The 72,089-nt window shown below is 36.9% G+C and overlaps 4 protein-coding genes across 10 annotated transcripts in view; 2 read left to right on the top strand and 2 right to left on the bottom strand.

Moving 5' to 3' along the window:
- Positions 1-3,397, bottom strand: part of LOC104089388 (diacylglycerol kinase 5-like) — an 8,030-nt gene extending 4,633 nt beyond the window's left edge. For 2 of the 5 annotated variants that reach the window (XM_018768552.3, XM_070177248.1), the window contains exons 1-4: positions 2,977-3,392; positions 764-950; positions 509-640; positions 304-432 (exon numbers count right to left, since the gene is read on the bottom strand). In XM_018768552.3, the coding sequence (XP_018624068.1) occupies positions 304-432; positions 509-640; positions 764-950; positions 2,977-3,026 (498 nt within the window). In that variant the 5' untranslated portion in view covers positions 3,027-3,392. Of the gene's footprint in view, positions 1-303; positions 433-508; positions 641-763; positions 951-2,976 lie in introns of all 5 variants that reach the window. The other 3 variants (XM_009594262.4, XM_009594261.4, XM_009594264.4) reach the window with 3 other exon arrangements.
- Positions 3,398-13,942: 10,545 nt separating this feature from the next.
- On the bottom strand, positions 13,943-34,259 carry LOC104089387 (ubiquitin carboxyl-terminal hydrolase 14-like). 2 transcript variants are annotated; one of them, XM_009594259.4, is made up of 20 exons: positions 34,051-34,259; positions 32,891-33,062; positions 32,690-32,802; positions 32,246-32,582; positions 26,091-26,185; positions 24,764-24,897; positions 24,637-24,693; positions 24,426-24,503; positions 22,598-22,652; positions 22,493-22,525; positions 21,575-21,649; positions 20,979-21,177; positions 20,847-20,904; positions 20,654-20,776; positions 20,275-20,363; positions 20,082-20,171; positions 15,691-15,861; positions 15,491-15,609; positions 15,256-15,382; positions 13,943-14,372 (listed from the first exon to the last, which is right to left on the bottom strand). In XM_009594259.4, the coding sequence occupies exons 1-20, from the start codon at positions 34,144-34,146 to the stop codon at positions 14,194-14,196; spliced, it is 2,400 nt and encodes a 799-aa protein (XP_009592554.1). In that variant the 5' UTR covers positions 34,147-34,259; the 3' UTR covers positions 13,943-14,193. The 2 variants fall into 2 exon arrangements, with proteins under 2 accessions (XP_009592554.1, XP_009592553.1); XM_009594258.4 differs by having other exon boundaries at positions 21,575-21,655.
- A 3,274-nt stretch (positions 34,260-37,533) lies between these two features.
- On the top strand, positions 37,534-43,513 carry LOC104089386 (tRNA (guanine(37)-N1)-methyltransferase 1). 2 transcript variants are annotated; one of them, XM_009594255.4, is made up of 9 exons: positions 37,534-38,571; positions 39,419-39,517; positions 39,897-40,016; positions 40,134-40,300; positions 40,392-40,462; positions 41,052-41,194; positions 41,737-41,848; positions 43,019-43,131; positions 43,235-43,513. In XM_009594255.4, exons 1-9 carry the CDS (start codon positions 37,729-37,731, stop codon positions 43,361-43,363), a joined length of 1,797 nt encoding a protein of 598 aa, XP_009592550.1. In that variant the 5' UTR covers positions 37,534-37,728; the 3' UTR covers positions 43,364-43,513. The 2 variants fall into 2 exon arrangements, with proteins under 2 accessions (XP_009592550.1, XP_070033350.1); XM_070177249.1 differs by lacking the exon at positions 43,235-43,513 and having other exon boundaries at positions 42,243-43,043.
- An 18,923-nt stretch (positions 43,514-62,436) lies between these two features.
- LOC117274995 (uncharacterized) lies at positions 62,437-62,751 on the top strand. Its single transcript, XM_033654335.1, has one exon. The coding sequence runs from the start codon at positions 62,437-62,439 to the stop codon at positions 62,749-62,751; it is 315 nt and encodes a 104-aa protein (XP_033510226.1).
- Positions 62,752-72,089: the final 9,338 nt, after the last annotated feature.

Consider the following 72,089-nt stretch of genomic DNA (forward strand, 5'->3'; position numbering starts at 1 on the left):
TGACTAACATAAACATAAATAAATTAAGGATTTAAAGGCGGTATTGGAATTTTTATGCAAATATATATAGTTTGAGCCCTAACAATAGTGCAATTGCACCCACTGTTTACATGCTAGATCCGACTCTAAAGACAAAGGCCAATGTTCTGAAGTTAGACCAACACCTTTTTGATTTTATACTTGTAAAGAGTATTAGAATCACTGAAAATACAACAATTAAGTCAAGGGAGAACTATGGCAATGCTTATAGTATCATACATAGAATAAGTTGTTCCATCAGATAATGTGATCTGAGTATCTTACCCATCCAAATGCAAAAGGTAGATTGTTTCCAGTTCCTAATGGCACAGTTGCAATTGGAGGTGGATGAGCCAATTTAAGATCTGAAACAACACCAAGAATCCACCCTGCTGTTCCATCCCCACCTGCTACCTGTGTGAGTGTGACTAAATAAATATACTTCAAACAAATAAAAGACAAGTAATACATACACACTTCAATTATTTACCAAACTCACAATGACTCTTAATCTTCTTTCAATTTCATGTGACAAGTTATCTCCATTTTGCTTATGCTTTTCTAAATTGGAGTAAAATTGGTGTAGAACCTTGTCAGGTGCCTTTTCACCCAAATCAAACACCTGAAAACAGTCATTCCAACCTTTGCATTTATACAACTTTCACAATTTTCCAACAATATATACAAGTTGAGTAACCCCATGTTCAATTAAATACTACTGTAGTATCATATAACAGAGGTTTACCTGGTTTTTATTAAGAAGAGTACGGTATGTCAAAAGAAGTTGTCCTCCAAGTTGACCACCACTTTTCGAGTTGATGAATACAAGTACAGGACAAGAAGCTATGTCATAGTCATTCTGTATTTTTCTTTCTGGTATAAGTATGTAATCAGGAATGTAATAATCCTTCAAAAAGTCCTCAGCTTTATTACTGCAAAGAAGGGTCATATATGTGCTTTAAGAATTCAACTGTACGTAAATCGTCATAATGACTATGAAACAATAACAATTTCTACAAACTACATAAACGCCAACAAAGACAGTGCAGAATAGTGGAAATGGTTTCATTTCTATGGCCAATTTAAGTTTAAGGAGTTCATCCTTTATTCCTAACTTTTCTGCTTTTTAAAAAAAAAGTCTAATTTATTTAAATTCTAGGAAATTATATCTGCTTCTTGAGTTTTTTGCATAAACTTTCGTGTTAATTCAGCTAAGTACGGATTACTCTAGGAAAAAATTGTAGTACTAACATACTTGATCTTCCTATTTTGTTAGGAATTATATACGGGAGAAATTAAAAAATAGCCAAATTTACAAGTGGTAATTGAAAAAAAGCTACAGTTTCAAAAGTAATCAAAATTTAGCCACTTTTCATGTAAAGATAAATCTAAACAAAAACACTGTTCAAAATATGAAAAATATTCCAACATAATATACTGGAGTTCCAGTATAATATACCGGTCCAGCATAATATGCTGGAAGTTCATACACATGTGCTTCAATCTCCAGTATATTATGCTGGAACTTTCCGCGTGTTGAAGTTCCAGCATAATATGCTGAAAGTTCATACACATGTGCACTAATCTCCAGTATATTATGCTGGACCGGTCCGTATTGCAGCAAAACAGTGGTTATTTTTCAATGATTTTGCAAACGCTGGCTATTTTTGAATTACCAGTCCGAAAACTGGCTAGCCCGTGATATTTTTACTTTATATACTGTCTTAGAAGTCCAGTTCTTGAGCTAAAGTCATACTCAACCAATCCTAAATTATATGATAAATCTTTTCATATGGAATATCATGATTTACACAAATAGCCACTTTTCGGGCCTTTTAATTAGAAATTGATCACTTTTAGGAATTAGAGCAATTGTCTGAAGTTCAACTGTGATCACCAGGTCTAAAGTTTAAAATTCAAAACTGTTAAGTAAGGTACAACTTACAAGTTTAAATTTGAAAAGGTGGTCAACTTCTAAATACAAGGTTGGCCACAAAAGTGGTCATCTGGTGTAAACAACACAAAAATGTCTCATGCACAGGTACTAATAATAAGATTTACTAATTTAAATACAAGTCAATTAACATCTTAAACTTCATCTAATTAAATTGTGTCTGGAAAAAGGATGGAGTATGTATCTATGGTTATTTTTCAAAAGTCATTGGTCCATATAGACTTATCACTCATGTATTATATTGGAGTTAGTTACTTTTGTAAGCATCTGCAAGCCAACCTTTTTCTAAATAAACATGAATGTTTTGTTCTTGTGTCAAACCTTTCATTTTCTTTTTATGATTTCCTTTAGTCCATTTGAAATCCTAACTAATTTAACGCCGCTTGCTTAATATTATTTAGATATAATGTCTTCATTCCTATATAGGTAATATATGGCACATGCATGGATCGTTTCGTTGCTACATAAAAGAACAAAAAGGGGTTCAATCACGAATAAACCAACAATATAGTTATTACATAAAGCTTTTTTTTATTAGTTTTATGTGGAAAAAGGAATTGTGTATATGTATGATTATGATCAAAATTAAAATTGATGCTGATCAAAAACAGCCAATGTCAATTACATCCCCTCCTCACCTCACTATCTTCCACAAATTGATGAAGTGGAAAGCAAAATATACTAGCAAATTAAAGGCAAAATTGTACTTCCTCCTCCCAAATGCTTTTTGTTCTCAGAGTTAATTTACTTTGACTAATAATACTTTGAAGTATTTTTGATTTACTATTTTAATATGAAAAAGTTTAAACTTCTAGATTTGATTCTGAATATTTGACTAATAAAAAAAAATATTCTATTATTTCTCTTAACTCTGAAGATTGGTCAAACTAATTAAAACCCAATAACCAAAAATTGACAAGATGGAGACAGATCATACAAAATGTACACATGCAATGGTAGTTCAGAAAATTAATTAATTAATTAGAGAGCATATATATATGCACCTTTTCTGGAAGAAATTGTGAAGTGATAACTTTGCAATATTCTTGACCATAGTTACGATCCTGTGGAGTACCTGCTAATTTAGCAATATAAAATTATATATGTTTCAGAAACTCCACAAGAAGTTCTCAGATAGTGTGTAGAAGAAGCAACAAAGGAAGACGTAGAATCAGAGATAGAAGAAGATGCTTTACTTGGCCAGAAAAACAAATATGTTAATTACACGCAAAATTTGAAAAGAGAAAAGCAAAGTTACTGAAAAACTTGCAAAGCTCATACAGTAAAGAATGAAGAAGTAATCTCCTAATTAAGGAAGACTTGAATGATCGTAATTCGTGTGATGATAAAAATATATATAAAGATAGGTAAAAGGAGAAGAAGGTTGAAAAATATATAAAGTGGATTATTAGCTGAAGGGAGTGATAAGCACATGCTGCACTTCTATAGGCCGTGGTAAAGCTTAAATAGAGAGGGACGGAAGTGAAAAGATGCATCCTATTTACGTCAATTAAACCTGTTAAAAACATTTACTATTTAAAACATAAGTGGATATTTCTTGTAACCCCTTAAAACTTTTGGATGAAATAAGATATACTATTAATTTAACATCATATTAGAACAACCAGAACTTTTAAATCCAAATCTTATAGTAAGTTATAATCAGTAATTATTAAAATGTATTTTGACATGTTTGGTCGGAAAAAAATACTAAGCAGTAAGCACCTTGTGAAGAGATGTGTTAAGACATAAGTAATTAAATAAATGAATGATGTATATATCCTTTAGCATAGTTGTTATATATGTTCACCACAGTGAGAATTTCAATGCCCTAAGTTGGTTAAAGAAGTGATCGCTCTTGTGAAGTTGCTACCTTTCTTAATTAACTACGTACTAAGTGGAGTTTTTGAATATTAATAACAATTTAATTAGTGATGATCCAAAAAGAAATTTCTAATGATAGCCTGGTTGACCAAGATTCTCCAAGGCCAAAAGATTTTTTTTTTTGTGTGTTTTCTTTTAAAAGTTGAAGTGTTTGGCCAATTTTTTAGAAAAGGTATTTTTGAGTAGAAACAGAAACAGTTTTGGAGAAGTAGAAAAAAATAGCTTCAACTCAAAAATACTTTTTTGAAAAGCACTCTTGAGTAAAATATATGTAAAAACACTTTCTAAAAGCTTGGTAAAAAATTAATTATTGTTCAAGAGTGCTTTGCCAATTAATTAGCCAAACATATATTATTTTTCACCAAAAATACTTTTGAAAAAAAATATTTTTAAGAAATTTCTTTTTAAAAAATAAGTTAATTTTAGAAGCGTGACTAAAGTAAACTCAATGAAAGTTATTACCAGGGGCGGTCTGATGGTAAGGCAACTCAAGCAACTGCTTGAGGCCCCATATCTATAGGGGCCCCAAAATTTTCTAATATTAAATAGGTGCATGTGATAATTTTTTTAGAAAAATATCTAGTATATCAAAGAAAAAGCACATTTTTCATGAAAAAGAAAATAAGAGATAATTTGGTAATAGAAATAGTTACTTTTGGGATTCAGCCCTAAACTTTAGGTGTGAATATGTTTCTTGCCTCCTTTATACACTATCATCATTATTATGAGGCCCATATTACTTTGATTACTTTATCTTTCTTTACAAGTCCACTATCTCATAAAACATTCCGTCAAGTAAGATAGCAAAAGGCAATTGTAACCCTTTTTTGTTAAGCTATTGCACCAAAAATATTGAAGCAGCAAAAGTAATATCAAGTTATCTATGACTGTTTGTTAAACCAGATTCAATTGTTCCGTACTTTTCTTATTACTTTGCATCTATAATTTGTTATTTTTTGATATCTTTTGTTTGTAAGTATATGTATCATCTTTTTATTTATTTATTATGAATTGTAATATGTCAACAAGAAAATATGAAACTGCGTATTAAAAATGCCAAAAAATAGAAGAATTGGAACTGTAATACAATCCCAAAAAAGAGCGCTTGATAAATTTTTAGTGAACAATAAAAAATTTAAATAAAAAAAAGGAAAAATATTGTGGTAGATGAACAAATCACTAATATAGTTGATCTAGACGACAATGGAATCCAAGAAGAAGAAGAAATTGGTGAGTCACAGATTTTTTAGAAAATCAGGAAATCCTAAAAGAATTGAATAATAATTTCCTAAAAGAATTGAATAATAATCCTAGAAAGTGGAAACATATATAATCCTAGTCAAGAAATCGATTATAAATAAATTATTAATAATTTTACATCTCAAAAAATTAGAAAAATAAACTTTAAATAAAATCTTAATTTTTTAATACCGAAAAACTTAGAATCCCTCGTTAAAGTTTGGCTTTAGCCCCAAACACAATTGGGCCGCCGGGTGATTACACAATTCAAAGAAACTAGTACACGAGTTGTGTTTCCTTTTTCCTTTGGTAGGACTTTCGGTTTTGATTTTGATGTGTCTGCCGAATTGAGGCAAAACTTCTTTAACGGACAACGGCGTGAAATTGCGTGGAAAGTATCCTCTAAAGATCCAATGAGGATTGACAATTGACGTCAATTGACAAAAGATAGAAGATTCCTGTACGCGGTATAGTTCCCTTCTTTTTCGGAAACTACGCTTATGTCCATTTATAAAATATTACTAATATTAATTAAATATTATTAATATTAGTCAATTAGTTATTTGTAGTAAAAAAATATTAAATTTTTGCTTTCTTTTGAGTGAGTGTTATTAGAATAGATTGGGTACATCTTAAGGAGCTTGAATCTCAGTTTTGGGATGATTTAGTGAAGTTTTGAGGTGGTTTGAATTGAAAATTCGAAGTAAAAATTGAACATGAAAAAAATGATATGTGTATCACACTGTGTATCACATATGTATCATATTTGTATTAATTGTGTATGACATGTATACTTGTGTGTGAGATACATGCGTGATACATGTGTCGCAGAAGCATTTTTTGAACTCGGTTTAATTACGAATTTTGATACAAAACCAGTCCAAATCACCTCCAATCTTCCTCAAATTTTGTATATTAACTTATCTATATGTTTTCAATGAATTTCAACTATATCCATTGAAAAAGTTCCTTTTTTGCTTAGATTTTTAGAATCCACTGAGTTTGCTGCTGTTGTTGTTGCTACCCGAGCTTATCTTATCTTGCAAGATCATTAGGACTGATGAGGCCAGATGAAGATCTCGGCCGGTGATTGCAGTAATGGCATTGCAACTATCATATTAATCATCGCACCAGAAGTATCAGAAGGACCCTCGTTGTTGGAGTACGGAAGGTGGGGGAAGAAGCTGTGATGGTAAAAGGGTTGGTTCGCATCGTATGGAACTCCACAAGGATAGCGGAAACATGGGGAATTGGCCCGAAATTGATACAGAAATGGCTAGTTTTAGTAAGTATATGACTAATGGCGAGAGGTTGGTAAGTTGAGATTTATTTGGGACATTTTTGTAAGTTTCCCTTCTTTTTTCTTTTTCTCCGAGGTTAAGTTTATCCAAAGATGGGATAATATTTTTTTCGCCAAACATCACTTTTACTTCTCATAATTACAAAAATGTATAAAATTTGTATATAACAGATATGTATATAACAGATATATAAATACATACAAAATATTACACCAAAATTCAATTATATGGTTGCTTTCCAAACATGCCCCTAGTGCTATAGGTTGGCAGTAATCTATTTGCACATAATTTTAACAAGTCTTTCCTCTAGTCAGAAATATCTTCGTATTTTATTAATTAGAATCATTGAATTTTTTCCTTTTGTTTAGGGGAGGGAGGAGGGAGGTGGTCACTAATTTGTACGAGTATAATATTAACTACATGTTGCACCAGCCCCCTCCCGCATTCGGATTATAGTGGGTATTGCCTATACAAATCCTTCCATTTTCTTAAAATGTATTTCCACCAATTTCAATTCTCCACTGGATAGAGGGTTGAAATTCTGTGAATAAAGCATAATAGACTTTTGTTGAAGTATCATGGTTTACAAGTATGGGCCCCTAAGCTAGTACTCTTCAATTTGAATCCGTCAAACTAGTGAAATTTCTTTGACAACTTTATTAGTTCAAAGATCAAAACCCCAACAAAGAAAAAACTAAATTGAAATACCGAAAAACAAAGAAAAGTTATATAATTTTTGCGACTTGCGAGGCTCATGAATTTTCAACAATCTCTTGGATCTATTTCCTTTCTGCAATCCAGAGCATGCTCCTTTCTAATTTACCTAGTGCATTCAGTTACATAGTAAGGTGCCAGTAACTCAATATTGGGGCATGTGGACAACATGAACTGATTAGTGCGTTTGGTTGTTTTCAGTTAAATATGTTAGGGATAAGTTATGTGCTTTTATATTTTGATGATTTAACAAACTTCAAATGAGAGCTTGATACAAAGCCTCAAAGTGCTCAGTATAACAAGTCACAGGTCTGGCACAGATTCCAATGACATCAGTCAAATGAACATCAGAGGGAACAAATGATTATAAGTTACTCCGGTCATAGTACAAGTCAATTCTTTACAGCTGTTAAAGCTGCCGCACTATTACACTGCAAATGCAACAGTGCAACAATCACTTTTTGAAGCATGTTGTATATGGGATACTTGTTTATATCATCCCAATGACCTCACTTATATATTACCAACATGAGGCAAGGGATCACACACACTTGCAAACCCTAAAACATTAACTCTCTCTCAAGTATGCAGTCGCCTTCATTTCACTCCAAGGCTTGAAGAACAAAGTAGCAACAGAACAAAGGACCAGATCCTAACACTGAGTTCATCGTGTGTCCTTAGTATTGTTGTATCTTTGTTAATGTTATTTACTTTTAATTCCTACTCAGCTTAGTTATAAGCATCTCGTAGGATATCTTTGTAAACCATAAATCTTGTGTTTGTGTTTGACTAGAGTTAGTCAAAGTGATGAGCTTTGTAATAGAGTTATTACAAAGAGGCTTGCAATAGAGTTATTACAAGTAGGTAAGAGATTAAGAGCTTAATTCCTAGATTACAATAAGTTGTAATCTAAAGTTGCTCGGTTAGTGAAGTTGAAATCTTACGAGTGTAGGTCGTGGTTTTTAATCCCGTGAGCTGAGAGTTTTTCACGTAAAATACTGTTGTATTATTTACTTACTGTTGTGTGTGTGTGTGTTCTGTGGGAACTGATAGAGAACCCGGTTCTCTATACAGTTTGGCGGACTCATATTTTACACCAATTGGTATCAGAGCATGTTCTTTCTATAGGGCTAACACCTAGAAAGGATCCACATGGCTGCTCCACCAAATTTTGAAGAAGGTCAATCAACCTATAGACCACCAAGATTCAATGGACAATACTATAGCTGATGAAAGACAAGAATGCATGGTTTTATCATGACTGAAGATTCAGAGCTTTGTGATGTCTTTTGTGATGGACCCTTCGTCCCTATGAAGACTATTGGCGGGACAGTAGTGACAGTCCCAAAGACAAGGAAGGAGTATAATGATACCGATCGCAAAGTAATGGTAGGCTAGAATCACGTATTTTAGTCATAATTTTCACTCTAATTACTGTATTTTACTTGTATTTGAGCTTAAATGATAGTGAATTGTACTTATTTTGTGTTTTATACCTTGCAGGAAATGATTCCAAGCTATTAAGATAATTTGGAGCTAATTTGAACAAGTTGGAACTTTGACGTCTGAGTAAAAATCCAAGAAATTAAGTCGAGATCACGTTTGGGGATCGAGGACCAAGTCTGAATATCAAAAAGTGAGAAAATAAAATTACTCTAAGAAAATTGCACTACCGCCCCACGCCATGCGTAACGGGGCGCACGGTGCTAGTGCAAAATTCCTGCAGAGTGAAAAATAATAAAGCAAAAGCAAATCAATTACATTAAACAAACGCTTAAGGAAACAATTCCAAATAATAAAGGTCGAATTTATAATTACACCCCCGAAGTCAACCAAAAGTCAACATAGGGCACACGTCTCGGAATCCGATAAAAATTATAAAATTCGAATACCCATTCAACCACGAGTCCAACCATACCAAAATTAGTCGAATCTTATCACATCGGCCTTCAAATTCTCAAATTAAAGACTATGAAGTTTCTACAATTTTTTCCAAATTTTCATCTCAAAACACTAATTAAATGATGAAAATAATGGTATATTCATGTATATTAACCAGATCTGAGTTAGAATTACTTACCCCGATGAATTTCTTCAAAACCTCGCCATAAACCGAGCTCTCTAAGTCCAAAAAAAAAAATGAGATAAAACCCTCATTTATTTGGTACCACATATGATCTCCCAAAGTGTTGATCGCACATTTTTTTGTGGTCCGCACTTCCAAGCTCCGCGGCTGTGATCCACATTGTGCGGCCGCACTTCAGCACCATATACACTACCAGGATTTAATAAATTGACCATAACTTTCTGTACAAATATCCAAATGATAAATGATTTAATTTTGTGGAAACTATACTCAAAGGGCTACAACGTTCATTTTTAGGTAATCTCCAAATTCCTTATATATTAAAAGATATAAGCTTCCGAAGCTAGACCATCAAACCTGCGGATTTCCCCTGCTGTGGTCCTCACTTTTCCTCTGTAGTCCGCACATGAGGCTTTGCCTCAGCACTCCAAAATGTGCCCCGCACTTCAACCGCTCCAGAACCTCATCAAAGTGCCGAAATGCCCAAACTTGTTCAAAACTCACCCGAAACACACCCGAACCACTCGGGACCCCGTCCGAATATACCAACAAGTCCCGTAATATAACAAGGACCTACTAGAAGTCTCAAATCACACCTAACAACATCAAAATCAGGAATCGCTCCCCAAATCGAACTTAATAAACTTTTGAACTTCCAACTTCTAAAACTCGTGTCGAACCATATCAAATCAACCCGAAATGAACTCAAATTTTGCATGCAAGTCCCAAATGATATAAAGAAGCTATTCAAATTTCCGGAACCATAATTCGAATCCGATATCATCAAAGTCAACGCTCGGTCAAACTTATGAACTTTCCAAACCTTCAAATTTCCAACTTTCGCCAATTAGTGCCGAAACCTTCTAGAAATGCCCAAATGCAAATCCGAGCATATGCCCAAGTACAAAATCACCATCCGGACATAACAGGACCATCAAAACTCTGATTTGAGGTCGAATACTAAAAATTCAAACTTTGTCAATTCTTCCAACTTAAAGTTTCAACTATGAAATTCATTCTTCCAACTAATTTCGAACCACCTGAAAATCACAACCGACACACACATCATAATAAATCATATGAAGTTACTCGAGACTTCAAATATCCGAATGAAATGCAAATACTCAAAACGATCGGTTGAGTCGTTACAAAGAAAAAGGGAATGGGGATGGAAGTGGGGAATTACTACCTCAAAGTTAATTGGTACCAGCTAGTACTACAGGGGAGCCAACAGAGGGACCTTCTCCCTCTGCCCTAGGAGGAGAACTCTGCTCCTACTTGGGATGAAACTCCATGCTCCACTAAAAGGCCCCTGGATAGTACTGACCCTCTCATTTCTCCTCATCTAGATGCAGTTATGTTAGATTTTGTGATTCCTGAGATGAAGCCTTTGTTTGAAGAAGAGAATGATGAAAGTGAGTAGGATTATGATGATATTCCTATAGCACAGTTTATAGCTGCTAAAAGTGGTAGGGCAATCTCCAAAGAGCCCGTTCTTAGAAGACCCACTACTAGGCAGCAAAAGAAAGAAGCACTTGAAAATGCTTTGAAAAAGAATAAGGAGAAAAAGAAAAGAAGAAGATTGGTGAAAGGCGGAAAATTGGTGAATGGGGAGGATCTGCTTCTGGCCAATATTGTGAATATTGAGGACGGAGAGGTGAATGAGGAACATGCTTCCCTTATTCGTAAATCCTCTAAGAAGTTTGTGATTGCGAAGTCCAAGAAAGGGTCGTCTGTGAAAAGTGTTGAGAAGAAGAAATCTCAGAAGAGAAAGGCAAGTGAGTGTGAGGAACCTGGTTCCTCCAAGAAAGCTAGGGTGGACGAAGTGTCTGAAGTTGACAGAAGAGAAAAGCTAAAGAAACAAAAAGTGATGTGGGGCAAAGTGTTTGATGCTAACATTCTTGACATGTCACGCATGAGACAGCTGGTTAAAATTTGCGAGTTTCAGAAGTGGAGTCATCGATTTACCGTTCAGAGTCCCAAAGTCTATGAAGAGGAAGTTCAGAGTTTCTACGCGGATCTATTCACTGTGGAAGACGAAAATATCTGCCTGAAGGTCAATGGAGTGGATTTTGTGATGGATGAAGCTGTATTGGGGAGTATCTTGGGTGTGCCCACTGAGGGGCTCTCGTCTATTGAAGGGATCTGTTCCTCTAACTTTAGGAAGGTCATTCTAAAGCATCGGGTTGTTCAGAGAGGGGAACGGGTGCACAAGAAGGTCTGCTTCCAGTATATCGGCTAATGTTTGAGATGGTGAACAAGGTCCTGCTCCCTTGCGCGGAAAGGCATTCCATACTTCAATAGCGGATCGGTTCGTCCTGGAAGCATTGGATGGATACACTATTATCAACTTGCCTGGAATCATGATTGAACATATGAAAAAAGGTGGCAGACTTCAAGGATGGGAACCATGGTTTGCCTTATGGGCTCCTGCTCACTAGAGTGTTTGAATAATTCAAACTTTCCTTGGTAAGAGCAGTTGTGCGAACTCGAAAGCAAACGTTCTCAATGACTACCTTGGAAGAGTGCGAGTGTATCAACAAGAAGGGGGGAGTTGGCAGCAGTTCTACGATTTCTCAGCTGATTGATACTCAGACTGTAGCTAACGAGGAAATACAGAGGTTGAAGGATAGGAATGCCATTCTTGAGGACAGCTTAGTCATGCCAAAGAAGAACCTGGTTCTAGCAGTGCACATGGTGCAAAGGTTGCTCGCTTGACAACTGAAAATGCAGACCTGGGGAAAAAGATTGAGAACCTGAAAGAGCAGCGGTCTGCAAATGCTCGAGTGTGCGGTATGCAAATGCTCGAGTGTGCATCCCAATGACCTCACTTATATATTATCAACATGAAGCAAGCGATCACACGCACTTGCAAACCCTAAAATATAAACTCTCTCTCAAGTGTGCAGCCGCCTTCATTTCACTCCAAGGCTTGAAGAATAAAGTAGCAACGGAACAAATGACCAGATCCTAGCACTGAGTTCATCATGTGTCCTTAGTATTGTTGTATCTTTGTTAATGTTATTTACTTGTAATTCCTACTCATATTAGTTAGAAGCATCTCGTAGAAAATCTTTGTAAACCATAAACCTTGTGTTTGTGTTTGACTAGAGTTAGTCAAAGTGGTGAGCTTTGTAATAGAGTTATTACAAAGAGGCTTGCAATAAGTAGGTGAGGGATTAAGAGTTTAATTCCTATATTACAATAGGTTGTAATCTAAAGTTGCTCGGTTAGTGAAGTTGAAATCCTACGAGTGTAGGTCGTGGTTTTTAATTTCGTGAGCTGGGAATTCTCCACGTAAAATACTATTGTATTATTTACTTACTGTTGTGTGTGTTTATTATGTGGGAATTGATTCTCTATACAATTTGGTAGACTCTTAGTTTACATCAGTCAACAACCAATTTTTCTCTTTAATTAATCTGGAGCATATGAAGAATTCGTTAGTCTACCAATTTGTCTAAATTTTACCATCTTAGTTGCTTGCAGTCAAATTGTTCCTCTTTTGTTGACCCATCTATCAACATATTCTTTCATGTGCAGCCCTATTTTTATTAAGTTAGATAATTCATTCTTTAACGGAATAGTGCAATAACTAAGCATAATTTATATTGTAATATCAGGAGTTTAAATTCTGGTTATTTCTCAAACTTTGCCAAATTGGAGAAATAAAAGATTAATAACAGGAAATGAAGAACTATAGCCCCTATATATAATATATCACCCAGTCATCTTCCTTGAGGAGTGGGGGTGGGTGGGTGGGAGGGTGGTATAACAGAAGACGGCATGGCTTATGAGATATTTCCTTATTGGAGGAAATATATAAAAAAGTGCATTATTCCCTCGATACAATAACTTGGAGTTGATTTACGCCTAATATTCGGCCTTGACAAATTGCCTGTTATTTTTTTATTTTTATTTTCAAATTCTTGGACAAAGATCACTTTTAGTTCTCGGCTAAAATTATTTATATCAGATAACAGTAGAAGTGTATAAAATTTATATATATTTTATGTATAAGAAATATATATACTTATATTTCTTATACTTAATTAAAATATATAAAAAAAATATATTTTTCAGTTATTAATTTACGAGCGACTATACAATATTATTTTTCCAATCTCTTTCCACTTTACCCTTGTGCTTCATTTCTTATGTTGCGAGAAGTACGATTCAATTTGGCCACTCTCCAATTGAAGGATTATTTGCACATAAATATCAAACTGTAATGACAAAATTGCTAGAAACTAGAGAATATGAAGTTGTAACTGAAATGGTCAAATAAATTAACGACGACCATCTCATCAGATCAATCTATTGCTTGAACATTCTTGATATATTCACGTTTCCTATTCGAATCATAAGCTAGAGAATTTGTCGTGCATAACATGCATCTTCTTTAACTTGCTCGGCCATTTGACCCATACTTTTCTTTTCAATTAACAGATTGTTTCACAAGATTGCCTCCAAAATAATTCAGATTAAGACCTTCTCGACGCTTATTGTTGTCTTTTCCTTTTTAAAAAAAATAAGAAAGTGACCAGATAGACACCTATAGTCGGGAAAAAAAAATGTAACTCGTGAATGCCTGATGCTGACATGACAAAGGAACTTCTCCACAAGTTAATTTCTAATGACCAACTAATTATCAATTAGAGACTCGGTAAAATCTACCTAAAAAATGACAATTAATTCTTCATTCTCCTGGAAAAATCAAGCCTCAGATCAAGGGAGAGGAAAAGATAAAGTAAAAAGGCATAGAACAGAATTAAATAAACCAGAAGAAGATCAAAATTCAAAATTTTCCACAAATATGGATGGATAATACTTCAAAATCCAGCGAATGATCAAAGTTCAGCTAATGAAATGATGCATGATCGGCATATCTGCACTAATTGTCGTATGTATTCAATCTGCTGGCAACAATTCCATCAATTTACCTGGTCCTCCGCCCTGTATCTCAACATTCATCTAACCTGCCCTGATCTCCATCTTTAACTCTCCAGTCTTTCAAAGAAGTACAAGTATCCCATGTCGAGAGGCGGATTTTTTGAAATCCCAACCTTTTCATCATTAAAAATCACCCATCTACCATCCTTGAGAATATGAGCTACATAATGGCCACAATGGGTAGAGGTGCCTATGTGGCTCACCAATCCAAGGAGCCTGTATCCTGTTTATTCAAAGCAAACTTTGTCAAATAACCAAGTAGCAAGAAATTACCTGAGATAGAAGCAAATATTTCACCAGTATGGATGAGTGATATGCATCATTTGGACCAAGAATATGATTAGCATTTCCCAGTATTCAATTTTCTAACAACCGAAATCTAGTTGTGAAACTCGGTAGATAATTGCCATGCCCCTCTACCCTTCTCCACTTAAATACCAGACTTGGTTCCTAGCAAGATTCGAGTGTGACGTGCGTCTACCACACATCTATTGTCATACTACATTTAGTATTGAACCAAAGCCCTGGGGGATCCCAGTATTACGTATTATCCAACACTCAAACAGCTTATGCAAGCAGAACTAGGTGTTTTGCCTCAAATCTACAGCCTTAAGCCCTTAACTTGCTAAAGTCTTCTTGGACCATGCTCAGGAACATTCTCTGGTATTTGCAATTGGTCCAAACAAAAAGTCATGGGATCAAAGAAAGAGGACAGTCTCGATTGATCGCTCAGTCGAAAAGATTCCCATAAATGTGAACTCTTCTAATCCAATACTGAAAAGTTGTATCATGAAAAGCCAAGCACCTCCCCTCCAAAAGACTAGAAACAGCAAAATTTGTACACAAAGGGCAACCACATGTGAGTTGAGTTTAGATGCAAAGGAAAATTTCACAGTAGAAAAAACAATCTGTATACGTAATCCAAGACCAGGTGATTGACTATTATTACCAAATAAGTTCCTAGGCTCCTCAGTTAAACTACGAAAACATAAATAGGAATAGAAAACAAAAGGGCGCTCCTAGGCTCACTTGTGTATTTTGTGCAAACATGTTAGATCTAAGTAAAATTATACGGCAACTAATAGAAGCAGGGATGGGGAACTAACTTCCTCCTCCATCAGGCAGCAAGGTATCGACCGCAGCTCCACCACTAGTTGTAACATCCATATCTGATGCAGCAGAAGCACTAGGATTACTAAATATCCATTCAGCTGCTTGCTCAACATTACCACCCTGGAAACACAAACAATAACAGGGAAAAAAGATGAGACATAGTAATTGCAACACTTAATAAAAGAGCCTAGCATATAGCTTCTGAAAATCTTTGGAATTGAGACTTACTGATGCCTTCAGCGCCCTACAAGCAAGTTCCTCTTCAAAACCAAAGGAAACCAATGTATCAATTTTTGATCGATCAATATGTGGAGTTTGTACATCTTGGGATATTGGAGAATCAATATCTGGAAAGAACATAAAAAGCAATATTCTCATCATCTAGAAACTTCAAAAGCTTGAGCAACTAAAATAGACTCTAACAGCACCTGGATCATTCATGTGAGCAAGCAACCAGTTCATTGCTTCCTCAACTCCACAGTTGGAAGTATTGATTGCAGCCTTCTGACAATGCAGATAATTAAATCCCATTGAAACAAGTTGTGCAACAATAACCTCATCAGCCAAAAGCTTCGGAGATTCCTCACCATCTCCAGCAGCTGTCCACATGGATCACGAATGAGGTTTATTGAATACCCAGAAATTTTTAACACAAGAGTCGGAACATTCAGAACATATATAGACTTGGCATACAAGTAGGGAAATACATTCAGCGTGATGTACAATTGTCATTCACAAAAACAGAAACGCTAACAAGCTGATGACAAAATGTCTTACTAGAACGGGTATAAATATGTCTTGGGGCATGAGAATCAAAAATTATAAAAGCTTCAGAAAAGTTACCAATTATCAGGGAATTGATTAAATGGTGATCAGAATGTTTCAATTTCAAATGGCAAATCATTGAGGTATTTAGAATCTGTTTCTATCCCTATGTATATGCAATGATATTTTATCACAACTCCCAACAATGAAACAACAAGAACACATAGGATATTGATGTTCGGCTAAAAAATGCATATATTTAACCATTGTTGCCTCACATTCTAATATAATACTTTTAATCGTCTTTTGAGTATTAATTACATTACTTTGTGCTTAATATTATATTTTAACTGTGCAGGAATAAAGCGATGTGAAGATGAAGAGATTTGGAGCAAAGTTGAATAAAACGCGGAAGAAAAAAAAAAGAAAATTAAAAGAATAAAAAAAAGGAGGGACACCCTTTAGGTTGTCCCCCCAAATGGAAGAAGAGTAAGCTATGGAATGCAAAGCAAAACGCAGCAAAGAAGGATTGCAAAACGTTATTGGTTTCTGCGTCAGGGCCAGCGCTAGGCGCTGGTATGGATGTTGGAGGCGGGATTTTTCCTATTTCGCACGGGACAAGGTTATTTCGGTCCTATACGGCCCCAACTTGTATAAAGGGGGTTCTAAACCTATTTTGGAGGGGAGAACGTTTTTGAAAGGAACTTTTGACGAAGGGAAAGCACAAAGCTGCTGTGGAGGCTGGGTTTCATCTTTTCTTCCACCAAAACTTAGTAATTTTTATGTTTCTTTATATGATTTGTCGTTTGGCTATCATGTCTATGTAGAGCTAAACTTCACATTCTAGGGTTGTGGTTCTGTCATGATCTCTGTTTTAAAAGGCGTTTCTGGGGTGAGCCCCCGGGCGAGGCGTACCAAAAACGCCCCGGGGCGATAGTGTGGGGCGAAAGTCTCAAAAGGCGTACGCCTCGCAATTCGGGGCGTTCGAGGCGCGTTTTTTTAGTAAGGAGTAAGCCCCAGAGACTTTTTTAAATTAAAACAAAATTTGTTGAATTAGTCCTTCATATAATATCCAAATTCTCAAAAGTCAGTTTGTTAATTACTCAAAAGGTTTAAAAAGGAACTCAAAAGTATTAAATTTAAAAGTAAAGACCTTTTTATTGATTTAAGCCCTAATTCATGATTTTCCCAATTTTTTATCTTGTCCGCTAGTCTGCTAATATCTCCCAAAAGCAACGAATATTTAATTTTTTTTACAAATATAAAGAGAACTTCATTCTTCTTCATAGCAGCAAATTCAAAGTTCAAATTGCAGGTTAATCATCCTTTTTGTTCCTCCATATAGAAAATTTTATTCTTTTAGACTCAAATTACTTATGCTTGTAAGTAACGTATAATAGATTATTTTGATTAGTTTTTTGTGGGGATGGAGCACACATATATATAGTTTTCTTCAATTTTTATGCAATTTTACATGTTTATAAATATTTACTGTCATTATATTATTTTATAAAATATTAAAAATTAAATACCTATGGGGCTTACGCTTCGCTCCTCGGGGCTTACGCCCCGCTGAGGCATATGTAAAAAGCCTCGCCTTACGCCCACGCCTTTTAAAACACTGGTCATGACTATTGTTATTCGGATATTGATTTTGATTTCTTATTTATCATATTGGTTTATTTATTCAATCTTGCGCTTAATGATTTGATTGCTTGATCTTCAATTAAGTACTATCTACGAATCTAGAGTTGAACTCGAAAGTGAGAATTCTAGGTTGCATATAGGATTGAGTAGAGCAAGTTCTTGAACCCAGGCATCGGAGAACGGATTCGCGGATAGGATAGACATATACCTAATTGTCTTGCTTGGTTGATGTACAGGAATTATAAATGTGTTCTTGCTAGTTCTAACTTCATAGACATATAGGCGTTAGTTAGCTTGAATAGGCGAGTAAGAACTCGACAAATTCTTATGAGCAATATTAACCCTGTCAACCAATAAGCTAGATGAATTAGTTAGTCAATTCAATTGAAGAATACAATAGGAATATTAGATAGCCCATAACTCGGGATCGTTTTCATTACATTGATAACATAAAAATTTGTTCTTCCTTTGTTCAGAGTTCATTATTTATTTTCTTTTTAGTTTAATTACTTTAGCATCACTACTTTTGGGTTCAATTCTTGTTTAGCTAATTGGAATAGCTTAATTTAGTTGATAGTTGATAACAAGTTCTCGTGGGTTCGACACTCTATCTTATCACTTTATTACTTGACGACCGCGTATACTTGCGTGTGCGTTTGGCCGCAACAAGTTTTTGGCACCGTTGTCGGGGACTTAGTTATTGATTGTTTATCTAAGTTAAGTGTGATGTACAATTGTCATTCACAAAAACAGAAACACTAACAAGCTGATGACAAAATGTCTTACTAGAACGGGTATAAATATGTCTTGGGGCATGAGAATCAAAAATTATAAAAGCTTCAGAAAAGTTACCAATTATCAGGGAATTGATTAAATGGTGATCAGAATGTTTCAATTTCAAATGGCAAATCATTGAGGTATTTAGAGTCTGTTTCTATCCCTATGTATATGCAATAATATTTTATCACAACTCCCAACAATGAAACAACAAGAACACATAGGATATGACTTTCAAACCAACTATAAAATATTTGAACTAGAATTAACTGACTGGCAAAACAATTCAGTGTAAAAATAACAAATCCAGAGATAACCACAGTAGAATATGCCTTTCAAAATAAAGGACATGAAATTTTGTTTTTCTTGTTAGAACTTTTAGACAACAACCAAAAAAAAAAAAAAAAAAAAACAGTAGTTTCCCACAAGTGGGTCTTGTTAGAACTTTTAGAGTTATAAAATATATTTTTTTGAATTTTCCAACTTTTTTCGAGTTACTGAAATACTTGAATTTAGTATTTACACTGGGTATCTATACTTTGGGTCAAGAACTCACAAGGTGAAATCTACTATTAATTTACTCAACAGACATGTTGATTTAGAGAACAATCCACCAACTTGGTTAAGAGCAACCACACTGCAATGCTAATAAAAGCAAAAAATAGTCTAATGTTTTTCTACAAGGTGTGAAGGGAGAACTTATTTGTACTTTTTAAATTTATTTGTACATTTTATTTTAATTTGTACTTCATATTTTTATTTGTAATTTATATTTTTATTGTTATCGTTATTGTACGTATTGTTTTTATTTTTAGTTTGTATAATGTTGGCCTGGGATGAATTTAAATGGAGAAACATGGTCAGCGAGGATTAATACAGTTGAGCACAACTCATTTAGAACTGAGGCATAGTTGTTTGTTGTTGGTTTGCAAAGGGAGAAGAACTTAGTAATGAGAGATTGAAACAATCGCGCTTAACTGCAGTCTAAGAACAGGAATACAAACTTTGAACACTAATGAATCAATAAAACATGTGGGCGAGGAAGTCTTCCACTTGGTAACCTATCAGCCAGGGTACTTGCAAGGGGACCAATGTTTTTTTACCAGAAAGAACTCATCCAATCACTTTCCTTCAAGTTGATTCAATCAGAAGCCAGTATAACCACTTTAACACACTTCTTCTCGCTCACAAGAGGCAATGACCTCAACATCGAAATAGAGGCATGACAGAAAAGATGTAAAGCAAAGCAAGGCTCCTAACAAAACTCAAAAAGTCAAAGCAATCTGCTCAGCAGAGCAGTAGACCAATCGCTCCCGTAGAATGGATAAATGAAACTATGAGTAAATTCTTTTGATATCATCACAAACCTAGCTATTTCACCTACAGTTCTGATCTATGACTTTCCATCTTCTTCTGTCACATGCAATATTTTCTGAAGGGACCTGGGGTTTTGAAGGAGTATGAATATAAATTCTTGCAAAGCATGACTGGCATAAAAAGGTAGGCAAGACAAGGTATATGGTCAAACTCACATTAGCCAAGCACACATTTATACATAGTCACATGACATTATTTGACATATATGAAGTAGAAAATTATCAAAATTATATCAGTGACAAGGTAATCATACCAGTCTCAGGTAATAGCTCTTCCCTGGGTTGAAGACCATTACTGCGCATATTACTTATGTCAATGATGTCAGGGACATCTACATAGACATCTGCATACCAACCACCCCAAAAAATAAGAGTAACAATTAACAGGAGAATTTAAAGCAATAGACTCCATCAGAAATATACAAAGCTATAGAAAAAGCAACATACCGAGTTTCTTTGGCACCCAGGCTTCCTCCATGACGAATTTTCGCATGTGCAAGACCAGATAATCAGGAAAGGAAGTCAAACCTGCAGTTCTATTAGGAAAGAAAATAGGAGATGTCAGGTAGAAGGATGAGCAAATAGAGAAAGGTGCTTATTACAGGACATCATGTTCTTGCTAGGCATCGATCATTTCCTCACTAATTGTAACCAATTATTCAAGTTGTGAGAAACTGAAGAAGACAACATACTAGGCAATAGCAATAATATTTTTATAGCCTACTGCAAACAAAAAAGTAATTGCGAGGCGAAATAAATAGTAACAGCCTGCAAGCGAAGTAGACAAAATAGAATAAAGGACTTTAAGGGACGTCAGAAAACTTACTTGATTGCAGTTGTCCTAGCCTTTAAAGCCGTGCTGTAAAAATCATGCACCTCCTCAGGAGCTGAAAAACAATCCAGGCAATCCTTTAATGGAACCCTTGGGCGGACAATTTCATCTGTAGACCTACAAAAGCTATACATTTACCAAGAAAGTAGAAGAAATGGAAGTGTGTAGCAGACCAGCCGAAACTCACACGTCCTTTCCTTTTGCATCTCTCTCAGCCTTTAACTTTTGAAAGTCTGCTAGCTCTCCTAGAATACCATACCAAATGAATTATAAGATAGAAGCGCAGGCAGGGGAAATATAAAGTACGACAAAAACTCACTTTTGTTTACCGCCTTTTCTAAAGGAATATTAAGAGAAAGAATATAATCTTTCCTCCCGTTGTAGGCCACTTTTCCTGAGGGACATTGGAGGCGTTCTTCAATTCCAAACTTGAAGCTCCTTGAAGGATCAAAATTAGGGTTCCCGATGTTCATCCGATCAACTTGATCAATGAAATGTAGGAAAAACTCTAATGCATCCTAGACATAAGCTAACATCAATAAATGTACTGATGACAATAGCCATGATAATGACAACAAACCAGAACGAACATAGATGAAAAAGTACAGAAAGACAAAAACTAGTGAGCTTCAAGGGAAATGAAAAAAAAACACGACGTGTGAGCATGAAATCAGTTATAAAACATCAGTGGGAGGTGAAACAGTTATGGAATAAAACAAAGTTGTTATAAGAACCAGCCCAGATACACACTTCATTACCTCAACAGGAAAGAGCTATATTGGATGTTTCGTGGCTTGAGATGTAAAAAAAATAAAACATAATAGATTTCAGGATTTTATTAGTAGCGAACAGCATTATCATGTTTTAGGTTATCTCAAATGGAAACATCTAATGCTTGAATTAGATTCCAGATACCTGTTGTCTCATAGTAGAAAATTCAGGGTGGCTAGCAGCAATAACTGACTTGAACATGCGGGGATGGATTCCCTCCTGTTTCTGAAAGTTAAGAAAAACAAAGGATTTATAAAAAGTTGGGAGAGAAAGAGGGGTAAAAAATACAATGTCAAGCACACAACCTGATTTAATAGGTAAATCATTCGGCCCAAAGTAAGGCTAGAAATGCCTCACACCATGAGAGGAATGTAAAAGCCCTCTATCTAAAGCTTTAGAAGATCATTGTGAAAGCTAGATTAAAAGCATCTAAAGTTTCAACTTTTAAAGCTCACATATATTATATAACAAATCGCAGTTACTCATGTTATAGAAAGAGCACTCCCCCAACCCCAAATTATAAGCATTCGCAATACCCATTCGACAAGAGTGGGTTGCTCTAGTGGTGAGCACCCTCCACTTCCAACCAAGAAGTTGTGAGTTCGAGTCACCCCAAGAGCAAGGTGGGGAGTTCTCTTGGAGGGAGGGAGCCAAGGGTCAATTGGAAATAACCTTTTTCCTCCAGGGTAGGGGTAAGGTCTGCGTACACACTACACACTACCCTCCCCAGACCCCACTAGTGGGATTATATTGGGTTGTTATTGTTGTTGTTGTTGTTGCAATACATGCCCGATAAAGAATTAGAAACTTAGAAAACAATTTTGGCTAACACCAGGGAAAGCTTTCCATGAACCAGATGCAACCATTTTTTACCACAATCCTATTTTATTTACGAGCTTCGTCATCATGTTAACTTCAGAGCAGCATAAATCCTACCACATGCCAGTAAATTTCCATCAAAATATTTGATTAGCCTAATAAAAGCTATGGAGTGAGCTAAGATTATGTATATTACATGCAAACCAAAAGAAAACATGAACTTCTTCATATATGAAAGTTTACCAGTGAACTTGGAGCATTTGACTTGTCATCATCCTGAATCACAAAAAATAATTGTTATCCACCAAGAAGGCAATGCACAAAGAAATAATTTTTCCAGACACATACCTCCAGAATAGGAACAGAATATTTTCCAGAAAGCAAGCCATGAGCTAACTTTGTTCTGCCAAAATCAGTGTAATGTGTCAACAAGTTAAGGGCACACACAAAGAAATCATAAAAAGCAAAGCAATATTCATCATATCTGCAAATTGGAGAATGAAAAGCGCTCCGCTACAGGCGCTCAGTATTTATTATCGTAGAAAATTCAGAAAATTAAAAAATTCTAACACAACAGAAGTAATTGTCCTGGTAGAGCATAGATTGGACTCACAGGATACAAACTCAGGATATTCCCCGAATTCCCCCCTGCCCACAAAAGAAAGGTAAATATAACAAAAAAGAATAACTAAGAACGAACCATCTATCAAGTAAGAAATAAACCTTGTATCAAGCAAAAGCATCTAGCAATGGTAATGCAAGTCAGGCTATAACAACTTTTTATAAATGTGGTATTTCGGTCAGCTTGCATGCACCTCCACTAATTCTATGGGGTACTTGCTACCTCCCACCAAGCACAGGTACCAAGTAGCCCTGTCTACCAAGTCTTGAACAGATAGGAAAAAATCACCGAGTGTTTTTGCCTCGGCTGGAATTTGAACCTGAGACCTCATGGTTCTCAACTCACTTCATTGACCATTATGCCACACCCTTGGGTGCAAATTCTTTTAAAATATTTACTTTCTTATAGAAAGTACAAATTATATGATATAATTGACATTTTTCCATTCCACATTTTATTGGTTTTACCTCTTCCATCAAGCTTTACTTATTAAAAAAAATGGACATTATTTCATTCCACTGATGGTTATACACGATTAATAAATGTGTTGCTTCATATGACTTTGCCTCCACTAAGTTAGGTTTCTAAATTCTCCGTAGTTGATATGTACATTTGTCTTTGATAGGTAACACATATGTTAACATTATCTACATTGTTAAAGGTTTCCTAACCTAAACATTCGAGGACGAGCTTTAGAACTATTCATGTCATACCTTATTCTCCATGCCTGTGTTGCTAAACCTTAGCATGTTTTGAGGTTCCTTTTTTTTTTATGATCGTAATATTCGGGTCAGCTCGCGCGCACCTCGACTAATTCCATGGAATACCTGCCACCTCTCACCAGCAGCAGGTACCAGGTAACTTTATCCACCAAGGCCTGGACAAATAGGAAGAAATCACTAGTGATTTTGCCTCCGTTGGGATTTGAACCCGAGAGCTCATGGTTCTCACTCACTTCATTAACCACTAGGTCGTAAGAGTGAGGAATAAAATCAGTAAATTGAGGCTAAAGGAGTTCAACCTTGGAAACTCTAGCTAAAAATGTATAATTGGCAAGGACAAGATTGAAGAAGCTCCATTTAGAACCTAATATTTTGGTAACCCTAATAAGAATTACGGCTCACTACAAAATGAGCACGAAAAGAAGCTTCGTGTATATTACAAAGATCAGTCAGAAATTCATTTCACAAATTTACATCTTGTTCATTCACTTGCCCATAACAAGGTGGGTGGTTATTATTTTTTGATGAAAACAAGGTGGGTGGTTATCATTCATTTAAAGGAAGATTCTTGCCTGAGAATAAGAATGTTCTCCACAGGTTTCCTAGATTGTTAACTACATGAGTCTGAGAAAGGACATGATTCAGTTTGAACATATACAGTCTACATAGTGGTTACTGGTTAGCTTCCAAACATAATACGAAATATAAGCATAACTTAGTAAAAGCGTAACGAAGATGATGTCATTTGTTAAGCAGTGCAGACCACCTAAGAAATCTCGTTGGTTGAGAACTAATGGTGAACCAGAAAAATGAACAAATGCAAGTTACTCACAGCTGCATGTTAAGGTCTACAGTAGGATCAGCAGGAGCCACACTGAAAGCTGCTTTGAGACTTTGCTCCACATAGTACCTGTGGGGTATTGCACATCAGATGATAAGACCCAAATAAGAAGGGAAATGCTAAAACTACAAAGTAGAATTACGTGGAAACGAACTTCAATGCCATTTAACATCGAAGACATTTATCACAATAATAATCTCACCGTGAACAGAAGGGACGCATTGAGAACACAACCTGCATTGTCGCGGCCAAGTAGCAACTGAAAAAGAATAAAATGAGACAAGACTTCTGAAAATAAACATAAACAACGGCTACTTTGGCCAACTCACCTATTACCCAAATTGACTAGTCCAGTATAACCAGGTCCAAAAAGTGGTTCAACATCTTGACCAGTTTCTTGAATACGATTCCAGTCATAATTAATATTTTGGTCAAGTTCTCTTTCAGCAGTAGTCATTTCCGTCTGAAAATATTATTAATCAAAAGAACAATGTTAAACCACACTATCAATAAGAAGAAGAATTGGAGCAATCGTAGCTTTGCATCAGTAACAGCAGTGTTTTAAAAGGCGTGGGCGTAAGGCGAGGCGTTTTACATATGCCTCAGCGAGGCGTAATCCCTATAGGTATTTAATTTTTAATATTTTATAAAATAGGATAATTATAGTAAATACTTATAAACGTGTAAAATTGCATAAAAATTGAAAAAAACTATAAATATGTGAAAGCTCTATCCCCATAAAAAACTAGTTAAAATAATATATATTATACGCTACTTACAAGCACAAGTAACTTGAGTCGAAAAGAATAAGGTTTTCTACATGTACGAACAAAAAGGATGACTACCTGCAACTTGAACTTTGAACTTGTTGCTATGATGGAGAATGGAGTTCTCTTTGTATTTGTAAAAAATAAATTGAATATTCGTTACTTTTGGGAGATATTAGCAAACTAGCGGACAAGATAAAGAATTGGGAAAGACCATAAATTAGGGCTTCAATCAATAAAAAAGATCTTGACTTTTAAATTTAATACATTTCAGTTTCTTTTTAAAACTTTTGAGTAATTACAAGCTGATTTTTGAGAATTTCGGTATTATATGACAGACTTATTCAACAAATTTTGTTTTAATTTGAAAAAGTTTTTGGGGCTTACGCCTCACTACAAAAAAGCGCCTCAAACGTTCGGGAGTACGCCCCGAATTGCTGGGCGTACGTCTCCTGAGACTTTCGCCCCACAACATCGCCTCGGCATTTTTGGTGCGCCTCGCCCCGAAAACGCCTTTTAAAACACTGAGTAACAGCACAATATGCTAGTGCCGGAAACCTTTATGCATACAACGACTATAGCTCCAGAGGAGAATTCTAAGTAAACTTGAAACGACAAAGAGAACAAACTTTGTTACAGGGGAAAAGAATCAAAGAAATTTACGGACAGGAAAAATAATCATTAGTAAGCAAAAGATTATCATTGTCTTAGTTGGCAACTTGGTAGATTAGGTATGCATATGAGTTAAGCCACCTCAGACACTACTGGAGTTGAGTTTAGTCGAAGGCCCAATTAAGATGGCTATTCCACACGGAAGCTTGATACGTAGCGAAACTAATTAATACGCGTTATACACACTTTTATAAGAGTGAATACAGCAGCTGCTAACCTTTTGCAACGATGAGAAGTCGATACCAAAATGTGCCAGATGCTGTCCTAAAAGTGGGTCAAGAACACTTTCATCCTCTGGGTAGGAGAAAACATCTGAGCTGCCAAACTTTGCAACTGGTTAGTATTAACTCAAGCCAAATGACATTTAAGCATGGTAAAATGAGGGGACATCATTGATGTAGTAAAGAATCCAGCATAGTTGAGTAGCATAGTTGAGTTACAGGGCCATATTCACAACCATGATATTTATCATACTAATGAAGGACATGTCCATCCAAAGCGTATATATGGCAATTTAATAATTGTTCTAAGGTTGAGAACTTGAGGTCTCAGGTTCAAATCCCAACAGAGACAAAAACACTAGGTGTTTTCTTTCCATCTGTCCAGTCTTCATAGATAGAGTTATCTGGTACATGTTGCTGGTTAGAGGTAACAAGTATCCCGTGGAATTAGTCGAGATGCGCACAAGCTGGCCAGGACATCACGGTTATAAAAAAAATACTCTAAGGTAAACAAGCAAGAAATCTACTTGATTCTAGAGTGGAGAAACCGAAGAACTTGTAAAGATATAGAACCACAACACAATCGTGTCATTCTAACATTAATGTGTTTCTATTTCCATAAATAGCCTCTCTATCTTCTCAAAGCGGGAGTAAGGTCTGCGTACACACTACTCTCCTCATACCCCACTTGTGGGATTACACTATGTGAGAAGGCACAGGAGAAAATATGTTATTGATATTGGATAATAAATACAATACAAGAGGTCCTTATTTATAGTTATACACTACAAGGAGATATTACTTCTCTTCCAATGTGGGACAAAACTACACTATACATATTTGTAAACTAACACTCTCCCTCAAGCCGGTGCATACACATCATATGTACCGAGCTTGTTACACATGTAACTAATACGAGAGCCAGTAAGAGACTTAGTGAAAATATCTGCTAGTTGATCATTCGACTTTACAAACTTTGTAACAATATCTCCTGAAAGTATTTTTTCTCTGACAAAGTGACAGTCGATCTCAATGTGTTTAAGTCCTCTCATGGAACACCGGATTTGACGCAATATGAAGAGCAGCTTGGTTATCACACACTAGTTCCATCTTGCTGATTTCTCTGAACTTTAACTCCTTGAGCAACTGCTTGACCCAAACTAAGTCACACGTCGCCATAGCCATGGCCCGATATTCGGCTTCGACGCTAGATCGAGCAACTACATTCTGTTTCTTGCTCTTCCACGAGACCAAATTACCTCCTACTAGAACACAATATCCAGACGTAAAACGTCTACCAAAAGGTGATCCTACCCAATCAGCATCTGTGTACCCAACAATCTGCTTGTGGCCTCGATCCTCGAATAGTAATCATTTGCCTGGAGCTGACTTTATATACCGAAGAATGCGAACAACTGCATCCCAGTGACTATCACAGGGAGAATCCATAGACTGACTTACAACACTCACCGGAAAAGAAATGTCAAGTCTAGTCACTGTGAGGTAATTCAATTTGCCAACCAACCTCCTATATCTCGTAGGGTCTCTAAGAAGCTTAGCATTCGGATCCATAAGAGAGTCAATAGGTCTGCAACCCATCATTCCAGTCTCCTCAAGAATGTCTAAGGCATACTTCCGCTGTGAAATAACAATACCTGAGCTAGACTGAGCGATCTCAATACCTAGAAAATACTTCAATCTGCCCAGATCCTTAGTCTTGAAGTGCTGAAAGAGATGTTGCTTCAGATTAGTAATATCATCCTGATCATTACCAGTAATAACAATATCATCAACATAAACCACTAGATAAATACACATATTAAGAGCAGAATGTCGATAAAACACAGAGTGATCCTCACTACGAGTCATGCAGAACTCCTGAATAATTGTATTGAACTTACCAAACCAAGCTTGAGGGGACTGTTTCAAACCATATAGCGACCTGCGCAATCTGCACACACAACCATTAAACTCCCCATGAGCAACAAAACCAGGTGGTTGCTCCATATAAACTTCTTCCTCAAGATCACCGTGGAGAAAAACATTCTTAATGTCTAACTGATAAAGAGGCCAATGATGTACAACAGCCATGGACAAAAAAAGACGAACAGATGCTACTTTAGCCACGGGAGAGAAAGTATCACTATAATCAAGCCCAAAAATCTGAGTATATCCTTTTGCAACAAGACAAGCCTTAAGCAGATCAACCTGGTCATCCGGGCCAACTTTGACTGCATAAACCCAATGACAACCAACAATAGACTTACCTGCAGGAAGAGGGACAAGCTCCCAAGTGCCACTCGCATGTAAAGCAGACATCTCGCCAATCATAGCATGTCGCCATCCTGGATGAGATAGTGCCTCACCTGTAGACTTAGGGATAGAAACAGTGGACAAAGAAGATATAAAGGCATAATGAGGTGACGACACACGATGATAACTTAAACCGACATAGTGGGGATTAGGATTAAGTGTGGATCGTACACCTTTGCGGAGTGCAATTGGTTGACTAAGAGAAGACAAGTCCGCAGTAGGTGCAGAATCTGATGCGGGGCGTGAATCACCTGGGCCTGATGCTGGATGTGGACGACGATGATAAGTCAAGAGTGGTGGAGCTGCAGAAGGTTGAACTGGATTATGTGGAGGAACTGGAGCTATAGGCGGTGGAGCTATAATCAGAGTTGTAGGTGGTATAACCGGAGCTATAGGTGGTGGAGCTATAACTGGAGCTATAAGTGGTGGAGCTGGAGTGACTGAATCTCCAAAAGATGAAACTGGTAGTACCTCAGAAATATCTAAGTGATGACCTGAACCTATGAAGTATGATTGGGTTTCAAAGAAGGTAACATCAGCGGACATAAGGTACCGCTGGAGGTCAGGAGCGTAGCATCGACACCCCTTTTGTGTTCTCGAGAAACCCAGAAATATGCACTTAAGAGCACGAGGAGCTAACTTATTTGCTCCTGGAGTAAGGTTATGGACAAAACAAATGCTTCCAAAGATACGAGGTGGAAGAGAGAACAAAGGTAAGTGGAGAAACATGACAGAGAATGGAACTTGGTTCTGGATAGCTGAAGATGGCATATGATTAATAAGATAGCAAGATATAAGAACTGCATCTTCCCAAAAACGCAACGGAGCATGAGATTGTATAAGTAGGGTACGAGCAGTTTCAATAAGATGTCTATTCTTTCTTTCAGCTACCCTATTTTGTTGAGATGTGTACGGACAAGATGTTTGATGAATAATCCCATGAGATTTCATAAACTGCTGAAATGGGGAAGACAAATACTCTCGGGCATTATCACTACGAAATGTGCGAATAGAAACCCCAAATTGATTTTGAATTTCAGCATGGAAGGTCTGGAAAATAGAAAACAACTCAGATCGAATTTTTATTAAAAATATCCAAGTGCACCTGGAATAGTCATCAATAAAACTGACAAAGTAGCGGAATCCCAAGGTGGAACTGACCCGACTAGGACCCCAAACATCTGAATGGACTAAAGTAAAAGGTGACTCTACTCGATTCTCAAGACGCCGAGGGAAATGGGAGCGGGTATGCTTACCGAGCTGACATGACTCACACTCTAGAGCTGATAAGTGAGATAAACCAGGTACCATTTTCTGAAGTTTTGATGTCCCAACTGTTTATGTAATAAATCTGGTGAATCAGTAACAGGACAAGTTGTAGAAGGAAGACAAGATGTGAGTCCATGTGATTTAGCAAGGATAAGGTAATAAAGTCCGTTTGATTCACGCCCGGTACCAATGATCCGCCCCGTACTGCGTTCCTGTATAAAAACATGGTCATCAAGAAATAAAACAACGCATTTAAGTGATTTGGCTAAGCGACTAACAGCTATGAGATTAAAAGGACTATTGGGAACATAAAGGACTGAATCTAAAGGTAAGGAAGGAAGTGGGCTTGCTTGACCTATTGCAGTTGCCATGGTTTGAGACCCATTGGCCATTGTGACTTTTGGAAGAGATTGAGAATACGAAATAGTAGTGAAAAGAGATTTGTTACCAGAAATATGATCTGATGCACCTGAATCAATGACCCAAGACTCAGAGGATGAAGATTGGGAAAAACAAGTCACGTTATTACCTATTTGAACAACAGAAGCTATCTCAGAAGATGTCTGCTTACATGCTTTATACTGAAGGAACTCAATATACTCTGCTAAAGAAACCATCCGACTATTCAAAGCATCCGTTCCCATGTCGCTACAATTTGTAGTAGTAGGGTTAACTTTAAATGATGGAAATAAGTAACTCCTGTGAGAAAACTGAAGAAACAGCTTGAAAAACATTATTTACAGCAGGAAAACAGAACATTGTTCTGTGCCGGAAACACTCTAGCTCGCCGGAAAATTCCAAAGTTGTCGGAATTTGTCGTAACCAGGATGGATAGACTCGGAATTCCTTTGCGAGCAAGCAGTCCTGAAGAAATGTTTTCAAAATATGGCCGGAAGGTCACTGTTCACGCCGGAAAAATATAAAAGTGGTCGGAATTTGATTTGAATTAGATGGGTAGACTCGGAATTTTGAGGAGAGCACACTGTCCTGAAGAAGCTTCGCAAAACAATGGCCGGAAAGTGGCCGGAACCCCGACGCGTGGAGGAGCGTGGCGGCTTTTCTACCAGATAAAATTTCAGGGATTGGTCGTCGGAGGGTGATCTACCTCGTGGTGGTGTTGGTTTTAGCACAACACTGACAGAAAGTGACTTTCACTTAGACAAGCCTTAGGTCACCGGAAAAATTGCACGATGACTAAGTTCTTTCTTCCCGGTTAACGCTGGAATGACGCACATCGATCTTTTCTCACTAATGCTCCGATACCATGTGAGAAGGCACGGGAGAAAATATGTTATTGATATTGGATGATAAATACAATACAAGAGGTCCCTATTTATAGCTATACACTACAAGGAGATAAGACACTAGATTTGTTGTTGTTGTTGTATTCCCACAAACCATGGCATATTGAAAGATACAGGAATTAGCCACTCTACATGAACTTTGTGCCCACTCTATTTTTGGTTCAACAAGATATAGGACGATATTCTGATACTCTTCAATTCTACTTCTCTGAATTGACATTGCTCATTGTAAAGGTAGGCATGGCCAAGAAAATGATCAAAACAAAGAAAAGACAACTTTTTGATAAGGAACAAGAAAGAGAATTTCAGACTACAAAACCACTGGACCCCACTTCCAATATCTAGGGAACTCAAATGACTACCATGCCACTGAGTCAATTCTTTAAAATCCAGAGCCTGTTAGTTTTTGGTTACTAAGTGAACGAATTTTAGAAGCCTCTCACGAAATCAAACTGAAATTTCGTAAAACTTAAATCAAAATCAAAAAATGACCAAAATCAAACAGTTCAGGTAGCCTTTCCTTACTATCCAAAACGATTGACATATTTGAAGAGTAAGTTACATCTCCCTCATCCTGAACTAAGACTTGAAAGATACAAAGCTTAAGTTGACTGAACACAAAGAAAATAGTAGTTCGGTAATCCATAAGGCAGAATGGCAGATCTGCATTACAAATGATTGCTGTGCTTAGAAATAAACCAGTAATACTCGACTATGAAAAAATCAAGACTTGATCTACACAAGAAAATTCAAAACGGAAAGGAGCTGAGCCGCAAGTTCTGATAACCAACTTCTGATCATTTATATATAAGATGGCATTACTTGTTTCTCCATTACAGAGTTACCAGTACTCTGTGGCAGTATGAAAGGACTCAGAGGGACAATGCCTAGGAAAACTGCTGAGTTGTTACTTGTTAGCACGTTGGAATGATCCAGGTAACATTGAGAGACATAAGAGATGATGGAGAATTATCCCTTCATGTATCTGGTGGACAATATGGAGGGAGAGAAATTCAAGGTGTTTTGAAGATGTAGCTAACTCTGAACAGAAGATCAAGATGAACTTTCGTGTAAAGAGGCCCTAGTAGAAGATGTATAATCAGTAGTTGACATCATTGGGTCCTTGTAACTATTGCAGGACTAGGTTTTTGCTTTTGGGGGGCTCCTATAACTATGTTTCTCTCACAATCTTTGTGCTAAGGGCTACTCTTTTGATTATTTATATAAAATCTGCTACCTTCTTCAAAACAAAAAGATGGCATTACCTGCCCCCTCCAAATCAGCAGTTATGGTCCCTAGCTTTACGGCAAGGGGGTAACCAGCTTCTTTGTAATGGTCAATGGCATGGTCATTACCACCAGTTCCATCCCAATTTCTCCTACCACAAAGGATAGATCCATCGGTTAGATTCAGCCAGAGATTTTCGGTCTTGTCACACTTGGCACATTTCCAACCCCTTGGAGAAACAACAACACCATTGTCGAGCTGCTGCAGATCCATGGCATATTTACTGACAAGCTTCTTGTCAGCAGTCCATGAAGCAACTTGCTCTTTCCTTTCAGCAGCTTCAGCCATTAAAGTAGCATCAACAGCCAACCTCACCTGCAAGTTGGAATGATATGGAAGTAAAAATGTTAAAACCATATTTAGTGTATAGCATACTCTATAAAAATGGATCGCTTCAGAAAGAATTTAATTGCAAAAGGTACCTTCTCAGGTAACTCCACAGAAGGGAAAGGAAGGTTTACGTAATCCGGCAATATAACAATTTCATAGCTTTCTTCATACTGGGGATCACTATTATCAAACCCTCCATCAATACCTGGAAACGGAAAGACATAACCAAATTATACATCAGAGTTTGTGTGGTAAGGTGCATTCAACTCATATGACTTATAAATTTTTATTGCCTATAGCCAAAAGCGTGGGTCTTTTTGATGGTCTATCTTCAGCAATTGTCTTCTTTGTTTGCTTTATGTGCAAATAAACTGGGTTCCCAGTCTTCTCGTAGTTCCAACCTACATAATCCCTTCCAAACGCAAGAAAGGTGTTCATATCAACAAACAGCCCGCCCTCGGATTTCTGACAAATGTTGCATCAGAAAAATCACAATCGTAACAAAATCAATACTAATAGCTTAACAAAGTTTCAATAGCGGATTATATATTTTCCAACTGAAAACGGTAACGAATTCAAACATTAAAGATCAACAACAACAACTACTACTACAGTGTAATCCCACAAGTGTGTCTAAGGAGGGTAGTATGTATGTTGACCTTACACCCACCTTGGGAAGGTAGAGAGGCTGTTTTCGAGAGGCCCTCGACTCATAAAAAGCATAGTCACAATATAATTGAAAAGAAATATTAAAGACCAAAGCAAAGAATCCAATGTTGGCATTATACCTATTTAACTGCCCTAGTAGCTTAGCCAAGCAAAGTATTTTAACAGTACTCCCTCTGTCCAAAATGTTTGGCATTTTAGCTTCTCGATATCAAATCAAGTGAATTTTGACCAAAATGTTAAAGAGTATAATTTCTATGCAAAAGGTGTAAAATATCCTTACACAATCATGTCATTTATTAGGTAATTAGACGTAAATCTCTTGATAAGCATTAATTGATAATCTGTTAAAAATGGTAACTAGTTTGCTATCACAAGTTAAAATTCACTGGTAGTGTAAAAGAACTACCGTATCAGCGTATATAACTTAAATCCTATTTGAGATATATCTTTTACCATTTTCGATATGAAGAGAACGGCAACTTATAGTACATTTCCTACAGTTTCAGAATAACTGGAGTTCAATTTTTTAACGCAAAAATGAATTAATATAGTCCAGTTAAACTCCAAAGATTAGTCATAAACCCTAGCAGACAAATGATAAACCCTACAAGGTTAAACAATCAAATAGCAGAAGCCAGTAACAATCATCAAAATTTAGGCAGACGATTCAAACTAAACTCTAAAAGCAAAAGAAACAATCTCCAGCAAAGAAACAAATGAAATGAAGTAGAATCAGAGAGAGAGAAATGCTCGAAGAGTAAAAACAAGTAGTTAGAAAGATTACGGGAGTATCAAAAGAAATGCAGCATTCGTGCTTGTAGATACGAGTTGTTGGTTCAGGAATTCGAACACGAGCGAGGTTCGATCGAAGGAGCTCCATTTGACTTCGATAAAAGATTTAGCGACAGAGTGTAGTTATGTAGCACGCTTTCTATGCTTCTGCAAGACCCCAAGTCTTCTCACTTTCATCACTTCTTATAATCAGTCAGATGGAGGTTCTTATATACGATGGTTTGGTTGCATAGGGAAAAAATCCATATCAAATTACACATAACTAATACTCATGTAACAGGACATTTTCGCGTTTGGTACGAATTAAAATATTTTTCAAAAAATATTTTTCTATTTTTTCATATTTAGTTGGCTTAAATATTTTGAAAAATATTTTACTCATGAACTCATTTCATTTTAAAAAATTCTTTTTCAACCTTCTCTGCCATATTCCCCTTCCGCACCAACTCCCCCAATCCCTCCCCCCACTTACCCACTCCCAACCCACCCCAACCCCGTCATTCTACCCCACCTACACCAAATATTATTAATATTAATTTCTTTTCATGTCATAGATAGAGTATTTTTTTTATTACAACAAATAAGTATTTTTCTTTCGCTCACCAACCAAACAATGGAAAATAAATCATAAACTCACTCATTTCCATGAAAATATTTTTTAGGAAAACATTTTTCATGGAAAATATTTTCCTTCATACCAAACAAACCCTTAAACTGATTGAGAATAAAGATTTATTTTCCATAGAAAATATTTTCCTATAAATTGTTTTCATGGAAAATGGGTGTTTTATCACTTATTTTCCCTTGTTTGGTGGGTGAATGAAAACTTTTTCAGGAAAAATATTTTCTAGTATTTGGTTAGAGAGTAAATTTTTTTTATGCTACTCTCTTCACCCCCTTTCCCCAAGTCCCTAATTTTCTTACCCCCTCCCCTCCCCCCCAAATAACCAACGTTTTCATAACTCTATTTTGTTCAAAAATTTAATTATTCTTCTAAAAATTCACACTAACCCAAATAAACTAGTGTGTTGCTTTACTTTTTTAGGCAAAAATAACATTAAAATTTGTGTTCCATAACTAAAAAGAAAATAGTTCTTTTTGGTTGAAAAATAAAGTACTCTTTCTACAATATGAAAATAAAGTATTCGTTTTATTGAAATAAAAGAAAATACTTTTTCTACATCATGAAAAAAAATATATACTCATTTTATTGAAATAAAAAAAATATATATTTATATCATAAAAAAAAATACTCATTGGTTGAAATAAAAAAATAAATCTATCAATAACATTAAAAGAAAGTACTATTAATAATAATTTTATTTAGTATGGGGCCTGTAATAATTCTGTAATAACAATAGGGGTATTAGTAAAAACTGGGATTGGGGGTGGAGGTGGGAGCAGATTGGTGGGATGAGAAATAAGGTGTGGATGGTTGAGAAGTAGTTTTGGAAAATATTTTTTCTTCTTTGATATAGAAAAATTGGAGGAAAATGAGTTAATGAGAACAATATTTTCCCAAACATTTAAGCCAACCAAACGTGAGAAAATAGGGTGGGGATGGTTAAGAAGGAGTTTTGGAAAATATTTTCCCTTTTTTGATAGAGAAAAATTGTTGGAAAATGAGATCATGAGAAAAATATTTTCCCAAACATTTAAGCTAACCAAACATGAGAAAAATGGAAACACACCCTAAAAGTAAAACTTTTCAAACTTATAGTTTAAAATAAGTTTAACCTTAAATTATTTCTATAAAGAAATCATAATTATTTTTTGGAATAGACTAATGAATGCGGGGGTAGATGTAGCGCATTATTTATAGGTTCAATTGAACTCATAACTTTTGACGCGGAGTAAAAAAATTATATCTAGAAATTCATTAAAATCACAAAAATAATAGATAAAAACTCATAACTTTAAAAATATAATGGGGTTAATGCTAAAAATTTTAAAAATTGAACCCATAAGATTTAAATCCTAGATCTGTCTTCATTATGAACTTATGACACATAAATTGAGACAGAAAATAATATTTTTGGTTTTTGGTGCAAATATTTAAACCTTAACTATTAATATCCATATGCAAATTTTATATATTAGTATATTCTTTTCATCAACATTACTACATGTATTATAAATTGTGAATAATATTATGTATATCAATGATTATCTAAAGAGGCAATTAACAACAACAATAACAAACCAGGTATCTAAAGAGGCAAACACTATATATAATCCTTATATTTTTACTCGCATAATAATTCGTATACTATTATTCATGGTATTACAATTACAATTTCTATATTAATTTTTATTGCATGATAATATATCCTTGATATAAATGAACAAATCAGAGGAACATATCAAAATTGTTTTTAAAGTGCTTACCTTTATTAAAATGGTCCGCAATGTTCTAATAATCCTCCAAGATTTCAAAATTATGTATACTTAATCCAGTATAACAAAATATATCTATATTTAGTAGAATAAACATACCATTTGGCTGTTATAAAATATGGCATATTAAATTTCAACTTCAGACTTGAAATACATAGTTTGAAATTTAAAACACATATTTTGGGACCGTAAGTTTCAAATATGTAATTATCATCGTCATCATATCATCATGCACAAGGTGTAACTTCTTGCAATATTATACTTTTAAAAGTGTATTTTTGGTTCGCTGATGACTAATTTATAGAATTTATATTTTGCTTTAGTTTTCTTGCTTCCGAGATAATAACATAATCTTATAACCAACTTTTCCTCTCAACTACACTCGTAAAAGATCAACTAAGACGATCATTATAAGGAACAGAGAATAATAAATGAATACACAATAATGAAAAAACCAACTAAAACAATGTAATTGAATATACACATTGTATATGAGGAAATGTTAGGTAGTTGCGACCAAATGACATATTTTTACCTCATAAACTAAAATAATGTACAACAACAACCACCCAGTATAAAGACCTTACCCTAAGGTAGAGAGCCTTTTTCCAAATGACCCTCAGCAAATAACCCGGTTGGAAGTGGATGGTGCTTACCATCAGAGCAACCTACCTTGTCAATAATAAACTAAAATAATGTGATTATAAATAATAAACTAAGTTAATGTAATGGTTCATCTTTTCGGATAGAGAATGTTATTCAATTATTTTGAATTTGAGATATGGTCACTTAAATATCATATATTCTCACTCAAATGAGCTATAACTTTTAATATGTATGATTTCTAATAGTATATCAACAATATTGTTTGAGCAATATGTATGTAATTTAAATTTATTATATTTTATCTAACTTTTATAAAAATAACTTGGAATACGGGTGCGTTTCAGAAACTAGTTTCTCGGAAAACAAAATGAACTAAATTGCCTTGTGACAAAACAAATATAGTACTGTCTTTTGATTTTATTATTCCGTTATGTAATTATTAACTTAAGTACTTTCTACAGTGATCAGAAACCAGTTTGTGAAATTTTTGGAAGATTAGAAAATATGTTTGAAAATATTTTTGGAAATAATAATTCACATTTGTTATGCAAAAGCTCTTTGCTCTCAAGAAAAGCTCTCGTACTCTTCATTTCCGGCGACCAAACTGTATCTTTCTCCATTATCACAACTCTTAAAAGATACACAGCCCTTTCCCACACCACACTGTATGTATGTGTTACCACGGCAAATTCAATTGATGGCTCTCTACCCATTGCCATCCGCCATTATACTCAACAAACTCATTATTTCCTCAACTTCTTCTCTCCACTTCACTTGCCGCTTTTCCCCCAAACCGCTCATTCCTTCTCTCTTCTCCACCACCACCGCCGCTTCCACAACGTCGTCGTCAACACTATTTCAACACCATTCTTATGGCCCTTCACTCTACAAAGGCCACAAAAAACACCAAAACACTGATAACTTCGACGAAGAGAATTTCACTCGAGTCTTCGATATAACCGCTTTACGTGTCCCTTCAGAACACTGCTTCTCCCTTGAAAGCAAATTACGAGGCCACCTCTTAAATTGGCCGCGCATTCGTAACATTGCTAGGGTTCCCGGTGACGATATTGATGACGAATTAAAGGAATTTATCGGAAACAATAATGATGCTGAAACCCTAACCGCATTGGAGCGAAGAATTTATGGAAAAGCTGAAGGAGATGGAGAGAAAATGTGTTCGGTGTTGTACAGAGATAAACTTGCCAGAACTTTCAATTCGACAGGATATGTGAAGTTTCAGAATTTGGCTAAGTTATCTAGGCCGAAGAAGAGTAAGAAGAAGAGAGAGGAAGAGGAGGGAAGTGGAAGACAGCGGAAAGGGTTAGGGAGAAATGAGATGGCATTGGTGGAGGTGGTTGAAGAGGAGGGGAGTGGAGATGAGGATTTGAGTGGGTTATTGGGAGATGATTTTATTAGAAGAAGAAAATGGAGTGGATCGACGAGGTTATTGCTATTGGATGAGAGGTACGCAAACAAGGGGATAGAGGAATTGCCTGAGGCCATTAAGGTTTCCGTTTTTTGTTTAGCACTATGGTATTTTATGAGATGCATATGTTTTGAGTTTCATGAGTGATGTCTTCTTGGTACTTGGAATTGAAACATGGAGTGTTTTTGCTAAATTTTACCTTGAATTAAATTGTTCCCTTTATGTATGTTGAGGCCTTAGAGCTTTTGGTTCAACAAATAAAGTAGTGCTGCGGGGTATGTGTTGTATACACACCACAACTCATGAGTTCGTACCCTAGCTGGTAAACCAAGTCTCTTATTTAGGTAGAGGAGTAGAGTGGCAGGCTGATTTTTTGAAAAAACATCTTGCCTAATGTAGTTTGTTGTCAAGCACCTATTCTGTTCATGGTTGCAAATGGTGAAGTATGTTATGTTGTTTGTTTTGAGCTTTTGTCTAAGAGACAAGAATGGAACGATTGGGACTTAAAACATAGTTGGTCTATTGGTGACATAATACATATCAAGACCGTATTGTACATTAATATACTTTCTCCCTTTTGTCATCATTGATACACTCTTTCCTCCATAGTAGTGAATAGAATTAGATAGTTGGAGGGTATGAGTATCATGTAGTTTTTATCGAGAAGTCTACTAATTACTTGTCTGAACAAATCATTGAAGAGCATTTGTTTTCAGGATAATTCATCTCAATCTTATTTTTGACGAGATGCGCCAACATGTATTTAAATCTTTCGGATAAGTCGTTTGATAGTGGCCAAGGGGGATGTGGTGTTTATAGAATGCTTGTTTTACTGATTCAAAGTAGTAGTTAAAAGCTTAGATTCAACTTTTTGCATATTTATGTAGGTTAATAGCTCCTCTCTTACGAATTTGAACTATGTTTGCAGGCAGTCCTCAAAGAACACAATGAGGAAAGTACAAGATTAAGTTTTGAAATTGTGAGATGCAAGTTGACATTATTTTACAATTATTGGCAAATGAATGAGGTATGTCCATATGATATTCTTGACCATCTGCCATATTTTTTGCTATTAATATTACTTTTCTATGATGGATATAATATTAAAAAAAAGGACAGATATTTTTGTACACAGTTTAGCCATTTTAGCCAATCAAGTGTATAGCATCTCTTGTGCGGGTTATGTGAGGTTCATGGGTATCAACGAGTGTCTCGTAATTTACCAAACTTGAAAATATCATAACCAGAGCCTTCATGTATAATTGGGTGGGATTGAAGGCCCTGATGCATTTGTTTTATTCCTATTTTTTTTGGTGTGTGGGAAGTCTTTAATATGAGTGAAACTGAGATGAATTTGCACAAGTTGCTGTTACATCTTACTTAAACGAGGAATGTGCACCTTGCAGGTCTTAGAGGTCTTGCTTCCACAAGGCATGATTGTTCCTTCAGCTTTTGAGACTGTTGGGCATATTGCCCATCTAAACTTGAGAGATGAACATCTCCCGTACAAGAAACTTATCGCAAAGGTACCTGATTTCTGCAAATCTACCACATTTTTTTTTGGTTTTACTAAATTTCACCTTATTTCTCAATAATCCATTGGCCGCTATCCCCCTTCATTTCTTTGGATTATCTTTTACCAGGTAGTTTTGGACAAGAACAAGCCGAAGATACAAACAGTTGCCAATAAAATTGATGCCATTCACAATGACTATAGAACAATGCAGCTAGAAGTTTTGGCAGGAAACCATTCTCTCGTAACCACTGTAGTCGAGAATGGACTCTATTTTGATGTTGATTTAGCAACAGTGTGAGTCTAAGCGAATAAGAATAAGTAAAGATGAAAATTTATTGTTTCCAGAATCTGATATTTTCCTATAAATTTTGTCATTTTCTGGTAGATATTGGAATTCTAGGCTGGCAACTGAAAGACAGAGGCTTCTTAGTTGCTTCACCCATGATGACGTTGTCTGTAAGTTCTCTTGAGCACTCTTACATGCGTATTTGAGTTCCAGACTTGGTGGTTTCTCTACAATTGCACTTAGATTTGTTTATTTTGAATTTTTTTCGTGACCTTTCCACTACACTCTCGCACTGTTTAGTCCATGATGGTGTCGGTAGTTTTCAATTAAAAGTCCTAAAAGAATCAGTCTACTTGAATTTTTTCTTGAATTTTAGCGATATGTATGCGACAGAACAATTAGAAATGATTTGAATTATATGCACACACATCGATGGCCACGATTCTAGTATTTATTAGTAGTTGGCACCTTGGAACTATGAAATGAAAAGAGATCATAAAATGTTCTCGTCAAATTCTATAATATCAAAAGTATGGTAGAATGGATATGCGCCTTTGAAATTGAGCACATTGTCGTCGATTTAGTCAAAGAAACTGACACTAGTTAAATAGTACCCAAACAAACGGCAACGAAGTGGTCTGCTCCACATTGATAAGTTTGCGGTTTGCTTATTATCTGAATTAGTCTCTATGTGGTGCCTCTTCTAACTTGTTTTATGTTCTGGCGATCTCTCTCTTTTGCCAATTGTTAAAATGTCAGGTGATGTGTTTGCTGGGATTGGTCCCATTGCAATATCCGCTGCAAAGAAGGTCAAATATGTATACGCTAATGATTTGAACCCTTCTGCTGTTGAATATCTAGAAAGAAACTCTGTCCGTAACAAACTCGAGAGGAAGATTGAGGTACAAATTCATCCACATACAAGTTATATTTTTCTGTTGTATGTCACTAACTTCTGTCAGACGCATAGGATCTGTATATATATATATATAGCACGAAATTCTAATTTTTTTTTTGTTTGAACTTTTTTTATTTAAAAGAATATATTTTTCCATTTCAAAAAATAAAACCTAATTTATGGAAGAATTTCAGATCTGGCGTACGCACTCAGTCATCTGACTTTTTTTGGTGGTCTTGATTGACAAATAAACGAGGAAAATAAATTAAAAGTGGGTTTCTTTGCTCATGCTACTTCTTTGGTTATGATGGAGTACCTTTAGGTCTTCTTACTGTTACACTTGAACTTATTATTTATGAGGCAATGCTATCACCAAAAACCAAATAATCATTGGAACTGAAAAGGTTCTTCTCCAAGACGAGTTCACTTATTTACAGTGTTGATCTTGCAGGTGTCTTCATGATTTAGATTCAACTTTTGGTTTCTTGAATTCATTTATCCAGTGATATATGGTGTCACAGCTTAGTGATTTCGTTTATCTTGTAGATTTTTAACATGGATGGGAGGAGGTTCATTGACAGTATTTTTGCGAGTGAAAAAACTCGGGCAATTACTCAAGTAGTAATGAATTTGCCAAATGATGCTGCAGAGTTTCTTGGTACGCTGTCTTTCTGTAATGTACTCAACCTTAAAGTTTGATAGTAGTTGGTGTTAGTTTTATCCATTAAATTTTCAATTGGGAGCACCAAGGATGTGGTGTGATTTAGTTGAGAAAATGTGCCCTCTGCTTCAAGTTTATTTCATTTATTCTTACTATAAATGCAAATATCCTGGGTCCAGTTCCATAGTTGTCAGATTGAGAATATGACTTTGATATTTGAACTGCACTTCTTGTTGATTGAGCACTTGGATAGGCTCCTGGTGGCTCAGTTCCTGACCTCCAGGAATGATGTAATCCAGCAGTCTCTTTTCCTTTCTTCTCATTTAAGTTGCTTTTTAGCATGTAAAATATCCTCTGTTTCTCTTCATTTACTGAGGAAGTATCCTGCTAGTGGATTTTTTGAAGGTTTGATGTCTCCTATTACTCTGTGGTTAGAGCTTCAGCAGCATTGTTGGTCTCAGTTATCCGTTTCTCTTGGTTGGACCTATGACTTCAGAAAGCTTTTCATTGAAAGAAGAATTTGCTACTTTTTGTCGATGCTAACTTGCATGTGACGGTGTAGTTGGACCGTAGAATTCCGAGTATTGACAGTAATTGTTGTAATAATGAAGCATGTGAAGCTTGCGTTTTGAAAATAATTGATAACCAAGCTTCTGGGGGCATCGAAAAAGCTTATGCAGAACACGAGAGAGGCTTGGGATTTTCTTGAATTTATTGATACAATTATATTGCATCCTTTTGTATCCTTTTCCCTTAGTTTTGTCCATAAATGTGTACTAACATGCTTGTTAGGCAATAGTTTGATGGGGAAAGAGTTTCCAATTTAGTGTTGGAGTAGATCTACTATGGCATTTCACAATTGCAAGACACGATGATTCTATGGATTATCCGATAGATAATTCTTTTTTGAGTATTTCTACTGAGCAACAATGTCAATAGCATTTCTCGTCACTAATATTGTTGCCTTTATGAGTTCGTTTACTCCCATTTGATATGTATGATGCGGCATGACAGCACTTCGAGATTTCTCTCAGAAGGCAATATGCTGCATTACATTCTTTTTCCAGCTCAATGAAGGAGATGCGGTGCCCCCCAAAAAAACCAGACCTTCCATCCCATTTATCTAGACATATAGCCAATACATAAATGCTTTTCTCATGTTTGCAGATTCATTTAGAGGAATTTTCGGAAAGAGGAACAAGGGTAGGCAATTTACCTTGCCAAGGATCCATGTTTATGGGTTTTCAAAAGCTCAGGATCCTGAATTTGACTTTCATGAGGTCTGTTGTTAGCCTGTTCGCTATTACTTTTCATCTGACTGAACTTTTCTGGGCCAGGTATTACTGAGGGAATGCTGAATTTTTCTTCTTCATACTTGAACAGCAAATCAGGATTGCACTATCTGAGGTGGCTTTTGAGGTAGAGATGCGCAAGGTTCGCCTTGTTGCACCAGGAAAATGGATGCTGTGTGCATCATTTGTTCTGCCTGAGACAGTGGCATTTTCTAAATGAACTCTGTAAGTAATTTTGTATGGGTAATTGAGCCATTTGTCAACAATTACATGTGACAGTCCATCTCATTTTCCAGATAAATTTTTTATTTATCAAAAGCATATATAGGAGCAAAATTATAATGAGAAAGCCTTGCTAACTTCCCTTGTATCTTGTTCTGTGTTCTGTTTGAGGCTTCCTAGTTCTTTGCTTGTGGCTAGGCATTAGTAGTTCAGAAGCCCTTGGCAAGTCTACTTTTTTTTTGTTTTTCTTTTGTTTCTTGTGTACTGTTTGCTTCTCGAGGATGCTTGACTTTATGTTGACCGGTGAAGGTTGGGTTTTTTGTTTGGGGGGGGGGGGCTAATTTGCTGTAAGTAGAGATGGCTTCACGCAGGAAAGAGAAAGTTAGAGGCAATGGTACTCCAAGCGCCTTGCATCCTTGTGAAAAACCAACAGTAAAGGTTCACCAACCTTCGATTCAGAAGTATTTAAGAAAGCGTGAAACGCTATTTGAATAAACTGGCCATATCAAAGTGTTTTGTACTCATGAACCTGTCATTACCGCTCTATCTTCTTTTACCTATTATGGACGCCCCTTGATTTTGTCCTTTAGTTTAAACACATGCCTGCTATTCTGGTCACTGTGCAGCTATGCTAATTTTTTGTCTTAACTTACAAATGTTGGAACAATTTAAACCGAAACATGTTATCTATTTTTTCTTCATCATCTTATAGCTGATTTAATTATGTCATTCTTCAGTTGTTAAAAATTGTTTGGTCTACAATTAAATAATTTAGAGATTATAATAGTGAACTGTTATAAGGTGAATCGTGATATGATATATATAGTTGGGTGGGAAGTTAAGAATCATCTTAATCTTTATATTGCTAATATATGTATTTGTGTTCTATCTTTAATCATCTTTAATTTTGCATAAAATAACAAAGTGTATGGTTGCTGCATAAATGAAACAACATTTGATTAGCGGTATTAAGTGATACTCGCTTTAAGCTATATGTGAATTTGTGTATTATTTTATGTGGGAAAGAATGTTGAATAAAAATTAGTGTGTTACAATAAGGGGAATAAACTATTTAAAACAAAAAAAGTAAGCAATTCATGTGTAACAATTAATCGTTATACACAATCCCTCCATCCCCTTAATCATTGCATAAACAACTCCTGCATTATAATCTCCGCATAACTAGCAAGTAAACTCACTCCTAGCAGAATTGGCTCTTGCTGGTACATGTATAACGCTTCGTTTGCAATTTTTTCTTTCGCAACCGGTCAGACTGAAAATCTCATCATGCACTAAATATCTGGAAAAATTGAAGCGAACATGAGTTATTAGTTGGAGAAAGATAAAGAAGAAAGGAAAGAAGATGGGGATGGAGTACTCTTGGATGAAGATGTGAAGGTCTAACTGAGAATGGGCAGTGAGGGGGAATTATTAATTGCTTTCCTTACAAGTGTTACAAGGGTCAAAGTGAAGAAAAAAGAAGAGAAGCAATCCGTTGGTGCCCTTTTAATAGGTCCTCTTACAACTTGTGTTATTAGCTAGTTGTAACACGTGATCTTAAAAATGTGAAGATTTTATCTCAAAATGTTGAGGAGTCGAAGTGCAGATTTAACGTAAATTAAATCTTGTGACAGCGGCATCGCTCTTTTTTGAGAGGAGAGTAGTAGTACAACACTATAAATGGTGAGATTGATGTCCATTATAAATAGGTTTTATTAATTTAATCTCTTTAATAAGAGTTCGGTACTTAGAAACTTTGTAGAATGATTACAAGAGATCATTCCTTTCATTAAAAATGTGTTTTTCCATGTGGCAATAGTAAGTTAAAAAACTCTTAACTGATCTAAAATAAAACCAAATGCTTGAGAAGAAGATGCAGTATCCAATCCTTTTCTCATGATCTTTACGGGTGCGAGTACAACGGAGCAGCGCCATCCTTCGGTCCTCTCTCTCGAGTCCACATCAACTCTATGGACTTCCATTTTCATGTTTTTGGTTTCTAGTAATAAATGAGGAAATCTCATCATTTTACTCAACAGAATTTGAGTTGAATGATTCGCCCTCGCCAGGGGACCACAGCACGAAATGTACTGATCGTCCTTACTCTTCAGCCTCGATCCCCCCCCCCCCCCTATCTAGATTTATCAACACCTAGCTAGTGTCCTCAATTAACCAGTAAGTACATGATATTTGGTTTTAATGTACGATTTATATTAATTACAGTTAATTGATGTGTATTCTTATACTCCCTCCGTTTCAATTTACGTGAACCTATTTCTTTTTTAGTCCGTGCTAAAAAGAATGACCTTTTCCCTTATTTGGAAACAATTTACCTTTATGCAATGATTTATAGCCACACAAAATATATGTGTCTCATTTTACATTACAAGTTTAAAAGTCTTCTCTCTTTTCTTAAACTCTGTGCCCAATCAAATGGGTTCACATAAATTGAAACGGAGGGAGTATTAATTTTTTAAAATATAATTTTCCAGTATCACTGGGTGTGTTGTATTATCTTTAGGAAGGAGGGGGAGATTGCCTTGCCTCCAAGATTAAACACTATAGAGTCCACCCTAACCAAAATAAATAAAAAATACAGTGAGATGTAAAACATCCTCTTGTGCCCAAAATTACAAGATTACAGGAGGCTTAACTCACAAAGAAATTTGCCTTATCATACTTTATTCTAATGCTAGGTACTTGAAATTTATCTAAAATGAAAGTTCCCTTGATTTCCCTGGGCAAAAGGTAGAAAGACATGTACATCTTACTCTCCGATGTGTTGGAAGCCATTTTTGCTAAGTAATCTGCTACTTGGTTAGCTTCCCTATAGCAATGCACATGAGTGATATTGGCTTGGTTCATACACTGTTATATCGTGTTCTTCATTTTATAATTGTCAGTATGTCTTTCTTTGATCATGTTGACTACGAGCATAGAGTCAATTTCAAGCACGAAGTTTGAAAATCCATTATGAATACACCATTGAATCCCAGCCAAAGCTTCTGTTTCATTGTTGCTTGTGCAGTTAGCTGACAGAGAGAAGGCCATACACAAATCACCCTGCTCATTCCTCAAAACACTTCCAAGCCATGCTTTGCTATTTCGATGAATAAAGCTTCCATCTGTGTTTAACTTGAAAGTTCCATGTTGTGGCTTCATCCATGTTACTATAATGTTTTCAGGGATGGGTTTTAGTCTGACCATATCATCACAGTACTTGACCCAAGGCAATGTCAACTTGCATTTCGGAAAGGACCGTTGTACAACAGCCATAACATTCCAAATGATCCGTTGCTTCATGTTGTACAAGCTGAACTTCTTTTGATCTCCATATTTACACGAGCATCTATTCTTCCAAATTTTCCAACAGGTGATGATTGGAATTATCTACAGAGCTTGTTTGTGAACAACATTTTTAGACTTTTGTTGCCACCAGTGGTTGAGCCACCCGCGAATAGGTATGTGTACATGCTTAATTCCGAGAGGAGCACCTATCGCTTTCCAGATAAATCTTGCTGCATCACTTTCCATAAACACATGTTGGATAAACTCATTGACATGGTTAGTAAAATAAACACATGTAGAAATAATTTGTCTACCAAAGTTAAGAAGTACTTCATCAAAAGGAAGTTTTGACACCCATAATCTCCAAGTTAGAAAGAAAATTTTAAAAGGAGTGCTAGAATGCCATACCTTACTAAGTAATTGATCCTTAGTTTTAATAGCTCTGAACATATTCTGAGTAGTTTTATTGGAGTACCTACCATTATCAGAGAGATTCTATATATCTTGATCAGGGGATGTTTGGTCTCCAATGTTGATTCGTTTGATATGGTCCACAATATCATCTAGGACTGTATCTCTGAGCTTTCCAATGTTCCATTCACCATTGTGAATGTATTCTTTCACAAGATTTTTCGGATTCTTCCTTTCATTTGGGAAGAGAAGTGCTAAAGGACCCTTCCCCGGCCAATTATCCCACCACATGTTAGAGTTGCCAGAATTTACTACCCAATGAATATGCGATTCTGCTTTGTCTCTTATTTTTCTCAATTTTTGCCATACATGTGAATCTCTTGGAGCATATTTCTTACTCACTAGATGGGATCTTTGGCAGTATTTTTAAGTCAAAGAAGTTAGCCAAAAGAGATGGAACGGTCCTGAGTATCCACCACCTTTTAGTTGCTAAAACATTATCAAAATCAATCATTCTTCTAACACCTATGCCTCCTTCATCACATGGGAATCATAGGTTTTCCATGATCTCCAATGGTATTTTCTTTGATCTCCAGAGGATCCCCAAAAGAAGTTAGCAAAATGCTCAATCAAATTAAAAGTACTCTTAGTGGGGGACATGGCAGAAAGGGTATAAATAGGAAGAGATTGAACATGCTTAATTAAAATCAATCTACCACCATAAGATAAAATCTTACCATGACAGCCATTAAGTTTTTTAATAATTTTATTAACCATATCATCAAAATATGCAATTGTTTTCCTTCCTACATAAATTGGGCAACCTAGATATGTAAAAGGAAAATTCTTGTCCATATAACCTGTAGCATTTCTGATTCTATTGATTCTATGTGCACAAGTATGTGGGGCAGTTAAGAAGAAGCTTTTATGAGTGTTGACCATCTGTCCAGAGCTAATTTTATAAGCTTTAATGATCTTCATGATAAGATTAATAGAATCATTGTTGCCACTAGTGAAAATAACAATATCATCAGCATAGGCGAGGTGATTGATTTGAGGGCCTCTAGTAGGCATACTGAAAGGCGTAAAAAAGGCATCAATGTATAAATCATTGAGAGAGTAGGTAAATACCTCAAAAGCTAGGATAAAAAGTGTAGGAGATAGGGGATCTCCCTATTTCAAACCTTGACTTGAGTTAAAAAAGTCTTTCCTATTACCATTAACAATAATAGAATACCAAATGTCAGACAATAGATTCATGATCATGTAGTTCTAATGTTCTGAGAAACCTAATTTCTTAAGAACTGAAATAACAAAATTTCAAGATAGTCTGTCATATGCTTTAGCCATATCAAGTTTCAAAATAACATTACCACCATTATCATTCTTAGTAATGTATTGAGCAATTTCCTGTGCCAAGAGGATATTTTTAGAAATAAACCTATCTTTAACAAAACCAGTATGATTAGCACTAATTAATCTAGGCAATAGAGGATTGAGTCTAATAGAGAGAATTTTTGAAAAAATCTTGTTAGTGAAATTAGAAAGATTGATAGGCCTAAAATCACTAAATGATATAGGGGAGTCACATTTAGGAATAAGGATCAAGCAAGTATGCGTGTAATATTTAGTAAGAGGAGTACCTTTGAAGAAGTCCCAAACAAAGTCGTTGATATCATCTCTGATAATATCCCAACAGGTATGGAAGAAAGTTCCATTGTATCCATCAGGTCCAGCAGCACTGGTGGCAGACAAACTAAATACTGCATGTCTTATTTTATAAGGCTCTTTATCCAAGTTGTCATTGTCTTCTTGAGTGGTCTTAGTAGAGATGCAGTTCATTATAGAAAGGTCCAGATTAGGAGTCCGAAGATTGAAGTTGGAGTTGAAATGCCTAATAGCAGCCTTGGCTATTTGCTCGTCACCTTGAACCCAATTGCCTTTGTGACTTTTAATCCTATTCAATTGTAATCTTCTTCTTTTTTCTATAAGTTTGCTATGAAAAAATTGAGTGTTTCTGTCGCCTTTGTCAAACCATTGTATATTAGCTTTTTGGCTAAGAAGGGAGTCTTGCATGTTCAACCATCTGATATATTCAGCATGAGCTTTGTTGGTTTCCTCCATGTCATCCTCAGTATTGTTGGTAATATCAATTTCCTCTAGATTCTAAATTTTTTCTTCCCATTCAAGGACATGAGCGTGAATGTTACCAATTTATTTCCTGGACCATTGGCTCAATCTTTTACTGAGTAATTTCAGTTTGGATTGAAGTCTCCACATGCTATTACCATTGATATCGGTATCCCATACCTCCTTAATAATATTGAGAAAACCTTCCTGATTAGTCCAGAAGTTGAGGAATTTAAAGTAACTAATGTGGCTGGTAGAAGTGTTACAAGATTTCATTAGAAGAGGCATGTTATCAGATCCCGTCGTAACTAGATGTTTAATAATAGTATTTTAAAATTTTTGAGTCCATTTATCATTGACAAAAACTCTATCATGCCTTTTCCAAATTCTTTTACTTGGTCTTCTATTGTTGCACCAAGTGAATTTAGAACCACAATAGCCAATATCAGTAGTACCATAATTATCCATACATTTCTGGTATTTCAGGCTTCTGTGCATCCTATGAGGGTTTCCCTCAAACTTCTCCTGAGGATCTAGAATGATATTGAAGTCCCCTCCAATGCACCATGGTCCATTAATAGAGAGGCTGATGTGTTCAAGGCTGTTCCACAACTCTTTTCTTTCCCCACTAGTGCATTTAGCATAAATAGTTGTGATGACAATGAGGAGATTGCTTGCACCATCATCAACTTTAATGGAAATGTGTTATTCATGGTTTTCAATGATAGATGTTTGACAAATATTTTTTCATAAGCACCAAATTTTCCCGTTATCATTGGAAATATACTGTTGATAACCCAGAAACTTCCTATAGCCATCGATTTTTTCTTTGCTGACCATTGGTTCTATGATTGCAACAAAGATGATGTTGTTGATGTCGATCAATTGTTTTAGCATGTGGATGGCCTTCTTAGACCTTACCCCCATAATATTCCAAAAGATTGTATTAATCATAGATAACTGGGGGGAGGTAGTATCCTTCTTTTGTAATCTCTTTACATAGGAAGTATTTCTGTTTTTGTGTTTCTTGTGAACCTTTCTGGATCTACTTCTTCCCCTGCCTTCAAGTAAGTAATATTTCTCACCTAGGTTCTCTTTGTTTTTCTTGTTACCTTCATTCTGTTGTAGTACGCCTATGCTTTGATGCGGGTCTAGCATAGTGCTATCAGTTTCTTTCATTGTATTGTTGCCTTCGTAGTCTTCTTGATTTTCAAATATCTCAACAAATAATTGTATACCCGGCTGCTCAGTTATATTGGGTGGAAGATATGTTGAACAAGAATTTGAATTCACTTCAATGTCTTTTTCTTCTTCTATTTGATAAGTAGAGACCTCCTGTTGACTTTTATTCCCTGCCAGCTTATTGTAATCACTTGTATCCTCCTCCCCTGTAGGTTTTGCAGTACCATTAGGAGGCTTGTGAGGATGGATTTCCTTAATCCTGGAGGTAGCTTGGTTACTCTGAGTGTCAGTATTTTGTTTTTGCTTCCAACCTATAGTTTGTATCATTTAACCCTTCTATGATTTTATAATTGTGATTTGAGGAGCTTCTGGAGGTACTATCTTGCTTGTTCCTTTTGTCTCTTTGAGCAGGTTTGAAGGTCACTTTGCTTTTCTTCTTTGACATCTTTTTCTTCATGCTTTTCTGTTTCTTCTTTCTAATTCTTTCTGCAATTGTTGCTGAATTCCCTTCTCCTTTTTGTTGATTCTGATAGTCGATTGTAACTTCCTTCTTGTATCTCCAGGGTTATTCTGTCGCCCTTAGATCCCTCATTGGTACTGAGGTCTCTTTTGTTGTTGTTATGAGCCTTAGTAGCCTTCTCTTTGTTGTTATCATCAACTGGTTTATCCATTTTTTGATCTTTGCTAGTGCCTTCGGTTGATTGTGTCAAGCCTTCCTCATTGTTTATTTTCTCTATCTCTGAAGCTCTTTTCTTTTCCATAACTCGACAATTCATAAGATTATGCCCAAGTTTCTTGCACTGCTTAGAGTATTTAGGGATTCCCTCATACTCAATTTTTTGAGTGAAGCCTTTGAGTGGAGCATTTTCATCCTCCGACCCAATAAACACACTGTCTACTAAAGGTTTAAGCAGATCAATTTCAACTCGAACTTTAGCAATGCTAGGTCTAGTTTTACCATTTGTGGCAACATCCAAAACAAGAGGAGTTCCAACCTCACTACAGATTTGTTTAACGTATTACCAAGTATGCATATTAAATGGAAGACCATGTAATAGAATCCATACCGGAACAATGGGAATGTCTTCGTCAGGTCGGAAGTTTGGGGTCCATTTTTGAAGCCACATATGAAGCCCATCAATTTCCACCATTCTTCTGTACCATATCGAGTTGAAATCATCTTCATTAGTAAAGTCTAAGAAGACGTTGTAGTTGTCATACACTCCAATTTTGGCCCTGCCTTTGACTAGAAATCGTTTTCTGAAAATAGCCCTAATTTTCTCGATTTGGGGCCTAGGTTTCAAGAAGCGACCCACAATAGTGAGTCTACATTCTTCAGCCATGACCCCATAATAATTTGTGGACTTGAAGATTACTGCTGGCATTCCATTGTGTGTAGTATGTCGAGCAATAATAGCTTCTCTTGGGTGTCTAATTTTGGGAGGAAGTAGAGGAGTAGCGGTGGTGATTAGAGTAACATATGAAGAGTTTTTGGGGATTGATTCTGTAGGGTTGTTCGCACAAGCAGTAGCATCTGTTTGAGTATCTGTCGCACTGGTTGGCCACCGTCCGACGGGGCCATAGAGGTAGAGCGTAGAGCTGATGCGCTGAACAAAGCCTGTACTGTAGCCAACAGTTATAATGTTCTAGAGAGAGAATTTTTGGAGTGTTGACCTATTCATCCAATAGTGCCAACAGATATGATCCTATTCTTATATTAATTTATTACTTTAACTAAGTAGGATAATCTGATTTGGTTACATACAGGAAAACAAAGTTTTTATTTATTATTTTTTATCTAGTGGGGTGGCAATGTAGTATATCCGATCTTATTAGTATGAGGAAAAAAGAATGATGGATGGATTTTGTACGAATGTTAGGTGGCTATGGAAAGGCGATGTGGAGAGAATATGGTAAAATGATGTTGAGGTTTAGGCACGTGCAGTGGGCCCCACCTATGACGTCGGAGCGTGAAGATAGTATACCAGCGACCTTTTGGGGTGTAGTGTGTGTATACTGTATAAGAAAGAGCAGACATTGTGGATTTTGGAGGTTCTGAGCAGGGGCGGCTCAAGTGTAGGGAGGCCTAAGACCAAAGTTTATTTGATTGAGTATATCGATTAGAGTATTATCTTCTACTATTTATCTTAACACTTTTAATTCAGAAAATAAGTCTAAACCATAAATATCATAGTGATTGTTATGTTTTAAGGAACATTCAAGGTTAAGACAATATTTTTTTAAATTTTCGCCATCTAATGATCTCAATTTTTTCCCACTAAATGGAAAATCGAAGATATTTTCATATATTTCAAACTGTTCAAATCTAATTTGAAGTGAAAAAATGACTTGATCTACTATGTATAAGAAGTAATCAACTCTAAACGATTCTTCAAGAGACTTTATGATTTCATTATCAACATTCTCATTAAATTGTTTCTTTCTATGTATTGCACGTTTATTACGAAATTCAGGTTCTATATTCATCTCAAATGCAATTTCCTTGGCTGAAGTCATAGCATTTGTAAATCCTTCTTCTCTATATTTTAAAAAAAAAAGAAATTAGACCTCGTAGTTGATCTATGGCAACATCAATATGCATATCTTTTGATTGTAAACTTTTGCTAACTAAATTATTAGCAAATAATACATCATACCAAATAGTAATGCCCAATAAAAACTCAAAATTTTCAAGCCTAAACAACTTGCTTCACTTTTTATTTTTGGATCTTCACTAATTTCTACTAATTTTATTAAAGCATCTCTTATTTGTGGAGCCTGAAATCTTATTGCTTTAATACTTTCAATATGACTTTCCCAACGTGTTTGTGATAATGATTTTAGAGTTAGACTGGGCACACAATCTTTTAAAATTTTCCACCGCTTAGTGGAAGAAGAAAACAGTGAATATATACGTTGTACTACTCCAAAAAATGATATAGCTTTCGTACAAGAATTAGCCATGTCGCAAAGTACCAAATTTAGATTATGACAACCACATGGTGTATAAAAAGGTCTAGGATTTATATCGAGAAGTCTTTTTTGCACTCCTTGGTGTTTTCCCTTCATATTGGATCCATTATCCTATCCTTGTCCTCTTAAATTATCAATTTCAAGTCCAATATTTTTTATTTCATTTAGAATAACTTCAAAAACACCTTTTCCACTCGTATCATGCACTTTTAAAAACTGTAAAAAATATTCAGTAATTTTTATTGGAGTTGATGAAATATCCACACTTCGCAATATAAAAGACAGTTGTTCTTGATGACTTGTATCTGGGGTGCAATCAAGTATGATTGAGAAATACTTTATTTCTTTAATCTTTTCAATAATATTATTCTTAATTTTACTTGACAATAAATTTATCAATTCATTTTGAATATTATGTCCGAGGTAATGATTTTGAATTTTATCATGTTTAATTCGCCGAATATGTTCTTGCATGATAGGATCAAACTCTGCAATCATTTCAATAAGACTTAAAAAATTTTCATTGTTTTCCTGATAGATCTTTTCATTTTTTCTTCTAAATGCCAAATTATTTTTACCAAGAGTTTTTATGACATCAATAATTCTTGATAATATATTCCGCCAGTGCTCTCTATCTCTATTAATTTGGTCTTGCATATCTTTATCAATTGTTTTATTTTTGCACAATCTCATTTCTAAGTCAATTCATGCACTCATATTAATAATATGGTCGTTCGTTGTTTCATGAGTTTTAAGCTTAGTACTAAGATTTTTCCAATCTCTACTATCTTCACTAGCTAGTTTACTAATACTAGCACTAGAATTTGTATTAAACAACTTGTAACAAAAATAAAATACTCTATCAAAATCTTTAGAATAAACTAACCATCTTCTTTCATGTCTTTCTCCATTTGCTAATTTTTGAAAATAATGTGTAGTAGAAAAGTGTCTTAAGAATTTATCATTTGGAAAATCTATGTCAGTAATTCTTGTTGGTCCCTTTTCTACTAATAAATATCTCAACTTTGTATCAACATTAGTCCATTAACTAGGATCATATATATTTTTAGGAATGCTATTATTTAATTCATTTATTAGTTCTTGATTTTCTTGAGAATCTTCGTCAGATTTCTCATAAACCTCTTCTTCTTCAATTTGGATTTTGTTATCATCTGACTCAACTAAGTTAGTGACTTGTTTATCTACAGAACATTCTCCTACATTTTGCGATTTAGTTTTTTCATTGTTTGTCAAAAATTTGTCAAGAGCTCCTTTTTGAGACTTTATTAAATTTTTAACTTTTCTTTTCTTTTGGATTTTTGAATAACCGGATGCATATTTTCTTGTTGACATATTTATATTCTAAAAAAAATTAAACAATATGGATGGAGTAAAATTAATAAAATAATAAATAATAAATAAAAATAATACTAGAAAGTTAGAATGATATTACCCAATGACTGATTCAAGAAGTTTGAAGACTTTGGGTTCTAAAATATCTTATTGTTGGCTTGTAGGAGAAAGAAAGAAATCTAGTAGAATTGTAGAAAGAAGATGGGCATGGATAAAGAGGAAGGAAGAAATATGTCTGATATATGGAGTATCAAATATGAGGAGTGAAATGAATTGTAACGTTGGATTCACTTGGGAAGAGTAAAAAGTAGAATTTTAAAAACTAATTTTCTACTATGAAAAGCATAAAAGTATTTTATATATATATATATATATATATTATACCTAGAAAATGGGACCCCCAAAAATTGGGGGCCTAAGGCACTTGCCTTACCCCATATAGGGATAGAGCCGCCCATGGTTCTGAGAGGCAGATTGCCCCTCTGCATGGAATGTAATTATTAGGATCTGTGCATAAAAAAACCCTGACCCATCTCATGCGATCCTTCGTTACATTCCCATTTTTCTTTTGTTTCTTTTTCCTATTATATTAAAGATTTTTAATCATTAATTTACATAAGAAATAAGATATCCTTTTGCTAAAAAAAAGAAATAAGATATCCTAATGACAATGTGATTCTTGCATAATGTTTTAAAAGTAATGTACAACAATAACAAACTTTGTGTAATCTCATAAGTAGGGTATGAAAATGGTAGTATGTACATAGACCTAACCCCAATATTGTAAAGGTAAAAAATTAAAGTTGTTTCCTATAAACATTCGGTTCAAAAAAACATAGTCACAACATTTTTGATATCAAATATATTAATATAGAAGCTTGCTTTAAAAGTAAAGTATGAAAGTAATTGATTTATATTGATACAAAATAAAAGTCGAAAAGTTTAGGACGAATTTGCAAAGTCTAATTTTGATTTATGATAATAAAAAATTGTTATGAACGTGACTTTTTACAAAATAACGAGTCAAATCGAGTCATTGACACCCCCTAAGTTGTGTGGGTGGAGTGTGTATGGGTGAAAACTTCACTTGATGTATTTGAGATAGTCAACTATAATAAAGCCTATGTTGGTTGTGATGTGTCGTGACGACTTCAAAAGATCGAGGTCAAGGTTGAAGAATAAAGTGGTGCCGAGGTCGAACTGACTTGGTAGATGACGGGAACGAGCTCCCATTCTGGACATGAAGTGGCAGACGGTCTTAGAATTTAGATTCCCTAGGGAATATTTTACGAATATTCCCTTTTGCCTTATTATCTAGGGTTTTTGTGGCCCATGTACCCATATAAATAGGAAAAGATGTAGATTAGAAAGCGGATTAGACTTTTGTCAAAGATTTCACCAACTTTCTTTGTGCAAGATTCTTACTTTATTGAATACAAACAAAGCTTCACTTTACTTCTTCCTTCTTTTATTCCCCTCTCCCAATCCAAGAAGGATTGGAATATACGATTGTTCATCACCATGCATCGTTATCAAAAAGACATCTGGAGAACTCATCCTTGTCGGGTTATTCTTGTCTCATCTACTATTTTTGAAAGTTATTTATTGTCATTTATTGTTCTCCTTTATATTTTTAGGTCATTGTTGCTCATTTTTTATTCATAGTTGTCTTATTTAACGCTATTCATTAAATATTCACTATAGAATACTAGATCTGTCATTGGACATTAATATTGGCTATAACTAACCCTACTTTTCAACAAATTTAATTGTATAAAACCAAGATTTATTTTTTGGGTCATATAATTTGGCACCGTCTATGAGGATTTTGTAGTCAAACTATTAGTTTTCATTCAGATCTACAACATTCATAGCTTGGTAACCTAGTACACTGTAAGGCTATCCTTTTTTTTTTTGTTTTGCATACGAAGACTCCATGGCAGGTAACCGGGGAAGAATTGACCAAGGAAAAGGAGTTGGAGCGGCAGACAACACCCCACTTAATCTATTGAATGACATCGACTAAGAATACGAGACACAAGACTGATAAACAACTCCTACGCCATCCCCCAGGCTAAGGAAGTCGGCGACACCCTTATGTAGCACAACCAAACCCAACGAGAAGGAAACTTCCACGTCCGCGGAAGAAAGAACACCACCCGCCATCAAGTAACTCCTAGAGGCATGTCTAACTGACACCTTGATCAATGTGATGAGTAAGTAGATCCCGTGCACAACTGTGGAAACCCCAAATACCCCCGCATCCAAGCATATGAGTGTGCAGGATGACCAACTAAACCCTCCGGCTTCAGGTAATACCCATGTGACTGCTGACAGCACAGGTGATGGCGTCCTCGCCGCCGTACTGAAAATGATGGAGGAGATGGAGAACGAGAATAGGGCGCTCAAGGAGCATATCAAAAAACACCAAGAACGGATAGATAAGATACCAAGTTCCCCCAAATTGATACCAAAAAGAGACGCCGACAGGTTTGTAGAACAACCGTACTGGGAAGAAGCAGCCCCATATGCCATACCGAAAACCTTTAAGATGCCCCCGTACCTCAAAATTTTTTGCGGGACGACTGGACCCGAGGACCATGTGACCCATTACGTCACCGTAGTAAAGGGCAAAAACCTCACTAAGGAACATATGTCCTCTATATTATTAAAAAAGTTCGGCGAAACCCTCTCTGGGGGAGCATTGACTTGATACTCGCAACTTCTGGCCTACTCAAGAAACATTCAAGGAGATGGAGGACAAGTTCGTTACGAAGGGCACCTCAAGGAACTGCTTAGTGGAAAAGGCAAGAACACCTTAGCAAATGGGCGAGAACACCTAGGCCCGCCAAACTGTCGTCTCGCGCCGTACCATCAACATGATTATTGGAGGCAACGACGACACCTCCATCAATGGCATCGGGTTCACCGCCACTCACAAACTCAAGAGATCGATCACCCATGAATGGTATGACGGCCTCGAAGAAAGTATCATCTTTGATGAGTCAGATGCCGACGGTTTGACCTTCCCTCACAATGATGCACTTATTATTACTTTACACATTCTTAATACTGATGTTAGGAGAATTATGGTTGATGACGGAAGCGGAGCATACATTATCCATCCTCGAGTCCTCGTACAGTTGCAACTCAAGGATAAGATAGTGTTGCGTTGCATCACACTAACGAGTTTTAACAATGCAGTTGAACAGACTTCGGGCGAGATCACCCTCCCCGTCCTCGCCGGCGGAGTAATGCTGGAGACCATTTTCCACGTCATGGACCAAGAAACAACGTTCAATGCTATCGTGGTTCGACCATGGATACACCCCATGAGGGCAATCCCTTCCAGCCTGTACCAAGTAATCAAGTACCCAACCCCTTGGGGAATATTCAGCATACGAGGGGAACAACGCACATCCAGGTAATGCTATCAGATCGCCCTAGACAGTACAACCACTCAACAAAAGAAAGAAATGAAAAAAGAAGCATAGCAGCAAGCATGGTCGAGGTCCCTTCAGGTCGAAGCCGAAGACACCATCACAAATCTAGAAATGGTCAAGGCTGCTAGATCGACTGTAGAGGACCTCGAGCCCGTCCAGCTAGATCCAAGCGACCCTAGCAAAAAGGCCTACATAGGCTGCAAGCTCAATGACCCAGATAAGTTTAGTTAGTTTTTAACAACTAACGCATACGTGTTTGCTTTTAGACATGCAGATATGCCAGGCATCCCCAAAGAGATAGCTACACATAAGCTGAACGTCGACCCCTACTACCCTCCAGTAAGGCAGGTCCGACGAAAGTTCAACCCCGCTATCAACGAGGTCGTCCACGAAGTGTAGAAACTCTTGGCACACGGCTCTATCAGGGAGTCGAAGTACCCCAAGTGGATCATAAATGTAGTGATGTTTAAAAGAAGAATGGGAAATGAAGGTTGTGCGTGGACTTCACAGACCTGAACAAAGGCTGCCTGAAGGACACGAGTTTTTTCGTGGACTTCGCATATTGACCAACTCATCGACGCCACAACAGGACACGAGTTGCTGAGCTTCCTAGATGCATACTCGGGCTATAACCAGATACTTATGGATGAGGACGACCAGGAGAAAACTACATTCATCACTCACATAGGGATGTACTGCTATAGGGTCATGCCATTCGGGATAAAGAACAAAGGGGCCACGTACCAAAGACCGGTCACAAAAATGTTCAATGACCACCTCAGCAAGACCATGGAAGTATACATAAACGACATGTTACTCAAATTCTTGAGGGCCGAAGATCACATCAACCATTTGAAGGAAGCATTCGAAATATTAAGGAAGTGTGAGATGATATTGAACCCCGAGAAATGCACATTTGGCGTGACTTCGAGTAAATTTATGGGTTTCCTAGTACCACAATGTGGAATCGAGGTCAACCCAGATCAAATTAAGGCCATCGACAGGATATCAAAGGACCTGACATGCAATAAATAAGTGCAACGACTGATGGGTTGAATCGTCGCCCTGTCCAGATTCATCTCGAGGTCGTCTGACATATGCCATATATTCTTCAATGTGCTAAAAAAAGATAACGACCTCGTGTGGACGCCCGAGTGCAAACTAAAGCTAAAGGAGCTCAAGGAATACCTGTCATCACCACCCCTACTCTCAAATCCTGAGCCCGAAGAACGTCTCGTCGTCTACCTCGCCGTTTCAGATGTAGCGGTAAGTGCAGTCCTGGTCCAAGAAGACAAAGGTACGCAATCTTCAATTTGCTATATTGGTAAGAAGCTTATCGACGTCGAGACTAGGTATCCTCACCTCGAGAAATTAGCCCTAACCCTAGTCGTAGCTTCAAGGAAGCTCATGCCATACTTCCAATACCATCCCATCTAGATCGTCACCACGTTTCCTTTAAGAAGTATACTACACAGACCTGAACTGTCGGGTAGGCTAGCTAAATAGGCAATAAAGTTGAGTGAGCACGACATACTTACTAGCCTTACACAGCCATAAAATCACAAGTACTCTCCGACTTTGTCGAGAACTTTAGCGCCAAGATAATGCCCGAGGCCGAAAAGGAAGCCACGCCAGCTTTCGGCCTAACGTAAGACCTCTGGGTATTGCACACCGACAATGCATCCAATGCATGCGGTTCCGGACTAGGACTCGTGCTCGAAGTCCCAACCAGCAAAGTCATCCGCCAATCTATAAGGTGCCCAGATATGACTAACAATGAGGCCGAGTACGTGGTAGTAATTGCAGGACTGAGGTTGGCACTCGAATATGGGACGAGGCGCCTAAGAATATGTTGCGGATCCCATCTCATAGTCAACCAAGTCTCTGGGAATTTCCAGATCTAAGAGCAGAGATTACAAAAATGTCAAACCGAGATCTGCAAACTATTACCCAGATTCGACGAATGTCAGCTCGACCAGATTCCACGAACTTAGAACGTTTATGGTAGGCTAGAAACCCATATTTTAGTCACAGTTTGCACTCTAATAACTGCATTTTACTTGTGGTTGAGCTTAATTAATGGTGATTTGCGCTTATTACGTGTTTTATGCCTTGCAGGAAGTGATTTCGAGTTAAAAAGATAATTGAGAGGTAATTTGAACTAGTTGGAACTTTGAAGTCTGAGTAAAAGCCCAAGAAATTAAGTTGGGATAACGTTTGGGGGTCGGGAGCCAAGTCTGGATATAAAAAATGGACGAAAAAAATTTACTCTATAAAAAATGCACAACCGCGCCGCATGGGGCAGTGCAGCAGCTGTTGTACTGTTGTGTGTCGGAAACTGCTTTCTGAACTTCCTCACTACCACACCGCATGGTGCGGCTCATCTGTACAATTTTCTCAGAGTATTTTTCTGTTTCGGCTTGGAAAGGGTAGTTTCATCCGGGTCCACTAGTACATGGTATAAATACACCAAAAAGATATTTTTGAAAGGACTTTCGACCTACAGAAGACTGGAAGAGCATTGGAGACTTTAAGGCACAAAGATTTATCATTCTTTCCTCAACTCAATACCCGAGTTTGGATTGAATTCATGTTTTCCTATTATTCAACTTTATTTGTGATGACTTTGATTATGGAGTAGTTTACCTTAGGGTTTGACGAATATGGTGCTTTGATTGATATTTGTGGATTTTAACTCTAGTTATTCCGCATGAATTCATTTCTGGAGCTTTGAATTGTTTGCAACTTTATTCACCAGTTTATTTAATTGAAAGAGGAATATTGTTGTTATTATCTTTGCATTATTTTATTTGGTTTAATTCAGTGATTCTCTTAAGTAATCGAAAGAGCTTGTTGAATTGTTGATTAAATCAAGTTGGAAGAATATTCTGGAGACGTTTTCCCGAAGACTAATCCATTAACGCTTGCTTGCATATTTTCACAGTGCTTATATTAGTTCACCTCGTAGAATTGAGATTTAATCGAGAGAGGAGTCTTGGCTACACGTTTGAACTGATCGTCGAGTGAATTCGTGAGAATAATTAGAACATTAGAGTGAATTGTACTATAGTTAGATCCCGAATAGCTATCTTGCACCTATCCTGTCACGACCCTTACTTCTCCCATTGATATTTTGATGTTGCTTAACTCTTGTCTTTCTGTGATCAATTGTTGATTTTTTTAGTTTCATGGTTAATTTTAGTTAGAATTATCCCAACCAAAGTGTTAATCATCCTAAATAGCGTTAAGCTAGAAATTACTTGAACATTATTTAAATTCAATCCCTGTGGAGACGATAATTAAACTGTACTATCGTTGGCTAGCGAGCATCAATTTTGTGTTGTGTTTTGCGCTCGCCAAATTTTGGCGCCATTGTCGAGGCCGACGGCCTCGCAAAATTGGCCACCTCAACAAAAAGCATAACCCCTGGGGACAAAAATATGGTGCATCTTCCTCAGCTCAGCCTTAGACCACGTCGAGGTAAAATCTATAAACTTAACCTAGGACTGGCAGAATTGCATTATAAATTACTTGTAGGACAATGTTTTCACTAATGACAAACAAGAAGCCAAGAAGGAATGAATGCAAGCAGCAAGGTACAACCTCATCAACAATGAATTGTTTAAAAGGACGTATGGGGCCCCCTTGGCGAAATGCTTGGGCCCAAACCAGACTCAATGCATCCTCGAGGAAGTCCACGAAGGTCACTGTGGCAGTCATTCCGGTGACCGAGCACTTGCCAGATGCCTCATACGGACATGATACTATTAGCTCACCATGAAAAAAGACGCTCTAGAAGTCGTGAAGAAGTGCGAACAATGCGAGAAGTACGCCCCAATAATCCACCAAGCAGGCGAACACCTCCATTCCGTCACCTCGCCATGGACATTCATCAAATGGGGGATGGACATCATAGGACCACTCCCGCCGGGACGAGCTAACGTTAAATTCCTTTTAGTTTTGGTTGAGTACTTCTCTAAGTGGGTGGAAGCAGGCGCATTCGCCCAAATTCGTGAGCAGGAAGTAATTAACTTCATCTGGAAGAATGTCATCTGCCGATTTGGTCTGCCTAAGGAAATAAGTTGCTACAACGAACCCTAGTTCACAGGGAGGAAAACCCCCGAGTTCTTCAAAAAATGGCATATCAAAAGAATACTCTCAACCCCGTACCATCCAGCTGGAAACGGGCAAGCAAAATCCTCCAACAAGTCGATATTGAACATCATAAGAAGAGATCGCAGATGCTAAGGTACTATGGCCCAAAATACTACCAGGGGTATTGTGGGCACACATGGCGACTCCAAAAATAAGCACGGGAGAAACACCTTACTCCCTAGTCTATGGGTCTGAAGCAGTCATACCGATCAAAGTGGGAGAGCCCAGCCTAAGGTACAATGAGAGCGGCAACGGTAACGACGAGAATAAAAGGCAAGATCTTGATGAAGTCGAAAAACAGAGAGACATGGCGTATGTAAGAATGGTATCACAAAAGCAACAAGCAAAACACTACTACAACAGAAAGGTCAAGGTACGGTTACTCAAAGTCGAAGACTACGTGCTCAATGCCAAGACCCAAGCAGAAAGAGACCTTGAGAAGGAAAATTAGGAGCCAATTGGGACGGACCGTATAAGATCGTAGGCAGGCAGACAAAGGGTCATTCCAACTAGAGACATTGGAAGGAAAGCTGCTACCGAATAATTGGAACATCAACCACCTCAAGTACTTCAACATCTGAAAAACAAGGAATGCCCAGTAAGTTATACTCTTTTTCCCTCACTTGAGTTTTGTTCCACAGGGTATTCTCAAGAAGGTTTTTAACGAGGCAGCGAACGGGACGTTTCGAGGTTGAATACGTGGGGATGACCGCATTTCATTGTCCTACTCCTCAAGAATATCCAAGTCAAATAATGAAGGGACTAGATGTACTGGGACTTGAACGCCAGCCAACACCTCAGGGAGAAGTGATGTAATCGACACAAAATGTGATTAAATGAATAAGATACCCGATTGTTAGAATTATTCTCCTAAATCCATCAATTAAGAAGAAGTGCATCTGACCAGCTTGGACGAAACTCATCGACCCATGGCCACACTTCAACTAAGAAGAAGTATGTTTGACTAGCTCGAACAAAACTCCTCAGCCCCTGGCCATGTCTCAACTAAGAGGATGCACGTTCGACCAGCTCGAACAAAACTCCTCGGCATATAACTACACTTCAACTAAGAGGACGTACGTTCGACCAGCTTGAACAAAACTCCTCGGCCCATGGCCACTCCACACCTACACAAAGGGCACTCACTCGACCTACTTGAGTTGAATCCCCCGGCCCCATGACCATCACGACTTAGAGGGCACATCGTCGACCATTTTGAAGAACTCTCTAGCCCCTTGGTCATCCCAACCAAAGGGATCAACTCCCGACCAGTTCAAGTAAAAGGTCCTCAACACAACGACCTCACCTAATGAAGTTATATGCTCGCCTCGACATGTAAGGCGCTAGAAGTTGTTAAAAAAGAACAAGCACCTCGGCCAACAAGACACACATGCTTTCGACAATAACAAAAGGGAGAAATACAAAAGTAAATCCAAAACCATAAAGACGAAACAAAAAAGCTATTAAAAACACACAACCACAGAAACTCCAAATAAAAGGTACGCACAAAACAGAACATAATTCAATATATTCGGATAAAATTCTTTACAAGGCGCACAAAGATGCCAACAAAAAGAAAAGAAGAGTGCAAACGGCTAAACAAAAAATAAGGGTGGGACACCTAACGACCGCCTTCGCCTTGGTCTCTGCCATCTTCTTCATCATTGCCTCGGCCATAAGCGGAGTCCCACCAGGTGTTGTCTTCAAGCTTAGGGATATCTTCTTCACCATCACCCTCTGCATCAGGCCGAGGTGTGTCAGGGTCATAACCACAAGCCAACCAAGCACCACGAGCTTTAGCTCGGGCCTCCTCCAAGGCAGTTTCATAGACGAAGCCCGTATGGCCCAACTCTCGGACCACCTCTACCAGAGCCTCAACAAGAATCCACATGTTCTCGCGGAATGGGCGGGAACTCAAAAGCACGTGAAGTGGAGGACCGTTGAAGCAGCTTGTCATTCTTATTCTACCCAGTAGAAGCCCGCTTATGTAGCTCAACATTCGCCTTCTCCAATTCACCAATCCTCTCCTCAAGCCGAGACTCTTTAGCGTCAATCGTCTACTAAATGTTATCCCTTTCAGCACGAAGACTTCTTTTCGCCAACTCAGAAATGGAAGCTCTCCTCCTTGGCAATTGAACACTTACACTCCTTCAAACCGTGTATAATAAAAACTTATGATAGGAGGCTGCCAGTGTGTGTAATACAATCTCCTACACGTAGGATGCCACATCAAGAAAATTAAACCATGTAGACTCTAGGTAATTTATTATGGCCACATAGGAAAATAAAATGGGAAATGATTATTATCCCAAATTGTTCCCTCATTTTACACTTACCCGCTTAGTTAGGGATTATAAAGTATCGAACCACTTCTGTCTCTCCTGTCTTCTCTGTTATCGTTGCCTGGATTTTCATCACAGTTGTTATCGAAGTTTGTGGGGGTAAGTTTCTTCATCTGTTCTTCATCTTTTGTCTTTATTGATCTTCATTTCCCTCAATATATGGGCCTTTTGCTCTGTTTAGGATTTTTAGGGGAATGCTGGGTTAGATCGTAATTGCTATTTAATTTTCCTCAATATATGAGGCTTTTGCTCTGTTTCGTCACATTTTGAAGTGAAAACCCTTTTTAATGTAGTGTCATGCATGTAATGGCATATTTGGTTATTCCGTTTAGTTTTTGGTTTTTTTTTGTCAAATAAAAATTTTATCTTAGATTTATGCATTTTTGCGACGACCCGGTTGGTCGTCTCGAGAGTTATAGCCCCGCTTCCCCATTTTCTGCCTATTGTGTTTTACAACTATTATATGATTTACCGGGTTGGTTGGTTCGGGTCCGGAGTGATGTCGGAGTGAAATGAGATACTTAGTCTCTTTAATTAGAAGCTTAAGTTGGAAAAAGCCGACCGGATGTCGACATATATGTAAACGTCATTGGATTTGAATTTTGATGATTCCGTTAGCCCCGTTAGGTGATTTTGGACTTAGGAGCGTGTCCGGAATATGATTTGGAGGTCCATAGTAGAATTAGGCTTGAATTGGCGAAAGTTGGATTTTTGGTAAATTTGACTGGAAGTGAACTTTTTGATATCGGGGTCGGATTCTGATTCTGCAAGTTGGAGTAGGTCCGTAATGTTTAATATGACTTGTGTACAAAATTTGAGGTCAATCGAATGTGGTTTGATAGGTTTCGGCGTCGTTTGTGGAATTTGGAAGTTTAGAAGTTCATTAGGTTTGAATTCGGGTGTAATCCATGTTTTTGATGTTGTTTGGGGTGATTTGAGGGTTCTACTAAGTTCTTATTGGTTTATAAGACTTGTTGGTATGTTTGATTGATGTCTCGGGGGCCTCGGGTGTGTTTCGGATGTTTAAGGGGTTGAAATTGGGACTTAGGTAATTGTTGAGTTTTCTAGTGTTTCGCACCAGCGGTGGGGACACCGCAGGTGCGGACCCGCTAAAGCAAAGAGGAGGTCGCAGATGCAGGCAAGGCCAGGAAGGGAAGGGGTGTAGGTGCGAGAAAGGGTACGCATCTGCGAGCCCGCAGATGCGAGGATGACCTGCAGATGGGAAAAGGGAAAGTTGGGCATTTCCGCAGAAGCAGACGAAGGATCGCAGAAGCGACTCCGCAGGTGCGAGACCTGGAGCGCAGGCGCGAGCCTAGTGTTTTTAGTGGATTCTACAGGTGTGGATATTTTTGCGTAGGAGCGGTTCTGCAGGTGCGGACATAAGGCCGCAGGTGCGAAAGGCCTGGGCAGAACATATAAATACGGGACTTCGAGATTTTTCACTATTTTCACTATTTTGAACTCGGATTTTGGAGGATTTTGAGAAGGATTTTGAAGTGATTACTGAGGTAAGATCCTTGTGTCCATTTATCTTCAATAATGATGTTTCCCCACTGAATGTTCACCTAATTGGTGAGTTTGTGAGGTGAAATTTGGGGGTTTAGGGCTAGGAAAATTGGAGAGTGAATTTTGGGAATTTGGATGACCAAATGGTGTCGGATTTTGATAAATTTGGTATGGTTAGACTTGTGAGTGAATGTGCTTTTGGGTTTTGTGACTTTCGTCGGATTTTGAGATGTGGGCCCGGGGGCTGGGTCGAGCCTATTTCGGATTTTGGCTTATAATTTCGTATTTTTCTTGTGGAATTGATTTCTTTAGCCTATATTAATTATATCGTATTGCTTGTGGCTAGATTCTAGGCATTTGAAGACTGATTCGAGGGGCAAAGGCATTTTAGAGTAGGATTTTACGCGGTTTGAGCTAAGTAACAGTGTTAAATCTGGTCATGAGGGTATGAAACCCCGGATTTTGGTATGATGTGATTATTTTGGAGGTGACGCACATGATAGGTGATGGGCATGTGGGCGTGCACCGTGGGGGATTGTGAATTAGTCCGTCTCGTGAGACTGTAAAGTCGAATAGCTTATTGTTAATTACATGTTCCCTCTGTCTTCTAGAAATTTGACTGCCATTCATGTTGGCAACCATGCTTAGGCCATATGATATCACTGTTGGGACCCGCAGCGGTCAGGTGCTTCTTGAATTAGCTGCTATTTGCTGTTTTGTACTCAGTCACAGTTTTACTTGCGCGTCATATCTCCGTTTCCTCTTGTTTTCTTATTGATACTTGTTATCATCTCTTTTGGGCTGATTTGTATGATTTCTGAGAGCCCGAGAGGCTGGAGAGGTTAGTGAGTGAGATTGGGCCTGAGTGCCGAGCTGTGAGCTATGTGAGGTATATAGATCGGGTTGCACGTTGTAACGAGCCTGATGGCTGAATGTATATGGATCGGGTTGCACGCCGCAACGAGTCTTATGGCTATTTATGGATTGTGGATCGGGTTGCACGCCGCAACGAGCCTTATGGCTATTTATGGATTGTGGATCGGGTTGCACGCCGCAACGAGCCTTATGGCTACTTATATGATTAGATCGGGTTGCACGCCGCAATGATATAGCGCTTGGGTTGAAGGAGCCCCTCCGGAGTCTATACACCCCCAGTGAGCGCATGTACCTATTGAGTGTGATTATTGAGGGCTGAGAGCCGAGTGTTTGAGCTATTGAGAGCTTGAGTGATTGTTACCCTGAGAGGTTGCATTTGTTTCCTTTATTGATGCACTTAGCTGAATTATGTCATTGTTCTGAACTTCTGGAAAATATTGTATCCGGTTTATCTAAACTTAGTAAATGTAAAACTAACTAAACTTATATTGCCGGAATTGAATCATGTCTACTTTCATTGCTGAAATTTCTGAAGTGAACGGTAATTGTATAGCTCGTCACTACTTCTCAGTTCCTTATTTATTTTTGTTACTTACTGAGTTGGTTGTACTCACGCTACACCTGCACTTCATGTGCATATCCAGGTGTATCCGGTCACGGAGGACGTTGATCTCGTACGTGGTTGAGTATCAGAGATTTACGAGGTAGCTGACGGCGTTCGTAGTCCTTGTCTCTCCTTTCTTGTTGTCTTTCTTTTTTGTATTGACATTTAGACACAGACTCCTGTAGACACTATTTCTTAGACTGGTTGTTTAGATGGTCATGACTTGGTGACACCCCGATGTTTGGGGTTATTTTTCCGAGTTGTATTTTGAGTTTAACTCCTGTTTTTATGAAAACTCTGTCATATCAAGATTTTGGTTTATTTTGTGAAACATTTGAAGTATTTTGAAAAGGTCGGCTTGCCTAGTACCATCGATAGGCGCCATCACGATAGGTTAGGTTTTGGGTCGTGATAATTCTTTTTGTGAAGTTTGTTGGGTCTCGTTCTTGTTAGTTGTCCACCAATGTATTTCTGAATATTATAGGTTATTGTGGGGACGAAAAAGGAATCATGGAAGCTTTTTTACTTAGACAATCTGTCTTTTTTGTTGGTTTGTTTATGGAGTTGTGTAATGGTGCAACTTTTGATAACAAATAGTCATTGATAACGCTTTTTTTGTTACTTTGCAGGTATGAGAAGAAAATGGCTTCAAGCCTAGTCAACCTACAAATCTATCATAGTGGTAATTTTGTATCAGACCCTGAGCTAAGGTATGCAAATGGACTAACTTATCCTCAATTAGCTACAGTTGATGTTGACGAGATGTATATTATATTGTTTCACAAGTTTTCTAGGGATTTAGGATTTTTAGAAGTTGATTTGTTTGGACGCAAAGTTAACAAAAGGGGTGGCTATTACATTTTAAAAACAAATGCTAATGTGTTAAAGTTTCTTAATACATTGAAAGGTGGACATAACTAAACTGGACCCCACTCTACAAACACATAGGCATGACAGTGGGTTAAATGCTAGGGCTGATGTGTCACCTCCCAACAATGATATATATAGGACTGAAAATGACAAAGATAAGGGTATGGAAAAATATAAATGGAGAGATAGGAGAATCAGATGAAGGTGAAGGTAATAACTTCTCATCCTATCACCTTCAAATATCAGAATCTGATTTTGATGAAGACTTTGATGATTCTGAAGAGTCTGACTTATTGTTTGATATAGATGAGAATATTGAAGAGTGTAGTGATTTGGAAGATGACTCAACTGAAATTAGACAGTCTAAAATCAACAAAAAGAAGGATGCCCCAGTAAATGTAGATGAGATACCATCTGGTCCAGTTGGTATAGATTCTGGTTTTGAATATATGCATAAGAACAAAAGGGGAAAATATGAAGGAAAACTAGGAGGTGATGATCCGTATTTTGAAAGCTCAGATCCAGGTAGTGAGTGTAGTAACGATGAAAGAGAACTTGTTGGCCTTGATGAAGTAAGGGATGCACCAGCTAGGAATCCAAGTAAGAAGGTCTACTTTGGCAGAAGTTGTAAAAAAATATTATTTAAACTGTATATGATATTTGAGAATATTTTACAGTTTAGGGAGGCATTGTAAACCTATTCTATTCAAAAAGGTGTGAACCTTAAGTTGAAACCTAATGAGAGGGAAATGGTTATGGCAAATTGCACAAAGAAAGGTTGTCTATGGCATATTCTTGGCAGCATAGAAGGTAGCACCAGGAATTTTAAGGTGATTACATACTACACTGTCCACAAATGCTATAAGAAGACAAGGAACAAGATGTGTAACCCACCATGGATTGCAAAAAACTTCAAAGACAGAACAATTAGTGAGCCTTAAATTAAGCTTCATCAAATTCAAGCTTTAATTAGGAAAGCATATGGTCTGTATGTGAGTAAAACTTCCTACAGAAGAGCAAAAATGATACTTTATGAAGGAGAATATGGGTGATTACATCCTCAATACATCATCATCCCCAATAGTGACCTCCTTATCATCCCTGTGCTGGACCGTGTCCTTAAGGACAAGCAGATGGGGGTCATCATACTGACGCTCTCAGATACGATCATAAAGAGAATATCGAGAGACAACACAAGCCAATACTCAACTCAGTTCAGAAATATCCAATCTCACGAACTGGCTGGCTAAGGCCTGAACATCCAATAGCGTGATTCTAAGTCTACCCGGACATAATCAAGAATTTTAGAAAACACACGGACACTCGTCACCTCATATGTGCGTAGCTCCAACAACATGTGGCACATAACAAATATAACACCTACAGAGTAATTTCCCCCTCACAAGGATAGACAGGAGACTTACCTCGCTCCAAGTTTCATAACCGGCTCCAACGCCTCTCTAACACCTCAAACTGATGCCAAACGATCCGAAACTAGTCAAACAACGTGTAAACCAATAAAAATATACTCCAATACTCATAATTAATCAATTTATAACAATTCCCAATCCTCGCTCGAAAAGTCAACAAAGTCAACCCTCAGGGTCGGATTCCGAAAATTTTCAAAGATAAACTTTACCCTTAACGCGACGAACTCAAATATATGATTTATTCCAAAATTCCATATCCAATTTCGTGGTCAAAATTTTAAAATATTAAATTCTAGGCTTTCTTAAACTTTTCCAATTTCTACAAAATTTCATGTTTAGTATTAGTGTATATATATATATATATATCTTACAACAAGTGGGAATAACTTACCTCATGATATATGGCAAAATGATCTTCAAGAATCACCCCAAATCGCCCCACATGTGCTCCAAGAACATAAAAGTGAAGAATGAGCTCAAAATCCCGTAATTTATTGTTTAATACACATGTCAGGCCTCCTCCTTTGAGATCGTGGTCATTACCCATGCGTTCTCAGTTAACAAAAGTTCCAGCATCTTTCCTTCATCGCGATCGCGGCCAAAATTACGCGATTGCGATGTACAAATTTTATTTTCTTCTTTACAGAAACCCTTCGATATAATGGACATAAATTTTTGTACAAATTTTCAAATGATAAACAGTTTAATTTTTTAAAAATTAGGTTCAAAGGGCAACATCTTTTATTTTTAGATCATCTCCAAATTCCTTATAGATTGTAAGATATAAGCTCCCGATGTCACACCACTGTCAGCAGAAATTTCTTCTATGCGATCGCGATTCACAAGGCTTGGATTGCACTTTACTCTTCATGATCACACCCCAGACCTCCGCGATCGCATTGCACACCCCGACACTAGTTATTAGCAATTCTAAAAGGCCTAAAAGTGGTCCTAAACCACCCCAAAACTCACCCGAGGTCCGAGGAACCCCGTTCAATCATTCTAACAAGTTTATATACCCTATGTAAACTTGTCTGAAGGCTCGACACAAATTATAACATTAAAACCAAGAATTAAAGATCAAACTCAATTTCTTAAAATCTCTTATTTTTCAAACCTTCATCCTTCGCTAAACGCGTCCGAATCACACGTAAACATTTGGAATGACGCCAAATTTTGCGTAAAACTCACAAATCACAATACGAACCTATTTCAAGGCTTGAAATCCCAAACGGACATCAATAACACCAAAGTCTATTTCAACTCGAACTTAGAAAATTCTAAAATCTTTAAAATTTCAGCTTTCCACAATAAGTGCCAAAATGCTCCAGGACCATCCGATACTTAACCTGAATATACGCCCAAGTCCAAAATAATCATACGAACCTATTGGAACGTTCAAATACTGATTCCGAGGTCGTTTACTCAAAAGTCGCATCTTGGTCAACTCGTCCAACTTAAAACTTCTAAATTGAGAATTTTCCATCCGAATCAACTCTGAGCTTCCCGAAATTCAGTTTCGACCATACGTACAAGTCATCAAACATGAAGTGAAGCTAATCAAGGTCTTAAACCACCGAACGACATGCTAGAGCTCAAAACGACCGGTCGGATCGTTATACTGATACTTAGAAATGTGTTCTCAATTGGAGGAAGAGACATAATTGATATCTTGTAGACATTGTTATGTCTCTTCCCTTTCAGAACAATTTCATTTGTATCCAATTTTGTGACAGTGCAATTGTTTCTCTTTCACTGGCACATACTTAAGTGAGCCAAATGTGTTCTTAAACTCGGCATGAATTAATGCAGGACAGATATCAATGAAATGACTAACTTTTCCACAATGAGAGCATATTTTATTATCAGATATTCCCATATACTTAGGATCAAATCTTGGTACAGGTTTTCTATAGCCAATCCTTTTTTATTTGTACGGCAATTTTCATTCAACCATTGTAATTCATCAGATGATCTATGCTACCTACTTATCCTAGATAGCTCATACTTTGCTTTTTTTTTTTAGATTTTCTTGAAGATTCGTATTCCTGCTATCAGCAATGTATAGAATATACTTAAGCTCAATTAGTAGTTTTTCAAGGTTAATTTGCAAATCACTGATTATTGCCTTTTCCCTTTTAGGTGCTTGTTGCTGGTTTAG

The sequence above is a fragment of the Nicotiana tomentosiformis genome, chromosome 6, assembly GCF_000390325.3.
Source record: "Nicotiana tomentosiformis chromosome 6, ASM39032v3, whole genome shotgun sequence".
In the NCBI taxonomy this organism is placed as follows: domain Eukaryota; kingdom Viridiplantae; phylum Streptophyta; class Magnoliopsida; order Solanales; family Solanaceae; genus Nicotiana; species Nicotiana tomentosiformis.

Bases quoted from the DNA above. Each gene is read 5' to 3' on its own strand.
- LOC104089387 (XM_009594258.4), bottom strand. From the start codon at position 34,146: ATGGAGCTCCTTCGATCGAACCTCGCTCGTGTTCGAATTCCTGAACCA. The intron at 20,364-20,653 runs GTAAGTTTTCTG...CTTTCCTAATAG, and splicing joins GCTAGGACAACTGCAATCAA to AACTGCAGGTTTGACTTCCT. The intron at 20,172-20,274 runs GTATGTTGCTTT...GTTGGTATGCAG, and splicing joins CTGGGTGCCAAAGAAACTCG to ATGTCTATGTAGATGTCCCT.
- LOC104089386 (XM_009594255.4), top strand. From the start codon at position 37,729: ATGTATGTGTTACCACGGCAAATTCAATTGATGGCTCTCTACCCATTG. The intron at 38,572-39,418 runs GTTTCCGTTTTT...CTATGTTTGCAG, and splicing joins AATTGCCTGAGGCCATTAAG to GCAGTCCTCAAAGAACACAA. The intron at 39,518-39,896 runs GTATGTCCATAT...TGCACCTTGCAG, and splicing joins ATTATTGGCAAATGAATGAG to GTCTTAGAGGTCTTGCTTCC.
- LOC117274995 (XM_033654335.1), top strand. From the start codon at position 62,437: ATGGCGACTCCAAAAATAAGCACGGGAGAAACACCTTACTCCCTAGTC.